The following is a 71,342-nucleotide window of genomic DNA, read 5'->3' on the forward strand; positions in this document are numbered from 1 at the left end:
CAGGAGGCCCCCCACACCAGAGGAGGCCCCCCACACCAGAGGAGGCCCCCCACACCCTGCAGGAGGCCCCCCACACCCTGCAGGAGGCCCCCCACACCAGAGGAGGCCCCCCACACCCTGCAGGAGGCCCCCCACACCAGAGGAGCCCCCCACACCCTGCAGGAGGCCCCCCACACCAGAGGAGGCCCCCCACACCCTGCAGGAGGCCCCCCACACCAGAGGAGGACCCCACACCAGAGGAGCCCCCCCACACCCTGCAGGAGGCCCCCCACACCAGAGGAGGCCCCCCACACCAGAGGAGGCCCCCCACACCCTGCAGGAGGCCCCCCACACCAGAGGAGGCCCCCCACACCCTGCAGGAGGCCCCCCACACCAGAGGAGCCCCCCCACACCCTGCAGGAGGCCCCCCACACCAGAGGAGGCCCCCCACACCCTGCAGGAGGCCCCCCACACCCTGCAGGAGGCCCCCCACACCAGAGGAGCCCCCCCACACCCTGCAGGAGGCCCCCCACACCAGAGGAGCCCCCCCACACCCTGCAGGAGGCCCCCCACACCAGAGGAGGCCCCCCACACCAGAGGAGGCCCCCCACACCCTGCAGGAGGCCCCCCACACCAGAGGAGGCCCCCCACACCAGAGGAGGCCCCCCACACCCTGCAGGAGGCCCCCCACACCAGAGGAGGCCCCCCACACCCTGCAGGAGGCCCCCCACACCAGAGGAGGCCCCCCACACCAGAGGAGGACCCCACACCAGAGGAGGCCCCCCACACCAGAGGAGGACCCCACACCAGAGGAGCCCCCCCACACCCTGCAGGAGGCCCCCCACACCAGAGGAGGCCCCCCACACCAGAGGAGGCCCCCCACACCCTGCAGGAGGCCCCCCACACCAGAGGAGGCCCCCCACACCCTGCAGAAGGCCCCCCACACCAGAGGAGCCCCCCCACACCCTGCAGGAGGCCCCCCACACCAGAGGAGCCCCCCCACACCCTGCAGGAGGCCCCCCACACCAGAGGAGGCCCCCCACACCAGAGGAGGCCCCCCACACCCTGCAGGAGGCCCCCCACACCAGAGGAGGCCCCCCACACCCTGCAGGAGGCCCCCCACACCAGAGGAGGCCCCCCACACCAGAGGAGGCCCCCCACACCCTGCAGGAGGCCCCCCACACCCTGCAGGAGGCCCCCCACACCAGAGGAGGCCCCCCACACCAGAGGAGCCCCCCCACACCCTGCAGGAGGCCCCCCACACCAGAGGAGGCCCCCCACACCAGAGGAGGCCCCCCACACCCTGCAGGAGGCCCCCCACACCAGAGGAGCCCCCCCACACCAGAGGAGGCCCCCCACACCCTGCAGGAGGCCCCCCACACCAGAGGAGGCCCCCCACACCCTGCAGGAGGCCCCCCACACCAGAGGAGGCCCCCCACACCAGAGGAGGCCCCCCACACCCTGCAGGAGGCCCCCCACACCAGAGGAGGCCCCCCACACCCTGCAGGAGGCCCCCCACACCAGAGGAGGCCCCCCACACCAGAGGAGGCCCCCCACACCCTGCAGGAGGCCCCCCACACCAGAGGAGGCCCCCCACACCCTGCAGGAGGCCCCCCACACCAGAGGAGGCCCCCCACACCCTGCAGGAGGCCCCCCACACCCTGCAGGAGGCCCCCCACACCAGAGGAGCCCCCCCACACCCTGCAGGAGGCCCCCCACACCCTGCAGGAGGCCCCCCACACCAGAGGAGGCCCCCCACACCAGAGGAGGCCCCCCACACCCTGCAGGAGGCCCCCCACACCAGAGGAGGCCCCCCACACCCTGCAGGAGGCCCCCCACACCCTGCAGGAGGCCCCCCACACCCTGCAGGAGGTCCCCCACACCCTGCAGGAGGCCCCCCACACTCAGAGGAGGCCCCCCACACTCAGAGGAGGGCCCCCACACCCTGCAGGAGGCCCCCCACACCAGAGGAGCCCCCCCACACCCTGCAGGAGGTCCCCCACACCCTGCAGGAGGCCCCCCACACTCAGAGGAGGCCCCCCACACTCAGAGGAGGGCCCCCACACCCTGCAGGAGGCCCCCCACACCAGAGGAGCCCCCCCACACCCTGCAGGAGGCCCCCCACACCCTGCAGGAGGTCCCCCACACCCTGCAGGAGGCCCCCCACACTCAGAGGAGGCCCCCCACACTCAGAGGAGGGCCCCCACACCCTGCAGGAGGCCCCCCACACCCTGCAGGAGGCCCCCCACACCCTGCAGGAGGTCCCCCACACCCTGCAGGAGGCCCCCCACACTCAGAGGAGGCCCCCCACACTCAGAGGAGGGCCCCCACACCCTGCAGGAGGCCCCCCACACCAGAGGAGCCCCCCCACACCCTGCAGGAGGCCCCCCACACCAGAGGAGGCCCCCCACACCCTGCAGGAGGCCCCCCACACCCTGCAGGAGGCCCCCCACACCAGAGGAGCCCCCCAAACCCTGCAGGAGGCCCCCCACACCCTGCAGGAGGCCCCCCACACCAGAGGAGGCCCCCCACACCAGAGGAGGCCCCCCACACCCTGCAGGAGGCCCCCCACACCAGAGGAGGCCCCCCACACCCTGCAGGAGGCCCCCCACACCAGAGGAGGCCCCCCACACCCTGCAGGAGGCCCCCCACACCAGAGGAGCCCCCCCACACCCTGCAGGAGGCCCCCCACACCCTGCAGGAGGCCCCCCACACCCTGCAGGAGGCCCCCCACACCAGAGGAGGCCCCCCACACCAGAGGAGGCCCCCCACACCCTGCAGGAGGCCCCCCACACCAGAGGAGGCCCCCCACACCCTGCAGGAGGCCCCCCACACCAGAGGAGCCCCCCCACACCCTGCAGGAGGCCCCCCACACCAGAGGAGGCCCCCCACACCCTGCAGGAGGCCCCCCACACCAGAGGAGCCCCCCCACACCCTGCAGGAGGCCCCCCACACCAGAGGAGGCCCCCCACACCCTGCAGGAGGCCCCCCACACCAGAAGAGATCCCCCACACCAGAGGAGGCCCCCCACACCCTGCAGGAGGCCCCCCACACCAGAGGAGGCCCCCCACACCAGAGGAGGCCCCCCACACCCTGCAGGAGGCCCCCCACACCAGAAGAGGCCCCCCACACCAGAGGAGGCCCCCCACACCAGAGGAGGCCCCCCACACCCTGCAGGAGGCCCCCCACACCCTGCAGGAGGCCCCCCACACCAGAGGAGGCCCCCCACACCAGAGGAGGCCCCCCACACCCTGCAGGAGGCCCCCACACCCTGCAGGAGGCCCCCCACACCCTGCAGGAGGCCCCCCACACCCTGCAGGAGGTCCCCCACACCCTGCAGGAGGCCCCCCACACTCAGAGAAGGCCCCCCACACTCAGAGGAGGCCCCCCACACCAGAGGAGGCCCCCCACACCCTGCAGGAGGCCCCCCACACTCAGAGGAGGCCCCCCACACCAGAGGAGGCCCCCCACACCCTGCAGGAGGCCCCCCACACCCTGCAGGAGGCCCCTCACACCAGAGGAGGCCCCCCACACCAGAGGAGGCCCCCCACACCCTGCAGGAGGCCCCCCACACCAGAGGAGGCCCCCCACACCCTGCAGGAGGCCCCCCACACCCTGCAGGAGGTCCCCCACACCCTGCAGGAGGCCCCCCACACTCAGAGGAGGCCCCCCACACTCAGAGGAGGCCCCCCACACCAGAGGAGGCCCCCCACACTCAGAGGAGGTCCCCTACACCCAGAGGAGGCCCCCCACACTCAGAGGAGGCCCCCCACACTCAGAGGAGGCCCCCCACACCAGAGGAGGCCCCCCACACCCTGCAGGAGGTCCCCCACACCCACAGGAGGCCCCCCACACTCAGAGGAGGCCCCCCACACTCAGAGGAGGCCCCCCACACCCTGCAGGAGGCCCCCCACACTCAGAGGAGGCCCCCCACACCACAGGAGGCCCCCACACTCAGAAGAGGCCCCCCACACCAGAGGACGCCCCCCACACTCAGAGGAGGTCCCCCACACCCAGAGGAGGCCCCCCACACTCAGAGGAGGTCCCCCACACCCTGCAGGAGGCCCCCCCACACTCAGAGGAGGCCCCCCACACCAGAGGAGGCCCCCCACACCCTGCAGGAGGCCCCCCACACTCAGAGGAGGCCCCCCACACTCAGAGGAGGCCCCCCACACCCAGAGGAGCCCCCCCACACTCAGAGGAGGCCCCCCACACCAGAGGAGGCCCCCCACACCCTGCAGGAGGCCCCCCACACCGTGCTCCTGCAGGAGGGGCGCACTCAGAAGAGGCCCCCCACACCAGAGGAGGCCCCCCACACTCAGAGGAGGTCCCCCACACCCAGAGGAGGCCCCCCACACTCAGAGGAGGTCCCCCACACCCAGAGGAGGCCCCCCACACTCAGAGGAGACCCCCACACTCAGAGGAGGCCCCCCACACTCAGAGAAAGTCCCCCACACCCAGAGGAGGCCCCCCACACTCAGAGGAGGCCCCCCACACCCTGCAAGAGGCCCCCCACACTCAGAGGAGGCCCCCCACACTCAGAGGAGGCCCCCCACACCAGAGGAGGCCCCCCACACCAGAGGAGGTTCCCCACACCAGAGGAGGCCCCCCACACTCAGAGGAGGCCCCCCACACCCAGAGGAGGCCCCCCACACTCAGAGGAGGCCCCCCACACTCAGAGGAGGCCCCCCACACCCTGCAGGAGGCCCCCCACACTCAGAGGAGGCCCCCCACACCCTGCAGGAGGCCCCCCACACCCAGAGGAGGCCCCCCACACTCAGAGGAGGCCCCCCACACCCTGCAGGAGGCTCTGGAATTATTGAAGAGGATTTTTGTGGTGATGAAGCTGACGACGTAATATTGACGGGCTTCCAATTTTCAGAAGTTCTAATACACAGTTTTGGCCTATTTTAGGAATGTTACCAGGCTAAAGTCTGTTATACTTTGTGGACACTCAAAGTCAAACCTCTTTCTGAATATTTGGCAGATTTGGTTCGTGAGCTAAAAACAATGAGCGGTGGCTTTTTGTGAAGGGCAAGACTTACTTTCTAACTGTTGGTTCAGTGATTTGTGATGCACCTGCGAGAGCTTCTATTAAAGGTGTCAAATCACACAATGTCTACAGTGCGTGCCACAAATGTGAACAAACAGGTTTGTACATCTGACTTTTCCTGAAATGAATGACTGACAACTCTTTTTTATGGCAGAAGACAATTTATCAAGGAGATTAAGACACGCCCCCCTACACATTTTTAAGCACTGTGTTCATAGGAAGAATTGGCCCATTTTTGACCCCCCTCCTCCCCTAGATGCGTACATACTAAATGGATGGCCCCGCCCTGTAGGCTTCTTCTTTGAGTTTGAGTCGAACCACAGACGGACAGATACGTTTGAAGAGATGTTGTCAATGCAACTGACACATGTCCCAGGGTCCTGTGTCCTTGGACACATGTCCCAGCGTCCCAGCGTCCCGTGACCTTAGACAAATGTCCCAGCATCCTGTGTCCTTAGACACATGTCCCAGCGTCCCATGTCCTTAGACACATGTCCTAGCGTCCCGTGTCCTTAGACAAATGTCCCAGCGTGTATTGTAATATAGTATATTACATTACATATGTAATATTATGATATTAATATATATCATATTATGTAATATTACCATGTTTTCTTTTGTCAGATTTGATATACATCAAGACCATTCTAAAGCTAATCAGAAAAGTTTTGATACAAGTTGTTGATATTCATGGGTTTCAGACTCAGCAAGAGTTTAAGACTATTTCCCATTCAAAAGGTGGAACTGACAACAATAATCACATATCTCACACCTCCTGTCTGGTACCACAGGTCTGAAGACCTCCTGTCTGGTACCACAGGTCTGAAGACCTCCTGTCTGGTACCACAGGTCTGAAGACCTCCTGTCTGGTACCACAGGTCTGAAGACCTCCTGTCTGGTACCACAGGTCTGAAGACCTCCTGTCTGGTACCACAGGTCTGAAGACCTCCTGTCTGGTACCACAGGTCTGAAGACCTCCTGTCTGGTACCACAGGTCTGAAGACCTCCTGTCTGGTACCACAGGTCTGAAGACCTCCTGTCTGGTGCCTGTGCCTAAGACACCGCGCCCCAAAGACCTCAACAGCTTCAGGCCGGTGTCTCTCACGTCCTGATGAAGACACTGGAGCTGGTCCTGAACCACCTCCGCTCCACCGTGAGTTCAGGACCCGCTGCAGTTTGCATATCGTCCTGACATCGGAGTGGAGGACGCCGTCATCTCCTGCTTCACCGCTCTCTCTCTCACCTGGAGAAGCCTGGCAGCTCTGTGAGGATCCTGTTCTTTCATCTCTCCAGCGCCTTCAACACCATCAGCTCCTGAGGGACAAGCTGGAGACGGCTCCTGAGGGACAAGCTGGAGACGGCTCCTGAGGGACAAGCTGGAGACGGCTCCTGAGGGACAAGCTGGAGACGGCTCCTGAGGGACAAGCTGGAGACGGCTCCTGAGGGACAAGCTGGAGACGCTGGTGTGGAGTACGACCTGCAGAGTGGATCCTGGACTACCTCACAGACCGACCCCAGTTTGTGAGAGCCCGGAACTGTGTGTCTGACACTCGGACCTGCAGTGTGGGGGCGCCCCAGGGCACTGTCCTCGCGCCCTTTCTCTTCACCCTTTACACTGCAGACTTCAGACATGACACGGACAGCTGTGTCCTGCAGAAGTTCTCTGATGACTCTGCCATCATTGGACTCATCACAGACGACGATGACGAGGAGTACAGAGGACTGGCGCAGGACTTTGTGGACTGGTGTCAGCGGAACCACCTCCTCATCAACGCGGGGAAGACCAAGGAGATGGTGGTGGATTTCCGCAGACGCCACCCCACTGCCCCCTCACCAGTGAACATCCAGGGACGGGACATTGAGAGAGTGGACTCATACAAGTACCTGGGTGTTCATCTGAACCACAAACTGGACTGGACTCATAACACAGACTGTACAGGAAGAGCCAGAGTCGGCTCTACCTCCTGAGGAGACTCAGGTCTTTTGGATTGACAGGGCCACTCCTGAAGACCTTCTACGACTCTGTGGTGGCATCAGCTCCTGTAGGTGTGGTCTGCTGGAGCAACAGCATCACAGAGAGGGAGAGGAAGAGGCTGGACAGAGTCATCAAAAGAAGTCCAGCTCCGTCCTGGGCTGTGCTCTGGACTCAGTGCAGGAGGTGGGGGACAGAAGGGTCCTGGCTAAACTCACATCTATGCTGGACCATGAGTCTCACCCCCTGCAGGACACTCTGTCCCCTGCAGGACACTCTGTCCGCTCTGGAGAGCAGCTTCAGTGAGAGACTGATCCACCCTCGCTGTGTGAAGGAAAGGTTCCGTAGGTCTTTCCTTCCTGCTGCTGTCAGACTTTATAACAAAAACTGTTAGTACTGAACACTCACAATACTGACCTAACCTAATACTGATGTGCAATTCTGTCATATGTGCAATTCATGTGAAGTTCATGTGCAATCTATGTGCTGTCGTGACACATATTCATGTGCAATTACTGTCGTGATCACATGCAATGGTATTTATGTATTTATGTATTTATTTGTCTATGGGAGTTTTTTATTTATTTATAGGAGATCTTCTACTGAAAGTGTTTTTCAGACTTCCTATAAGTGATCTGTTCTTCTGGATCTACCTCTGTATCTACCTGCGTTGCACCAATGAAATTTCCCCATGTGGGACAATAAAGGAGGATCTTATCTTATCTTATATAGTGGGTGTAATGCCTCATTCGTCAGGAGGGGTCCATTGTAGAAGAAGCTGGACTCTGTGTTTGGGCCATATAATCCTTCATCATATTTATATATGTATATATATATATATATATATATATATATATATATATATATATATATATATATATATATATATATATATATATATATATATATATATATATATATATATATGGTTAGAAAGAGTCGGTCTGAAGGACAGAGGCCCAGATCTACCACACCAGACAAGACCCAAGGTGTAGGCTGTGCAAAGGGGCCCTGAGACCATCCCACACATAACTGCAGGTGCAGATGCTGCAGGTGCAGATGCTGCAGGTGCAGATGCTGCAGGGACATCACACATGGAGCTCCATCACCAGGAGCTGACATAGAGTAAGAAACATCTGTGCAGAGCACGAGCTGGAGACCCCAAGGACAAGGTGGGAAACACCTCCAAAGGTGGAGAACGACCGAGTCAAGGTCCTCTGGGACTTCCAGATACAGACTGAATGGTAATGGAACAAACCGGACATAGTGGTGGTCTCAAGGGTCAGAGGAGCCGTGGTGGTGGACATTGCAGTGCATCATGGGATGGAAACATCGGGAAAACATGAGAAACTAGAGAAATCCCAAGGCCTCAGAGAGGAGCTGGAGAAGGTCTGGAGCCTGAAGGTGTCAGTGGTGCTGTAGTGACCTGAGCACTGGAGGAGTGACCCCCAAACTGGAGGAGTGACCCCCAAACTGGAGGAGTGACTTGAGCAGATCCAGGAAAAACATCAAACATCTCGGTCCAGAAAAGTGCAGGAACAGCAAAGATCCTGAACAAGCCTCAAGCTCCCAGGGGCCTCTGGAGGAGGAGCCCAGGAGCCTCTGGAGGAGGAGCCCAGGGGCCTCTGGGAGAGGCCCCCAGCTTGAAGGGGAAAGAAGAGAGAGTCCACCCACAGAGGGTGAGTTTATTTTTTAATATATAAATGCTGTTGTATATTATGGCTAAACTCAACCTCAAATCTCTGTTTGTGATAAAGAAGATTCTCTTTTGTGAACAAAAATGTGTTAAAAAAGAGAATCCTCTTTAAACACAAATGGAGGTTTAAGTTCAACCTACCGGCTGTTTATAACAGTGTTTTGAGGACATGGGGCGGGGCTTACTCAGAGTAGGATAAATATCAGAGTTCTCAAAGTCTCTCTGAGTCGCTCTCTCTCAGGCAGAACATCATGTGACTATGAAAGAATGAGGAACTGGAGTCTTGAAAAACAGGTTGGACAAGCAGAACGGAGGAAGTACAACAAAAGGAGGAGGAGCTACTGCTGTTGTACTTTACATGTGATGTCACTGAAATAAGTATTTGTTTCCCTTGTGAAAGAGGTTCAGGTTTTATATGTTTTATACGTCTTTCTGCTCCTTTCATTCACACACACACAAACATATATATTTTGTATTAATCTGAAGTTAAATGTATATTATTCCTGTTAAATGTTCATGCTACAAACTCCTTGCAAACGTTCTAAAGGACAAATTTGTTAATAAAGATTTTTTTAAGTCAAAACACAACTCCATTTCCCCATCATTTTTGATCTGAAACCACTGGACGTACCTCCAGGTCCTCGTCCCTCTGTTTGGGAAACCACTGCCCCCTGCTGTCTGTGTGGTGCTGATCTCATCGTGTTTCCTTTTTCTAGGTGCAAGTGTTGATGGTGGTGTTGGTGGTTAAAGGGTCAACACTAATTAAAGGGTCAACACTATTTAAAGGGTCAACACTAATTAAAGGGTCAACACTATTTAAAGGGTCAACACTAATTAGAGGGTCAACACTAATTAAAGGGTCAACACTTTTTAAAGGGTCAACACTATTTAAAGGGTCAACACTAATTAAAGGGTCAACACTAATTAAAGGGTCAACACTATTTAAAGGGTCAACACTAATTAAAGGGTCAACACTAATTAGAGGGTCAACACTAATTAAAGGGTCAACACTATTTAAAGGGTCAACACTTTTTAAAGGGTCAACACTATTTAAAGGGTCAACACTAATTAAAGGGTCAACACTAATTAGAGGGTCAACACTAATTAAAGGGTCAACACTTTTTAAAGGGTCAACACTTTTTAAAGGGTCAACACTAATTAGAGGGTCAACACTAATTAAAGGGTCTACACTTTTTAAAGGGTCAACACTAATTAAAGGGTCAACACTAATTAAAGGGTCAACACTTTTTAAAGGGTCAACACTAATTAAAGGGTCAACACTTTTTAAAGGGTCAACACTTTTTAAAGGGTCAACACTAATTAGAGGGTCAACACTAATTAAAGGGTCTACACTTTTTAAAGGGTCAACACTAATTAAAGGGTCAACACTAATTAAAGGGTCAACACTTTTTAAAGGGTCAACACTAATTAAAGGGTCAACACTTTTTAAAGGGTCAACACTTTTTAAAGGGTCAACACTATTTAAAGGGTAAACACACTAATTAAAGGGTCAACACTATTTAAAGGGTCAACACTATTTAAAGGGTCAACACTATTTAAAGGGTCAACACTTTTTAAAGGGTCAACACTATTTAAAGGGTCAACACTTTTTAAAGGGTCAACACTATTTAAAGGGTCAACACTTTTTAAAGGGTCAACACTATTTAAAGGGTCAACACTTTTTAAAGGGTCCACACTATTTAAAGGGTCAACACTTTTTAAAGGGTCAACACTATTTAAAGGGTCAACACTATTTAAAGGGTCAACACTATTTAAAGGGTCAACACTTTTTAAAGGGTCAACACTTTTTAAAGGGTCAACACTATTTAAAGGGTCAACACTTTTTAAAGGGTCAACACTATTTAAAGGGTCAACACTATTTAAAGGGTCAACACTTTTTAAAGGGTCAACACTTTTTAAAGGGTCAACACTTTTTAAAGGGTCAACACTATTTAAAGGGTCAACACTATTTAAAGGGTCAACACTATTTAAAGGGTCAACACTATTTAAAGGGTCAACACTAAACACGCTCACACCCCGCGCTGCTAACCCTGTTCGGACGGTGAGACTTTGACCTTGAGGCGTCTGTGAAACGTTTATTCTCTTTTCAACAGTTTTAAGTTCGTTTTTTGTGTAACGTGACGTCACCTGTGCAACATTTATTGGATTTGGCGAAGGTTCTGGGCAAAATAGAAAAACTCTAGTTGAACTTTGGATGTAAATTTGACGCCGAGACATGGAATCGATACAAGCTTCACAGACTTAGGACCCGAGGTAAACGCTCAGACCTCAGAATGAAACATGCGGTGGAATCACGTGGAAGAGGAGACTTTAATGTTTGAAAATGGTGATGTCTTTTCGACCAAACCTCAGGGGACACCTGTAAGAGACGTTTCAGCCGCAGCAGCCTCAGCTCGGACACTGTTGGTGCTGTAAAGTCCTGTTTGTTCATACGATACAAACACCACATTTGTCAATATCTACACTGGATCTAAAACTGGCTTTCAATATTAATTTCCTGAACATAAATAAGAGACTTTTAACGCTCCGAAGTCTGAACTCTACGTGTTTTTACTGGCGGCTGATTGGCTGTGGAAAAACATGATGAATTTACTCCTAAAAAGAAATAGTCTAATAGTTAAAACAAGGATTTAAAATAAGAGACGGAGTAAACATCAGTAAATATAATAAATCTCTTTCTTCACTTGAATTAAGCTTTTTTTCCAACCCATTAACTTGAGCTCATTATTCATATTTAGAAATGATGTAAATATCGTGTGCGGTGCAGAAACTTTCCGTTAAACACAACCAGACGTGGTTCAGTCATGAAAATATGCTCCTTATTATTAATAACCCGACATAAACGCACTCCTTTATGGTTTGAACGAGGAGCAGGACGGGACTCCGCCCTCGTCAAAGAGCGATAACAATCATAAAAAACATGGACGTTTTTCAGACGAATAACGGAAACTTTTCCGAGCCTTTTGAAAGAAGCCGACGTGCAGTTCTTAGTTGTGCTTTTGCGAAACTTTGTTTCTCGTTGACTCGTTGCGTCGGGGGAACTGTGGCGTAAACCGACCACTTTACCGCCACAATCGTCCAACTTTACAATCGTCCAACTTTACAATCGTCCAACTTTACAATCGTCCAACTTTATCATTGTCCAACTTTATCATTGTCCAACTTTATCATTGTCCAACTTTATCATTGTCCAACTTTATCATTGTCCAACTTTATCATTGTCCAACTTTATCATTGTCCAACTTTATCATTGTCCAACTTTATCATTGTCCAACTTTACAATTGTCCAACTTTATCATTGTCCAACTTTATCATTGTCCAACTTTACCGCCACAATTGTCCAAATCGCGTGAAACCTGCAATGGACAAAGTGCAATTCACGGATCTGTCGTCCTTTGCATTGGCTGTAAATGGATGACTCTTGACGAGGTTTTATTCGGGTTTTTTTTTACCACTAATTAAGATACTTAGTTACAGGTATTGCACATGGTTAATTCAGTATTGCACATGAATATGACAGTATTGCACATGTGTATAACAGTGTTTGTTGTAGAGTCTGACAGCAGCAGCAGGACAGACTGTGAAACATCTCCTTCACACAGCGAGGGTGGATCAGTCACTGAAGCTGCTCTCCAGAGTGGACAGAGTGTCCTGCAGGGACAGAGTGTCCTGCAGGGGACAGAGTGTCCTGCAGGGGACAGAGTGTCCTGCAGGGGGTGTTTTTAGGGCCTCTGCTTAATGACACTTTAACGAGGGAGCATAAACGATGTGTGCGACGGCAGCTGCTACATTCATCTGAGTGTTTTTAATGTGATGATGGTTTTTTGGTTCTTTTGAAGGAGAATATTAGAGTTAGAGCTGTGATTATCCCAATGCAGTACTAGTACTAGTAATCAGAATGTAGTACTAGTACTAGTAATCAGAATGTAGTACTAGTACTAGTAATCAGAATGTAGTACTAGTAATCCGAATGTAGTACTAGTAATCAGAATGCAGTACTAGTACTAGTAATCCGAATGTAGTACTAGTAATCAGAATGTAGTACTAGTAATCAGAATGCAGTACTAGTACTAGTAATCAGAATGTAGTACAAGTAATCAGAATGCAGTACTAGTACTAGTAATCAGAATGCAGTACTAGTACTAGTAATCAGAATGTAGTACAAGTAATCAGAATGCAGTACTAGTACTAGTAATCAGAATGTAGTACTAGTAATCAGAATGTAGTACAAGTAATCAGAATGCAGTACTAGTAATCAGAATGCAGTACTAGTACTAGTAATCAGAATGCAGTACTAGTAATCAGAATGTAGTACAAGTAATCAGAATGCAGTACTAGTACTAGTAATCAGAATGTAGTACTAGTAATCAGAATGTAGTACAAGTAATCAGAATGTAGTACTAATACTAGTAATCAGAATGTAGTACTAGTAATCAGAATGTAGTACTAGTAATCAGAATGTAGTACTAGTAATCAGAATGCAGTACTAGTAATCCGAATGTAGTACTAGTAATCAGAATGCAGTACTAGTACTAGTAATCAGAATGTAGTACTAGTACTAGTAATCAGAATGTAGTACTAGTACTAGTAATCAGAATGTAGTACTAGTAATCAGCATGCAGTACTAGTACTAGTAATCAGAATGTAGTACTAGTAATCAGAATGTAGTACTAGTACTAGTAATCAGAATGTAGTACTAGTAATCAGAATGTAGTACAAGTAATCAGAATGCAGTACTAGTAATCCGAATGTAGTACTAGTAATCCGAATGTAGTACTAGTAATCAGAATGCAGTACTAGTACTAGTAATCAGAATGTAGTACTAGTAATCAGAATGTAGTACTAGTACTAGTAATCAGAATGTAGTACAAGTAATCAGAATGCAGTACTAGTACTAGTAATCAGAATGTAGTACTAGTAATCAGAATGTAGTACTAGTAATCAGAATGTAGTACTAGTACTAGTAATCAGAATGTAGTACTAGTAATCAGAATGTAATACTAGTAATCAGAATGTAGTACAGGTAATCAGAATGTAGTACTAGTAATCAGAATGTAGTACTAGAACTAGTAATCAGAATGTAGTACTAGTAATCAGAATGTTGTACTAGTACTAGTAATCAGAATGTAGTACTAGTACTAGTAATCAGAATGTAGTACTAGTAATCAGAATGTAGTACTAGTAATCAGAATGTAGTACAGGTAATCAGAATGTAGTACTAGTAATCAGAATGTAGTACTAGTAATAAGAATGTTGTACTAGTACTAGTACTAAGAATGTAGTACAAGTAATCAGAATGCAGTACTAGTACTAGTAATCAGAATGTAGTACAAGTAATCAGAATGCAGTACTAGTACTAGTAATCAGAATGTAGTACTAGTAATCAGAATGTAATACTAGTAATCAGAATGTAGTACAGGTAATCAGAATGTAGTACTAGTAATCAGAATGTAGTACTAGAACTAGTAATCAGAATGTAGTACTAGTAATCAGAATGTTGTACTAGTACTAGTAATCAGAATGCAGTACTAGTACTAGTAATCAGAATGTAGTACTAGTAATCAGAATGTAGTACTAGTAATCAGAATGTAGTACAGGTAATCAGAATGTAGTACTAGTAATCAGAATGTAGTACTAGTAATCAGAATGTTGTACTAGTACTAGTACTAAGAATGTAGTACAAGTAATCAGAATGCAGTACTAGTACTAGTAATCAGAATGTAGTACAAGTAATCAGAATGCAGTACTAGTACTAGTAATCAGAATGTAGTACTAGTAATCAGAATGTAGTACTAGTAATCAGAATGTAGTACTAGTACTAGTAATCAGAATGTAGTACTAGTAATCAGAATGTAGTACTAGTAATCAGAATGTAGTACTAGTACTAGTAATCAGAATGTAGTACAGGTAATCAGAATGTAGTACTAGTAATCAGAATGTAGTACTAGTAATCAGAATGTAGTACAAGTAATCAGAATGTAGTACTAGTAATCAGAATGTAGTACTAGTAATCAGAATGCAGTACTAGTAATCAGAATGTAGTACTAGTACTAGTAATCAGAATGTAGTACTAGTAATCAGAATGTAGTAGTACCGAATACACCGAATACAAGTACAAGTTACTAGTAAATCTTCTCTTTCATTTGGTGGTTTTCGGAAACAGTGACTTTTCTAAAATCTGAGGAAATCATCACGGTATTTGAAATAGTACGAAAATTGTATTTCTTTTTGAAACGCAGCTGTTGTATAGTATAGTGTGTATGTGTGTGCTATATTTATTATTTATTAAAGTTTGATAAAGTCCACGTGAAGGATCGTGTTTTCCTAATTCTGACGTTGTTGAGTTTGTGGTAAATATTGATTGGACAATTTTGTAGAAGTTGAAGAAAGATTGAAATTTTATTTGTCACAAATGAATACAAATTAACATTCCATCAACATCGTAGAGTAAAAAAAGTGAGTTTTGATAATCAGTCAGTAATTTAAGTCAGTTTATTGTGTATTTTTTACATGCCCCGGGCACCACAAGCCACTAGGGGGCGCCAAGGCTTCATCTGTGGATCCAAGACAGTTGAATGTGTCCAACACACAATAATCAACAAGCCATGTAGTGATTGTATTTATAATAATAATACACTGTCATCAAATATCTCTTGACCATAATATGTCTATGAAGTGTTTCTGCTCGAGTCATTTGAAATATTTTTTTAAAAAATAAAATCAATCAATGAATATTTGACATATTCTATGACTTTGCCTTTCATCGCTTCCATAGATATCACAGAATCTCAAATGTGTAAAACACTCTTTTACAACTCGCTTTAATTTGGAAAATCACAATTAAAAGACACTGGGAAAATAGAGCCTCAACAGCTTCATCATTTACTGCATCATTTGACTCTTTTAATTAATTATTATGAAATTACAAAATATTGAAAAACAAAATCCCTTGGATGACGTTTCTGTCTCTGAGCGTTTCACCAAAAGTGAAAAAAGTTTTCTGTAAACATGTGAAATAGAATAAAAACCATATATGACACAATAAGTATGAATCCATAAATCCATAAATCCATGCAGCGTTTACAGCACGGAGCAGCGTCCTTCCTCCAGAAACATCCTCCTCTTGATCTGATCCATCTCCATTTGGTGTTTGGTCTTGAGTCGGTCCAGTTCCACCTCGTTCACTTTTCCTCCAGCTTTTCTCTCAAATCTCTCCATTTCCTGTTGCTGTTTCTTCTCTAACTCTCTCGTTTTTCTGGCCCAATGATTTGTATTTTTCTCTAGAAGCTTCTTGGTGACGTTGTTCATCTCTTTCTCATGTTTTTTCTTTATTTCGTCCACCTTTTCCTTCAGCTGCTGCTTCCTCTCGTTCCACAGCTTGGATTCTACATCTTTTAATTGTTTTTGGTGTTTCTCAGACAGTTCTTTCTTTCTCAGTGAGAGGTCTTCTTCTTCCACTTCCTCCAGGTCTTCCACTTCCTCCAGGTCTTCCACTTCTAGCTTCTGCCTTTTCTTTAGCTTCTCTACTTTCCGTTTACGCTCTTGTTCAAACTGATCCGAAACCTCTTTTTCGCACGTTTTTACCTCTTGTTTGTGCTTTCTCTGGATGTTCCTTATCTCCTCGTTGTTCTTCTTCTCTTCCATCAGGGCGATTATTGCCAAATCGATCAGTTCTTGCTTGTGTGCGCTCTGCAGTTTTTCCATGTCCGTTTTCAAAGTGGTTTCGTTGTGAGTCTTAAGGACTTCCAAGCTTTTGTATTCGCCCTCTTTTCGCGTGACGTCCTCTTTCAGGCGCTGAGCTTCTTCCAGGTGTCGGTTTATGAGCGCCGCAAAGTCGATCTCCTTTCCCTTCTTGAACTCGTTGAATTCTTCCGCCTGTTTCCGCGCCTCGTCCTTGTACTTCCTTTCCAGGTCGTCGATCTGTCGATGATGTTCCTTCTCCAGCTCCTTCCTCGTCGTCTCCTCTTGTTCGCGCAGTCGTCGATCGTTCTCTCTTTCCTTCGTCCACGTTTCCAGCTTTTCGTTGTACTCCTGCTCCTGCTTTCTGAGCCTCTCTTGCTCCTCCTGCCACTTCCTTTGCTCCTCTTCGTATCGTCTTTCGCTCTCCCCCCGTTCTTCCTCCCAGGCTTTCCTTTCCCGCTCAATTTGATCTTTGCTCTCCAGAGATTTCAAATCAAAACTACGTAGAAGGTTCTCCTCCAGTTTCTGAATGTTCTGTTCATACTCCTGTCGTTGATCTTCCTCCATTTGTTTTTCCTTTCTATATTCCTCCTCTTTCTTCTTCTGATTCTTGCTCCACTGCTTCCGATCCTTTCTGATTTGAGTTTTCATTGCTCTCAGTTCTCTGTCCTTCTCTTCTCTCACTCTCTCCGTCTCCTCGCGCTCTTTGTCCATTTTGGTTTGGATTTCCCAAATCTCTCGTTCGTGTTGATCTCTCATCTCTTGCATTTCTCTCCTCAGCTCGTCCTCCTTTTCCTTCAGCAGCCGTTGCACCTCTTCCTGAATGGCGGCCTCGGCTTCTTTGAGCATGTCGTTTGTGTAGCAGCTTCCGCCGTTTTCCTCCACCAGAGCGTCAATCTTTTGGATCAGCTCATCGACCTGGACTTGTGTTTTACTCTCGTCGCAGTTGTTGAAGACCTGGTACCTGTTCCCACATTCGGAGATGAGCCTCTGACACAAAGGGTCACACTTGTTTTCAATAAAATCTTTAATGGTCGTCTTATTTTTATCCAACACATCTCCGTGAGTGAAGAGAACAATCGTGTATCTCTGCGCGTCTTTTCCAAACCCTTTCTTGATCAGGTTGAGGGTCTCGTTCTCCTCTGGCGTGAACCTGTCGATTCCCAGCACCAACAGAAAGACGTGCGGCCCCGGAGCCAAAAGACTGATGCATTTCATCATTTCATCGTTGATCTCGTGATTGGACATGCTCATGTCGAACAGGCCGGGCGTGTCCACGACATCCACGCAGCAGCGCTTCAGTTTGCTCTGCTCTTTCTGACAGAACTTGGTGGTGGCTTTTTGGCCGTAATCGCAGTTGAACACTTCTCTTCCCAGGATGGTGTTTCCAGAGGAGCTCTTGCCCCGGCCGGTCTTTCCAATCAGAACGATCCGCAGAGTCTTCTCGCTCGTTCTGCCCTCTGCAAACAAAGAAATCTGGGGTTACGACAGTTTGACAAGAACTGCATCAAAACACAACAGGCAATTCGGGATTCTAGTGTTTCTAGAGATTCACTGATACAGATATGACAAAGTGCAGGCAAACTCGACTTTTAGGAGCTTATCACCAGAGCAAGACTGTTTTCCCTTCTCGTTTATCCACTGGGACTTGTATTTGGAGTGATTTGGGTCATCTTTAGTCTACATTCAAGACGCAGTTGCCCTTCGATCACACGCTCGCTGATCCAGACTAAGCTCGTCAAACACATTGGATTTCTTGCCACCTTCACATAATAAATACGTGAAAACTGGAAGCGTGATCTGGTCATGATGTCTTTGAGTCTATTACAACATCTCACCACAGTTTTGAGTCTCAAAAGTGGATTATGTCGTCAGAAGATCTATCATTGTGGGAGAAGTTCTTTTGTCCTGTCATGTGAACACATGAAGTGATGTTTTATAAGTGTGTGTTTTACTCTCCTTCTGCGTTTGTCCTTGTCAGATTGTGTCCGAAACATCTAGAGCAGGACGTCAATCAACATGAACTGTGTCAAACGACTGATTAAAGACAAAGAATAGTGCAGTTTTTAATTAAAGTACTCACGTTTGACGAATCTTGTTTGAGAAGAAGATGCTCGAGTAAATCTTTCTATTTGAATCTTTGCAAATTCTTCTGTTGTGTACCGGTTCCTGGACTTTTCTATTTCTTCCACCACTTGAGGAACTTGTGCTTTGTCGTTGATGTTGAAGAAGACGCTTCCTCTACAGCTTTCACACAGACTCCGGAGGTCCTCGTGTTGGTTCACAAACTCAGTAAAAGCCGGGCTGTTGGGATCGGACTCCACGGTGAAGAGGACCACAGAGCAGTTGTTGATCCTGGAGCTGAAGGCGTCCTGGAGGGTTTTAAACTCTGCCTTGTCTTCATCGGTGAGAGCTTTCAGAGGTAAAACCATGACAAAAACGTGGACTCCATCTGGACCACACATGGAGATGCAGCTCAAACACTCCTCCATCACCTCCTTCTGGGTTTTCCCCGACAGCGCCGGCAGCTTCACGATAGAAACCGGTCTTGAGGACACTTCTCCGTCACGCTTCGTGCACTTTGATGGACTCCGGGCCGAATAACAGACTGCTTCACCTAAAATGGCTTGAGCCACAGACGCCTTCCCTGATCCTTGTCTTCCAAAGAAAACTAAGTTCAGACGCATTTTTGTTTCTCTGGTTAATGTGACGCAAGATCCATGGTTTTTATCAACCATCGTTTCTATAATATTCATTAACTGGCTGCGGTTTTCTTTGAACATCTTGTAGAATCGTCCTTCGCAGTCACGAAGCAGCTGAGAAGCACCATCACTCTCTTCATCATGAGTAAAAACCACGACGGCAGATTTAAAAGCATTTGGCTCAAACAAAGTCAGGATGAAGTTGAGTGTTTGTCTGTGTCTCTCTTTGAATTCAGAAGGCTTCACTAAAAGCAGGAGCACGTTTGGACCTGGATCACACGCTCTCACACATCTCCTCATGTCGTCCATCACTTCTGGAACAGTCAGTCTGAAGACGTCTGTCGATCTCACTACTTTCAGGAGCTTCCCTCTCCATTCATCAATGTCTACTTTAGAGCTACTTTGATGACTCGATCTTTGGCATATCAGTTTAAGAAGGGCTTTCTTTTTCTCATCACTTCTTCCGATTAACAGAATTCGACCATGGCAGTCTGAGGGGAGAAACAGAATGACAGGTTAGTACACAGCTATTTGAAAATGAGTTTCAGTTGATTCTAGTGTAAAAACAGGACTATTTTGGAATAAACCAGGTCTGAAATAAATGTAATGTAATTCTTATACTAAACAAGGGTTATACAAAGGAGGACAAAATGTGGATTAAATTGACTGAATATTTGAACTGTGGAAACCACCAGAAGCTCTCGTGCTTCCAGTGGTACACGCACCAGAGTTTTAAAAACACTGCTCTAGACTAGAGCTTCTCACTCTGCATTTGAGTCAAACCTTAAACAGAAGAATTATGTCTCTGCATATTTTATCTCAAATAGTATTTATTATTATTACAGTGTATTTATATAGCTCTTTTCCACCTTCAAGGCCCTCGACGTGCTTCACGTGGCAACGACATTCCCTGACCAGGTGTGGCAGCAGGTGTGGCAGGTGTGACAGCAGGTGTGGCAGGTTTGACAGCAGGTGTGGAAGCAGGTGTGGCAGGTGTGGTAGCAGGTGTGGCAGGTGTGACAGGTGTGGCAGGTGTGACAGCAGGTGTGGCAGCAGGTGTGGAAGCAGGTGTGGCAGGTGTGACAGCAGGTGTGGAAGGTGTGGTAGCAGGTGTGACAGGTGTGACAGCAGGTGTGGAAGCAGGTGTGGTAGCAGGTGTGGCAGGTGTGACAGCAGGTGTGGAAGGTGTGGTAGCAGGTGTGGCAGGTGTGACAGGTGTGGCAGGTGTGACAGCAGGTGTGGCAGCAGGTGTGGCAGCAGGTGTGGAAGCAGGTGTGGCAGGTCTGGTAGCAGGTGTGGAAGCAGGTGTGGCAGGTGTGGTAGCAGGTGTGGCAGGTGTGACAGGTGTGGCAGGTGTGACAGCAGGTGTGGCAGCAGGTGTGGCAGCAGGTGTGGCAGGTGTGACAGGTGTGACAGCAGGTGTGGCAGCAGGTGTGGCAGCAGGTGTGGCAGGTGTGGCAGCAGGTGTGGAAGCAGGTGTGACAGCAGGTGTGACAGGTGTGGCAGTAGGTGTGACAGGTGTGGAAGCAGGTGTGACAGGTGTGGCAGTAGGTGTGGAAGCAGGTGTAACAGCAGGTGTGACAGGTGTGGAAGCAGGTGTGGCAGGTGTGGCAGCAGGTGTGACAGGTGTGACAGGTGTGACAGACGTGATTTGAGTTGTTCATTCTGGTTTGGTGTTTGGCGTTTGGGACTAGAAGAACGGGGCGGATCTGAATCTGTGACTTGTGGCTTAACATCCACAACCCTTGAAACATGAAAAGTTAAGAAAATATATCTCAACATTTCCTAGCAGACTAAATGAATTTAAAGGACCTGAAATACTTGTTTCATGGCACTTTTTGTCCAATACATCTGGTTTCAGTACAAACATGACAGAAGAACTGCAGTGACGTTTCCACAGAAGTTCTGTTCTATAGTAAAACCGATCTCGATTCTCATGGAATAATTACCTTGTGGGTCACTTTTACTGGGACTGGATTGGATCCCAGTCAATCCTGTAATGAAATCACAATGACACTTTACAAAACAGTAAGCAGAAAATGCACAGAATATATCTTAGTTGTTAGACTTACCAGAGTTTTTAACAGTTTCGACGAGCCCAGTTAAACCTTCTTTCATTCTGAGGGCGAGATTAGGCTTTTCTGAAGCTGCAGGTGTGACGGTATCTTCAAACCTCTCATACTTTAAATGTTCTCCGGAATTCTCTTGAACTATCTGCGCCAGTCGTGTAAACAACACTTTGCGTGTAAAACCCTTCAGTTCTTCGTCCTCAGAGTGTTCCATGCACATAAACCTGAATCTGCATTCTGTGATCAGGCTTTGTAAATGAGGCTCCTTCAGCACATTCAGTCGGCTGGTGGACAACAGCACCAGCGCGTGCTGGAACCACTGCTCGCAGAACCTGGTCAATGACGTCTGAAGCCGCAGACGTTGTGGTTCTGTGAAGTTCTCTGGCTTTAGAACCAGCAGGAGCACATGTGGCCCGGGTTCAGCGGCCTGTGCAGCCTCAGAGACTAAGACGCTCAGCCGGGCATCGGTCAGGTCTGGGCGGAGCAGGTCTGCAGCGTTAGTGACGGTTATGGTCTTGTCCTTTGATAGAACCGCTCGTTCTGTCGCACAGTCCTGCGGGTCTGCGTCCTCATCGAAAACACGAGCGTTCACTAAGAGGTTCCCCACCACAGCTCGGTCAGTCCAGCTGTTCCCCAGAAGAATCACGCGCAGTTCAGGAACTGGAATGAAAACATGCATTAGTTTTAATGCAGCATCTGAAAATCAGCCTCATTTAAAGAAAACAACAAAATATTCATGTTTGAGGCGGTCTCACTAAAGGGTCTCCTGAGCGGCTTTGACCGTTCGCAAAGTTTATTTGTAGAACACATTTCACACACACGGCAATTCAAACACAACAAGAGGCCGGTCCATGTTTAGTCCTGACTCTGGCACCAGCAGGAGGCTGGTCCATGTTTAGTCCTGACTCTGGCACCAGCAGGAGGCCGGTCCATGTTTAGTCCTGACTCTGGCACCAGCAGGAGGCCGGTCCATGTTTAGTCCTGACTCTGGCACCAGCAGGAGGCTGGTCCATGTTTAGTCCTGACTCTGGCACCAGCAGGAGGCCGGTCCATGTTTAGTCCTGACTCTGGCACCAGCAGGAGGCCGGTCCATGTTTAGTCCTGACTCTGGCACCAGCAGGAGGCCGGTCCATGTTTAGTCCTGACTCTGGCACCAGCAGGAGGCCGCTCCATGTTTAGTCCTGACTCTGGCACCAGCAGGAGGCCGGTCCACACACTGATCTGTTGATGCAGTGACAGAGTGAATGGTCCATATTCACCTGTGACAGTGAAACATAGATCTGACTCGTCTGCATCATGTGATTCATTTTCACTGCGTGTCATGTGACCTAACAGCAGCATGTAGAGGTTGAACAGAAGGGGTCCCAGGACTGACCCTTGGAGCACCCACAGGTCAGGGGCATATGGTCTGAGACACAAAGTACTTCCTGTCTTCCATGATCGACAAAGGAGAATGTCTTAAGGAGAATGATAAAAGTGTTTGTGTGAAAAACAGATCCTTAAACTAGAAATGTTGTAATGGCAGAAACTGTTGTGACTGTGGAATGTTGATGATGATCGAGTGAAAAGTCTAGAAAATATGGAGAAAATGATCAATTAAAAAAAGGTGTGGGTGTAATTCCTCATTCGTCCAGGAGGGTTCCATTGAAGGAAAAGATTCAGTTTCATCTGGACTCAGTTTGTTGATGAGTCGAAAAGTTTTGTTTTTTCAGATCCAGATGAAAAAAAACATTTTTGTTTTGATTTGTTTTTTTTTAGTACGGCGAATAAAATACTGAAAAGATTTGGGGGGGAAACCAAAACATTGTTTGACAGTACTTTTGTTTTTTAAACGTGTAAATGTTGAAAACTTTGAAAATGTTTAAACTTTTAAAAATCTGAAACATTGTAAATGTTGAAACATTTGAAAGTCTTTACAGTTCTGCAAAGTCAGAACCATTTGAAACAGTCCAACATTAGAAGCATGCGTTGCCATGGAAACCAATGGAAACAAATAGGGAAACTTTTAACTTGTCATTCTGAAAAAACGACAGGATGAAAAAATACAAAAATGAACACCAATAATCACAAGGTCAACTTCTCGACCAAACATGTGACCTGCGAAGGAGCCAGTGAAACATGTGACCTGCGAAGGAGCCAGTGAAACATGTGACCTGCGAAGGAGCCAGTGAAACATGTGACCTGCGAAGGAGCCAGTGAAACATGTGACCTGCGAAGGAGCCAGTGAAACATGTGACCTGCGAAGGAGCCAGTGAAACATGTGACCTGCGAAGGAGCCAGTGAAACATGTGACCTGCGAAGGAGCCAGTGAAACATGTGACCTGCGAAGGAGCCAGTGAAACATGTGACCTGCGAAGGAGCCAGTGAAACATGTGACCTGCGAAGGAGCCAGTGAAACATGTGACCTGCGAAGGAGCCAGTGAAACATGTGACCTGCGAAGGAGCCAGTGAAACATGTGACCTGCGAAGGAGCCAGTGAAACATGTGACCTGCGAAGGAGCCAGTGAAACATGTGACCTGCGAAGGAGCCAGTGAAACATGTGACCTGCGAAGGAGCCAGTGAAACATGTGACCTGCGAAGGAGCCAGTGAAACATGTGACCTGCGAAGGAGCCAGTGAAACATGTGACCTGCGAAGGAGCCAGTGAAACATGTGACCTGCGAAGCAGCCAGTGAAACATGTGACCTGCGAAGGAGCCAGTGACCTGACCCACATCCACCAAGAGTAATAGCAATAACCAGAGTGAAGAGTGAACACATTTAGAACAATTATCACATGTAAAAACAGACAAAAAATGGGGAAAATGGAAAATGAAAAAAGAAAAATAATAAAAACAGCAGAAGAAATCGTGACAGCAGAACTGGTGGTAATAACCGTCATGTAATAAAGAGTTTATAAATACATCGTTTGCAGCTGAAACAAAGAGTTGTGGTTTTGTCTTTCGTTCTGAGATAATCATGACGTCCAGAAGTCTTTGTTTCCCTTCATCCTTCTGGTTCATGTGACTGGATTATTTGGGCAGTTTAATGTGACGGTCAGTGGAATGTGGAGCTGGACAGAGAAGAGCGGTCAGCATGTTCCAGCGCCTCCTGCTGGTGCTGCTGGTGCATTACCAGTCCATGTGGCGTTGCCCTTGTGGCTGTTTTGGCTCATATTTATTCCCCCGTTTGACAATTGAGTGAAAGTTTGTATCTACATTTTGGGTTAAATTGCGTAGGTTATTTAAATATTGTGTCCATGAGTTATTAAATGAAGCAGGTTACAGGTAGGCCTACATTCTACACACGGGCCTATAATACTTATTCTCAGCACCCCTAAACCAAAATATGATCCTCAGTCTTTTTATCATTTCCATTCCATGAAAAATGTACCGAACAACAGTAATAACACAGTAATAACACAGTAATAACACAGTAATAACACAGTAAGAACAGTAATAACACAGTAATAACACAGTAATAACACAGTAATAACAGTAATAACACAGTAAGAACAGTAATAACACAGTAATAACACAGTAATAACACAGTAAGAACAGTAATAACACAGTAATAACACAGTAATAACACAGTAATAACACAGTAATAACAGTAATAACACAGTAATAACACAGTAATAACAGTAATAACACAGTAAGAACAGTAATAACACAGTAATAACACAGTAATAACACAGTAATAACAGTAATAATACAGTAATAACACAGTAATAACACAGTAATAACAGCCTTCTGCAGCGTAACGTCAGGTCGAGTTCTGTGTTGTTCAAACTTACAGTCAAGTAGGAACTCCCGAAATATCTCAGACATACTGGAGCGTCTCGACGGCTTCCATGCTGCGAATGACATAATAATGTTAGTCCTATGCTTTTCTGTAAAAGAAATAATAACAGTTTAAATGACTTCTTTCACATTCTTGTTCCTGAGTTTCTGACTCTGTTGTAATGAACCATGGGGTTTATAAAAGTCAAGCCGCTTGTTGAGAGGATGAAATAAATGAAGATAAGTTTGTTATCTGAAGTTCAAGAGCAGGACCACGCCCCTTTCACGCCCCTTTCACGCCCCTTCCTGCGGCTACTTACATGACGTCGTGCCCCTCCCTCTTTAGTCATTGTAATCATTCTCATTTATGTCCTACACGGGGGATCGAGGAGCCTACAGCCCTCATCGCCTGAAGACCCCAAACTGCCTCCACCTCTTTGTGTTGTTCATGTTTCTCCTACGTCAATAAACATTTTGCATCGTAGCCGGGGGCGTGGCCCTTCTTAGTGAACTAATCAAATGAAACACAACTTATGCTTGAAATAATTTTCCATTGAATGATTCTGATCTGAAACATGTCGCGAGGTTTAATAATGCAAAGTGTGAATGTTTGTTGTTGTTACTTCAGCTTCATTCATTCGTCTGGTACATTGGGCCCGTTAGGGGCCCGACGGACTGGAGCCCGTTAGGGGCCCGAGGGACTGGAGCCCGTTGGGGCCCGAGGGGCTGGAGCCCATTAAGGGCCCGAGGGGCTGGAGCCCGTTAGGGGCCCGAGGGACTGCAGCCCGTTAGGGGCCGAGGGACTGGAGCCCGTTGGGGCCTGAGGGGCTGGAGCCCATTAGGGGCCCGAGGAGCTGGAGCCCGTTAGGGGCCCGCGGGACCGTTAGGGGCCCGCGGGACTGGAGCCGGTCCCAGTGACGTTGACACTTTGAACTCACCATCTTCAGCTGCAGTTGCCATTGTCTTACTTCAACTTGGTTCCACATCGAAGCTTTGAAGACACAAATCACAGTCATTAGTATTTATTACATTGATGTGTATTTATCAAGTGCTTTGAAAGGTTAAATGAACCGTATGTTTATGTTCACGTGCAACAGGTCGAGGCTCGTCGGGCCATTTTCTTATTCTAAAAAGAAAAAAGAAGTTAAGTTTGACTCGTGGAATGTAATTAGTGAGAGATAATGATGAAGTCAGGTTACGTCATTATACGTTTGTAAAGGTAAATACTGCATTCATGTTACTATTATCATGAATATGAACAATAGTATTTAAGCCTCGTGAAGCTAAAACAAAAGTGAAACTAAAATGATCGAGCCTCTAAAATGAACCACTTGAAAAAGGCTCCAAACTCTCCTTTATGTCTCTTTATTTTGCACAAATACTTAATCTGTGCAAATGTAGAGAAGATCTGTCAAAAACACCAGAAATGCAGCACAAAATAACACAAAAGCGTCACGAACCTTCAGCGCAGCGCTCTTTCGGCCGCTCCAGTGACGTCATCACGTCACGCCCCCGGTCACGCACAGTAGACACGTGGGCGCGCGCTCACGTCTGCACGCGGAACACACGCGGGACACACACGCGGGACAGACGCGGGACAGACGCGGGACAGACGCGGGAGCGGCTCCCGGTGCTTCACAGTGATGAGTTCTGTTTAGTTTGAAGTGTTCAAGTTTGTTTGGTTCATTCGACATTTCCACGTGTTTATTTTACGTGACACTAAAATAAACGCTGCTTTTCGAAAATAGAAATCCACGATATTAGACCCTGTGATTTAAAGTCTTAAAGTTTGTCCTTGTGGTAAATATTGATTGTACTTTTACATCAGTCGTGTTGCACTTTGTGAAGAAAATTTGACCAAAGTTGAAAATGACGTCAAAAAGCGCCGTTCCAACAACACTTTGAATGTGACTTACACCTTTCTGACAGTTTAAACAATCATTCAACGAAATAAGATGTAAGATTTAAATAGACTTTGGCTCTTGTTTACTCTCTGGTTGCTAGGTAACAGTTGCAGAATTGCCGCTATGTCATATTTGCTGGGAACGTCAAACGAGGAAGTGACATTATAAACGTCACCAAAACGACAAAATGCTTTGACACTCAAGGGTCGTCTTACTGCGAGCGCCTCTCCACAGACCTGACCTGTAACCCGCTCGTCTTACTGCGAGCGCCTCTCCACAGACCGGACCTGTAACCCGCTCGTCTTACTGCGAGCGCCTCTCCACAGACCGGACCTGTAACCCGCTCGTCTTACTGCGAGCGCCTCTCCACAGACCGGACCTGTAACCCGCTCGTCTTACTGCGAGTTCCAATTCAAGTATTAAAACAACACTTTAAACTACATCAAAACTGTTAACTGTTGTTGTTGTGTTACTTTTAATGCAGCCTTCTTCTTCTTCTTCTTCTTCTTCTTCTTCTTCTTCTTGTTTTACGCTTTACTGTAAAAAAAAAGAAAAAAAGAAGAAAGAATTCAATGACCTGTTGTTGCTTGATGACATCATTAAAACTATGATGTCATATAGTCCTACAGCTTATGAGTCAAGTCCTCATTTAGCTACCAAACGCCATTAAAAGCACCACAACAACAACAACAACACAACAACCGCCATTAAAAGCGCCACAACAACAACAACAACACAACAACAACCACCATTAAAAGCACCACAACAACAACAACAGCCATTAGAAGAAGAAGAAATCTGTGTGAAAAAGTCTAAGGAATAAAGTCTGGCAATAATTTAGCGCTTGGATACCAACCGCCATAAAACACCGAAGAAGAAGAAGAAGAAGAAGAAGAAGAAGAAGAAGAAGAAGAAGAAGAAGAAGAAGAAGAAGGAGGAGAAGGAGGAGAAGGAGAAGGAGAAGGAGAAGGAGAAGAAGGAGAAGGAGAAGGAGAAGGAGAAGGAGAAGGAGAAGGAGAAGGGGACTCTTAAGGCCATCTAAACTGTAAAGTATAAAGTCTAAAAAATAAAGTAGGTGGCGGTAAATGCCCCTTGGCCGCCATTAAAACAACAACAACAACAACAGATCGGACTTGTTTATTCTATACTCGACGTGTCAAGCACTGCTCATTCCCTCATGGCAAACCTGGACTGGGACGTGCACCTGGCACTGCCCAACTGCAACGCACAAAACAGAGCGCTGATAGAAGAGCTTCAAAATAAAAACAAGCAACTGATGGAAGTGGAGGAGAAACTCAGGAAGAACAAAGATGTGAAGCAGATGCAGACCGCAGACCTCAAGTTCCTCAAACAAACGCTGGAAAGCGCTGAGGCTTTTTACCGAGCCGTGGCGAGAGAGGAGGAATCGGAGAAGCACCTGACGGCACTGGCGGAGCGAGAGGCCGGGCGACTGGCGCAGGAGTCCTCCAAGTTGACCTCGAAATGCATAAGGAGCTGAAGGCGCACGAGGACAACTTCAACTGTCTCAAGGACGAGTTAAGCACCTGCAGGAATACTCTGGAGAGGACAAAATGGGAAGTGGATGCCGCTAAGCCCCGCATATCTCGACTGAAGAAAGAGATCTGTGACAATGATACAAAACTGACAACAGTCAGAGCCCGAAACAAAGGCCTGGAGGAGAAGCTCAAAAGAGTGACTGAGACAGCTCTGAGTGAAGAGGAAAAGGCGGCTCAGATGGAGCGCTTTCTTCAGGAGGAGGAGGAGACAATCGCAGAGTTGGAAAAGCATCTGCAAAAATACACGCAAGAGTTGTTCAATAGCAATAACAAGCTGCAGAGTCTGAAGGGTGAAGAGAAAAAGGCTCACTCCCAAATCAGCAGGAGCAAGAGCACCATTCTCAAGCTGGAAAATGAGCAAAGGAACGTTGAAAGGGCTCTACTGTCACAGCAGATAACCATAAACCAACAGGAAGCTGAAATCAACGCCCTCACTGCCAAACTGGAGCGGCTGCAGGGGACAAGGGACGCAGAGGAGAAGGAAACGTACGACAGGAAGATCTTAGAGCTGACGGTGGCTCTGGAGGAGAAGAGGAAACAAGCGGCTTCGCAGAGCAGCATGCTGAAGAAAGTCGAGGAGGACATCTGCAGTTTTAGAAAGAAACTGGACAGATGTGAAACCCAGAGGAGCAATCTGGAGGAGAAAGTGGAAGAGCTCGAGCTGCTGTGCAAGACCAACCAGAAGGAGCTCAATCTGTGTCGGTCGCAGAAGCCGCAAAACAAGATGGAGCACAATATCCTCAAAATGGAGGTGAAGCGTAAGCGCGATCTGTTGTACGATAAGAGTAACAGTGTGAAGTCTCTGGAGACACAGCGACTGGAGTTTCAGAGAGTGATGAAGGTGCAAGAGGAAACGATCCGCTTTAACAAAGAGGTGCAGGCCCAAGAGCTCAAGTTCATCGAGCAGGAGAGGCTCGAGCTGAGCGTAAAGTTGAATGAGAAGTTGTTAAAGGTCGACTTGACGATGAAACGCTTTGATGTTTTGACCATTTCCATGACGGGTCCCGAGGGGGAGGAGCCTGAAGTTTACTACGTCATACGGGCTGCCCAAGAAAAGGAAGATCTGAAGCGCAACAGAAACAGCCTGGACGCTAAAATACATAAAATTGAACGAGACAATCATGCACTAGAGAACACTATTTATATTTTCAACTGTTCCAACTCGTTATTTCGTGAGTCCTTGAATAGAGACAAAGAATCCATCCCCGAGTTCTCGGAAAAGACAAAGCTAGAGGAGCAGCTGAAGGAGGCAGAGGCCACACTGACGCTGAAGAAGATGCAAGTGCAGGGGCTGGAGCAGGATTTAGAGGACATGAACAGCACCTTTGAGAATCTGCTGCAGGAAGAAAGTCTCGAGAAAGAAAAGGTTGAGGGCAAGACGGCGCTCGTCGCTAAAATCAAAAAAGAAGTGGCGTCTCAGCAAGAAAAGATTGACAGAGCTGCAAAAGAGTGCTCAAAGTTGATAAGAGACATCCGCTCAGCTAAACAAAGCAAGGGTGAGACGTTTGAAGAGAAGGACATAAGGCTCAAAGAACTAAAGGAATTCCACCGAAACATTGACAAGATGCTGGTTGAAGCCATGCAGAAACACCCCGAGCTCAGAGCAGCGCTGACAATGACCTTTGATCAGGCAAACCTGTCTTTGCCTTCTCTGGCCTCCACTCCCTCCAGCGGCAGCAGCAGGACCAAATCCGGCGTGGCCCATAGCTCTGTATCACTGCCGTCCCCCTCGGGCAGCCGCGCTAGGTCCTCGAATTCCCAGTTGCCCACTGTGAACACGGTAGAGCTGGGCCTCAATCTACCCGTCGTGTCCCGTACACCCTTTGCCTACGGCAGCCTGAGCTCGTGCAGTGGCAGCAGAAAGAAACGATAGAGTCAAGACTGTATTATTTAAAACAGTCATTTCTAAAGTACAAAATAGAAGTACAAGATGTTCACTCAAAACTCAAACAGGTCGCCTCCACCTCGCATATTCCACCTGGTTCCTACAAAAAAAAAAAAACGTACAAACTTATTGCCTTAGCTAAACCAAGTAGCATCGCTTCAAAGAAAGGAGCAAAGGAAAAAACACCCTTTACTTATTTCTTTGGAGTAATTCATCTTTCATCCATCCATCTTCCACTTATCCAGGGCCGGGTCACGGGGGCAGCAGTCTAAGCAGGGATTCCCAGACTTCCTCTCCCCAGACACTTCACCCAACTCCTCCGGGGGGATCCCGAGGCGTTTCCAGGCCAGCCGAGAGACATCCAGCCGAGAGCCATCCGGCCGAGAGACATCCAGCCGAGAGACAACCAGCGAGTCCTGAGTCTTCCCCGGGACCGCTTCCCGGTGGGATATGCCCGAAACACCTCCCCAGGGTGGCGCCCAGGAGGCAACCGGAACAGATGCCCGAGCCACCTCAGCTGGAGGAGCAGCAGCTCACACACACCCCTTGAACAGAGGGACCATCACCCCGGTCTGCCAGTCCAGAGGCACTGTCCCCAACCGCCACCTGATGTGAGATGGGACCGCCAGAGACGTGTCAGTCAAGACAGTCCTACAACGGAGCCCTGCCACTGAGGAGTTTGACAACAACCTCAGTGACTTCAGCTTGGGTGATGGACAAGTCAGCCTCTGAGTCCCCGATCTCTTCTTCCTCTTCAGAAGACGTGACTGAGGGATTAAGGAGATCCTCAAAGTCCTTCCACTGTCCGACGACATCCACAGTCGAGGTCAGAGGTCAGCAGGCCTCCACCCGCACCATAAATGGTGTTGGTGAAGCACTGCTTCCTCCTCCTGAGGCGCCGGACGGTTTGCCAGAATTTCTTTCAGGCCGACCTGATACTGATACTTGTCAACGGCCACAGGAGTCCTACCAGCCAAAGAGGCCTGTCATGCCTCCTTTTTCCGCCTGACGACATTACCTTACTTCCAATAATTTTAATCTTACATTTGATAAAGTTGTGTATTGGTTGTGTACATTTCACCATTCTCCTGTTCTTCTTTTGAAAACATTCACTTACACTTAACTGATAAGTTCAAATGTACAGTACAATAATAAAGTTTTTAGACTTGGTCCAGGGCAAAAATGGGTTGTTGGTAGAACATTTTATTGATCAAAAAGATTTGGTTTGTTTGAATGATGGGCAAGGGACCCAATATAATGTGAAAAACGTGCAACGAGATAGCGGGCTTTAGCAGTTGGGAAGTTCTTAATAGTTTGTCATTTGGAAGCGATCACTGCATTGAAAGCTTCTAGCCTGGTCATACTGTGCTGACTAAAAAAAAAAAAAAAACACAAATTCAAAAGCCATTTTTCAAACTGTCAGTGTTTTATGCCACAATTCACAGGAACTTGCTTCTGTGATTCGGTGCATCCTACGACGATGAACAATAATAAAAGCATTAGAATAATAATCTTATATAGAATAAGGCACGAATAAAAGAAAAACAGAAAGAAAAACAATGATGATCAACCATGAATAATTTGATATGGGCAACAATACAACAGTTTGACAGCTAAACATTTAAACACACATTCTTCAGTATTTTGTGTGCAATTCAAATATTTGAGTAAATATATATTTTAGACAGCGCTAAATCCCACCGCGTCGTTCAAACTGGACCAGACGTGTTTCAGGAAGTGCCAACTCCACTGGACAAAGTGAAGTATTACTGTGATGTCATCCGAGAGCCTGCAGCGCATTGAGTCATGTGACTGATCACATGGCTTGTTGTCGTGGGAACCTGACTTAAAGCTTGATGATGTCAGAGTCAAAGCGTACTTATGAGGCCTGCAGAGGGGTATTATGTCTTCCGTGAGTCTGGTGGAAGAAGAAGAACTGAAGAATGTGTCTAAAGGATAAAGTCTGGCGGTGATGTAACTCTTGGATACCAGCCGCCAGAAAACACCATAGAAGAAGGTTTCCGTTGATCTCCTGTCCACACTCAATCCAGTAGGTGGTGGTAAATGCACCTTTTCAGTTGGCCGCCAACTGCCATTACAAGTAACACAACAACAACATCACACACAGAGCCCACGACCGAACCACGCTCATTTTGAAGAGTCAAATATGGCTTTGTTTCACAGAGAAAGATGAGCACCACCTTTGCCTCCTCCAGCCGGCCCAGAGCCGTGAAGAACAGAGAAGAGAAGAGCCGCCGGACCAGACTCAAAGCCACTATGGAAACATTATGTACGATCGCCGTGTGGTCAGAGGAAACACCTACGCCCGGCACCTCATGTCCAAAAGCACTCAAGCCGAGTTGGATGAGATACAGAGGCAGGAGGAGCAGAAGAGGAAAGCTGCGGCACGAAGAAGAACTCGGGAACAGGTCCGAGTGAGAACTCCAGAGCCTGTGCAGGGCCGGCAGCACATCGAGGTCCAAACGGAGCTGTACCTGGAGGAGCTGAGCTACATCGTGATGACCAGTGATTGTCACTGCCAGACGGACACCTTCCTGGACAAACCGGACCCTCCTCTGTTCATCCCAGCCAAATCTGGTATGGACGCAGCCACTCAGATCCAGGACGGAGAGCTGTTTGACTTTGACCGGGAGGTGCAGGGCATCCTGGAGGTGATGGTGGGGAAAGTGATGGAGCAGTCGCTGTGTGAGGTGATGGAGGAGGAGGAGCTGGCTTGTCTGCTAGCTCAGCAGAGGGCATTTGAGGAGAGACGAAACGCAGAGCTGGTCGAGGTCCAGAGACTGCGGGAACAGGAGAGGAGGCACATGGAGGAGAAGGAGCGGAGGATTGTCCAGCAGAAGGAAGTCTTGAAGAAAGAGAAGGAAATAGCAGAGAAGGTTGCAGCTCGAGCATTCACGCGGCAATACCTGGCCAACCTCGTCCCATCCGTCTTCACGTCGCTGCGATGTCATGGATTCTTCGTCGACACAGTTCAAACTGACGTTGAAACTAATTTCATGCCATGGCTGATGAACGAGGTCCTCTCCACTTTGGACAAAAGATTTGCTGCACGCTCTGCACTGGATGATTTCATACAACTGACCTGTACTGAACGATTGAATGCATCTGACCTGAACTGGATGATTTAATAACCACCCCGACACCTGACCACACCCCTGACACATGACCACACCCCTGACACATGACCACACCCCTGACACATGACCACACCCCTAAAACCAGATTAAAGGTGGACTGCTGATGGAAATGAGCGCTTTATCTACAATCTGGTGTTGAACATCTTTGTTTTTTACCAGCTCAATGTCTCTGTACATTGTCCCTTCAAATAAAGACTGAACTAAAACAGAGACAGAGTGAATTGACAGGTCCATATTCACCTGCCGTGAATGACACATAGACATGAGTGTCGTTTGCATAATTGCGATGGGACACACCACTGTTTTGTATTAGCTGTCCCAATGGCAGCATGAACAGATTGAACAGAAGGGGTCCAAGGATTGACCCTTGGGGCACCCCACAGGTCAATGCCATGCTCTCAGAGTCACCAATCTCAACAAAGTATTTCCTGTTTTTAAGGTACGACTTCAACCAATTTAAGGTCATACCAGTGATGCCCTCCCAGTCCTCTGACCTCTGTAGAAGTATCCTGTGATCGACCGTGTCAAATTCAGCACTGAGGTCCAAAGACTAAAGCAGGCCTTACCATCATCAGTGCTCAGACGGATGTCATTTGTCACCTTAATGAGAGCCGTCTCAGAGCTGTGATGTCATCTAAAACCGGACTGGAAGTCATCAAAGGAGTCACTTATCAGGAGGAACTGAATAAGCTGTTGATAAATGACTTTCTCAAAGACTTTTCCCAGGAAAGGCAAGTTTGAAATAGGTTAATGGTTGTTTAGTGTTGTGGGATCGAGGCTGCTCTTTAGCCGCGGCTTAATAAACTCAGTTTTCAAGGCTGTTGGGAATGTTTTGGATTTAAGTGACATGTTGACTATTTCAGTAAGTGGAGTCAACAAACTACTCAGCACGGACTTTAAAAGTCTAGTGGGCAACATGTCAAGGCAGCAGGTAGAAGAACTCTCGCAAGTAGAGGGCTGATGATGGTCTCATGGACACTTTCTTCAGTCACAGGTACAAACTGAGGCAGCTCCACGTGTTTAACTGGCTGTTGAATTGCTATTTGTATTGTGGGATTGAAGGTGTTCTTAATGTTCTGCATCGACCACAATGACATTTGAAATAAACACCCCAAAAAACAACCTGTGGGTAATTATTTCATCTCTGAAGACAGCACAGACTCTGTCCCCCTTTTTGTTTTGTCGTGTTTCGGATTCAAACTCAAAGTTGGGTGAGGCAGATTCAATTAGAACTACATTTCCTGTGTTTTTGCCATGTTTCAGTTCAAAACATAAAATCGAGATTATAAGAAGAAATGAAATGATTAACTAGATAATGTACAATGGCTGAAGCTATTGTTAGTGTCTGCATTCTTGCGTAAAAGTACTACATGTGTGTAGTAAAGACTTTATTCTTGTTAGGCTCGAGCCATGGAATGGAATGTTCATTCCATGGAATCCTGGAGTCTATTGTTCTTCTCCTGGTTTCTTATTCCTATTATTCCTATTTTTCATGTTCAGACCGGGGCATTTCTCACCCTGAACATGGGGTCATAGTTCACACATGGGGTCATAGGTCACACATGGGGTCATAGGTCACACATGGGGTCATGGGTCACACATGGGGTCATAGGTCACACATGGGGTCATAGGTCACACATGGGGTCATGGGTCACACATGGGGTCATAGGTCACACATGGGGTCATGGGTCACACATGGGGTCATAGGTCACACATGGGGTCATAGGTCACACATGGGGACATAGGTCACACATGGGGTCATAGGTCACACATGGGGTCATAGGTCACACATGGGGTCATAGACGCCTAAACTCCAATAAAATGGAGCTTGCGGATCCACACGGCCGTGTGGTTTGTTTAAGCTGAAGTTGTGTCGTGTAGTTTAGTTAGTTTATTTATTTATTTATTGTGGTTTGGTCAAAAACAAAACAAAAGGTGCTCAACATTCAAGCACAAAACTAAATTCGAGACATTAATGTTTTTTGACCAAGTGCAGCAGAAGCCAAGGCTTATTGTGCCGACCTGTCACTCAAACGCTCAACATTGATGGAAATTTTATAGTTCACAAGACACAGTTCATCAACAAAAACAACACTACATAATACTGGACACTACATCACACTGGACACTACATCACACTGGACAGTAAATAATACTGGACACTACATAACACTGGACAGTACATCACACTGGACAGTACATAATACTGGACAGTAAATAATACTGGACACTACATCACACTGGACACTACATCACACTGGACACTACATCACACTGGACACTACATCACACTGGACAGTAAATAATACTGGACACTACATCACACTGGACACTACATCACACTGGACAGTACATAATACTGGACACTACATAACACTGGACAGTACATCACACTGGACACTACATAATACTGGACAGTACATCACACTGGACACTACATAATACTGGACACTACATCACACTGGACACTACATCACACTGGACAGTACATAATACTGGACACTACATAACACTGGACACTACATCACACTGGACACTACATAATACTGGACACTACATCACACTGGACACTACATCACACTGGACAGTACATAATACTGGACACTACATAACACTGGACACTACATCACACTGGACACTACATAATACTGGACACTACATCACACTGGACACTACATCACACTGGACACTACATAATACTGGACACTACATAACACTGGACAGTACATAATACTGGACACTACATAACACTGGACAGTACATCACACTGGACACTACATAATACTGGACACTACATCACACTGGACAGTACATAATACTGGACACTACATAACACTGGACAGTACATCACACTGGACACTACATCACACTGGACACTACATAACACTGGACACTACATCACACTGGACACTACATAATACTGGACACTACATCACACTGGACAGTACATAATACTGGACACTACATAACACTGGACAGTACATCACACTGGACACTACATCACACTGGACACTACATAACACTGGACACTACATCACACTGGACACTACATAACACTGGACACTACATCACACTGGACACTACATAATACTGGACACTACATCACACTGGACAATACATAATACTGGACACTACATCACACTGGACACTACATCACACTGGACACTACATAATACTGGACACTACATAACACTGGACAGTACATAATACTGGACACTACATAACACTGGACAGTACATCACACTGGACACTACATAATACTGGACACTACATCACACTGGACAGTACATAATACTGGACACTACATAACACTGGACAGTACATCACACTGGACACTACATCACACTGGACACTACATAACACTGGACACTACATCACACTGGACACTACATAATACTGGACACTACATCACACTGGACAGTACATAACACTGGACACTACATAACACTGGACAGTACATCACACTGGACACTACATCACACTGGACACTACATAACACTGGACACTACATCACACTGGACACTACATAACACTGGACACTACATCACACTGGACACTACATAATACTGGACACTACATCACACTGGACACTACATCACACTGGACACTACATAATACTGGACACTACATCACACTGGACACTACATCACACTGGACACTACATAATACTGGACACTACATCACACTGGACACTACATAACACTGGACACTACATCACACTGGACACTACATAATACTGGACAGTACATAATACTGGACACTACATCACAAGTTTCCTTCACAAACATTCAAGGTTTTAGAACAAAGCTGCATTTTTATTCTGTTAAATATTTTTCTATGATTGTTTCCTTAAAGATCCTTTTAAACAGAAATAAAGAAATGGCATTTTTTAATTCATCGCAACAATTGTTCCATAATTTAACTCCTTTACTTGACAAACAATGACCCTCGGCGTGGTTCTCACATAAGCTCTGTCACACACACGCACAATGACCCTCGGCGTGGTTCTCACATAAGCTCTGTCACACACACGCACAATGACCCTCGGCGTGGTTCTCACATAAGCTCTGTCACACACACACGCACAATGACCCTCGGCGTGGTTCTCACATAAGCTCTGTCACACACACACGCACAATGACCCTCGGCGTGGTTCTCACATAAGCTCTGTCACACACACGCACAATGACCCTCGGCGTGGTTCTCACATAAGCTCTGTCACACACACGCACAATGACCCTCGGCGTGGTTCTCACATAAGCTCTGTCACACACACACGCACAATGACCCTCGGCGTGGTTCTCACATAAGCTCTGTCACACACACGCACAATGACCCTCGGCGTGGTTCTCACATAAGCTCTGTCAAATATACACGTTCCCCTTAAATTATATTTACTTTCCCTCTGGGTAAACTTTATCCTCAATGATGTAGGGACTTGATTACATTTAACTAAATACATCAATTTAGCAGAAACAGGTTTTACCAAATCATAACATTTTAAAAGCTTAGATTGAATGAACAGAGTGACTCGGCGAGTTATAAGATGCAGGATTGATCCGTCTAATGGCCTTTTTTTGTAGAATGAAAATTGGTTTGGTTCTAGTTTTGTTTGTGTTTCCCCAGATCTTAATACCATATGTTAAATATGTTAAATATGGAGTAATGAGAGAACAGTAAAGTAAATATAAGGCATTTTTGTTCAAAATATACTGCAATTTGTACAAAATTGCAATAGTTTTTGACACTTTTTTCAGTACATTTTGTATGTGTGTTTTCCATAAAATTTTGCAATCTATGATCACTCCAAGAAACTTAATGTGATTGACTCTTTCAATTTCACAACTATTTATTTTGATTTTGATATAATTATCTACATGTTTGTTACTGAATACCATACATTTTGTTTTATTTAAGTTCAATGATAATTTATTTAATGCAAACCAGTTGTTTCGTTTATGCAGTTCTCTCTCCATCACCTTCTGTGGTATCGTCTGCAGTAAACTGTGGTATCGTCTGTAGTAAACTGTGGTATCATCTGTAGTAAACTGTGGTATCGTCTCTGTGGTATCGTCTGTAGTAAACTGTGGTATCGTCTCTGTGGTATCGTCTGTAGTAAACTGTGGTATCGTCTGCAGTAAACTGTGGTATCGTCTGCAGTAAACTGTTGTATCGTCTGTAGTAAACTGTGGTATCGTCTGTAGTAAACTGTGGTATCGTCTGTAGTAAACTGTGGTATCGTCTGTAGTAAACTGTGGTATCGTCTGTAGTAAACTGTGGTATCGTCTGCAGTAAACTGTGGTATCGTCTGCAGTAAACTGTTGTATCGTCTGTAGTAAACTGTGGTATCGTCTGTAGTAAACTGTGGTATCGTCTGTAGTAAACTGTGGTATCGTCAGTAGTAAACTGTTGTATCGTCTGTAGTAAACTGTGGTATCGTCTGTAGTAAACTGTGGTATCGTCTGTAGTAAACTGTGGTATCGTCTGTAGTAAACTGTGGTATCGTCTGTAGTAAACTGTGGTATCGTCTGTAGTAAACTGTGGTATCGTCTGTAGTAAACTGTGGTATCGTCTGTAGTAAACTGTGGTATCGTCTGTAGTAAACTGTGGTATCGTCTGTAGTAAACTGTGGTATCGTCCGTAGTAAACTGTGGTATCGTCTGTAGTAAACTGTGGTATCGTCTGTAGTAAACTGTGGTATCGTCTGTAGTAAACTGTGGTATCGTCTGTAGTAAACTGTGGTATCGTCTGTAGTAAACTGTGGTATCGTCTGTAGTAAACTGTGGTATCGTCTGTAGTAAACTGTGGTATCGTCTGTAGTAAACTGTGGTATCGTCTGTAGTAAACTGTGGTATCGTCTGTAGTAAACTGTGGTATCGTCTGTAGTAAACTGTGGTATCGTCTGTAGTAAACTGTGGTATCGTCTGCAGTAAACTGTGGTATCGTCTGCAGTAAACTGTGGTATCGTCTGTAGTAAACTGTGGTATCGTCTGTAGTAAACTGTGGTATCGTCTGCAGTAAACTGTGGTATCGTCTGTAGTAAACTGTGGTATCGTCTGTAGTAAACTGTGGTATCGTCTATAGTAAACTGTGGTATCGTCTGTAGTAAACTGTGGTATCGTCTGTAGTAAACTGTGGTATCGTCTGTAGTAAACTGTGGTATCGTCTGTAGTAAACTGTGGTATCGTCTGTAGTAAACTGGTATCGTCTGTAGTAAACTGTGGTATCGTCTGTAGTAAACTGGTATCGTCTGTAGTAAACTGTGGTATCGTCTGTAGTAAACTGGTATCGTCTGTAGTAAACTGGTATCGTCTGTAGTAAACTGTGGTATCGTCTGTAGTAAACTGTGGTATCGTCTGCAAACAAGATAAAATTAAGAACATCAGATACTTTTTGGATATCATTAATATATAATAAAAATAATTTTGGGCCCAAAACAGAGCCTTGTGGCACCACAACTAATTCTCTGACCACTAGACTCTGCTCCTTCAGATGAACATATTGGAATCGATCCGATAAGTCATTATTTAACCAAGATTTTGCTTTTCCCCTAAAGCCATATTTTTCCAATTTTTGTAGTTAAATTGTGTGTCAATTGTATCAAATGCTTTCTGTAAATCAAAAAATAAACCTATTGTATGAGGTTTTGATCTAATGATTGTGAAATATTTTCAACCAGATGAACAACTGCCATCGTTGTGGACCTTTGTGCTCTAAAACCAAACTGATGCTCATGTCATATTGTTAACTTCAACATCGTTATCTCATCTTTTAACAAAGTATTTCTCTAATATTTTTGAAAATTGTGAAAGTAAAGAAATGGGTCGATAATTACAAGTCAAATGTTTGTCACCGCCTTTGTACAAGGGACTGACCTTTGTACAAGGGACTGACCTTTTTACAAGGGACTGACCTTTGTACAAGGGACTGACCTTTGTACAAGGGACTGACCTTTTTACAAGGGACTGACCTTTGTACAAGGGACTGACCTTTGTACAAGGGAATGACCTTTGTACAAGGAAATGACCTTTCTACAAGGGACTGACCTTTGTACAAGGGAATGACCTTTGTACAAGGGAATGACCTTTCTACAAGGGAATGACCTTTGTACAAGGGACTGACCTTTGTACAAGGGAATGACCTTTGTACAAGGGACTGACCTTTGTACAAGGGAATGACCTTTGTACAAGGGACTGACCTTTGTACAAGGGAATGACCTTTGTACAAGGGAATGACCTTTGTACAAGGGAATGACCTTTCTACAAGGGACTGACCTTTGTACAAGGGAATGACCTTTCTACAAGGGACTGACCTTTTTACAAGGGAATGACCTTTGTACAAGGGACTGACCTTTGTACAAGGGAATGACCTTTGTACAAGGGACTGACCTTTGTACAAGGGAATGACCTTTGTACAAGGGAATGACCTTTCTACAAGGGACTGACCTTTGTACAAGGGAATGACCTTTGTACAAGGGAATGACCTTTCTACAAGGGAATGACCTTTGTACAAGGGACTGACCTTTGTACAAGGGAATGACCTTTGTACAAGGGAATGACCTTTGTACAAGGGAATGACCTTTGTACAAGGGAATGACCTTTGTACAAGGGACTGACCTTTGTACAAGGGAATGACCTTTGTACAAGGGAATGACCTTTGTACAAGGGACTGACCTTTGTACAAGGGAATGACCTTTGTACAAGGGAATGACCTTTGTACAAGGGAATGACCTTTCTACAAGGGAATGACCTTTCTACAAGGGAATGACCTTTCTACAAGGGACTGACCTTTGTACAAGGGAATGACCTTTCTACAAGGGACTGACCTTTGTACAAGGGAATGACCTTTGTACAAGGGACTGACCTTTGTACAAGGGAATGACCTTTGTACAAGGGAATGACCTTTGTACAAGGGACTGACCTTTGTACAAGGGAATGACCTTTGTACAAGGGAATGACCTTTGTACAAGGGACTGACCTTTGTACAAGGGAATGACCTTTGTACAAGGGAATGACCTTTGTACAAGGGAATGACCTTTCTACAAGGGAATGACCTTTCTACAAGGGAATGACCTTTCTCCAAGGGACTGACCTTTCTACAAGGGAATGACCTTTCTACAAGGGAATGACCTTTCTACAAGGGACTGACCTTTGTACAAGGGAATGACCTTTGTACAAGGGAATGACCTTTGTACAAGGGAATGACCTTTCTACAAGGGACTGACCTTTGTACAAGGGACTGACCTTTGTACAAGGGATTGACCTTTGCTATTTTCATTTGATTAGGAACAATTCCTGTTTTAAAAGATCAGTTACAGATGTGAGTAAATGGATTGACAATATGTTCCATGATATTTTTGACTAAAAACATATCGAACCCATTATTATATTTTCTGTTGATTTTTTTTTTACAGCTCTTCACAATTTTCAATATTTCATTTTCATTTGTTGGGTTTAGAAAAAATGAATTTACACCTTCATACGTGACACCATATATAATTATATATATATATATATATATATATATATATATATATATATATAAATATATATATAAAATTATATATAATTATATATATATATATATATATATATATATAATTATATATAATTATATATATATATATATATATATATATATATATATATATATATATATATATATATATATATATATAATTATATATATATGGTGCTGAACGCAGACCTGAGCAGGGAGAAAGGAAGAGAGAGCCTCGGTGACCCGGCTGCACCCCCTCCTCCCTGTAGAGACACTAATGCTAATGCTAATAGCATTCGTGTTAGCATTAGCAATTTACTTTTGCAAATACTGAAAGAAATAAGGTATGTAAAAATGTCAAAAGCACCAGCCCCTAAGACGGTGAAAGTGATTGTAAAGAGGTCAAACTTGTTGAAATCGGTGAAAGTGTTAGGGAGTGGAAATGTGTCAAAAATCCTTCAATCCTAAAATACAATGTCTGCTTTATGACATCAGCAGACACTCAATTAGAAATGATTTGTTGCTGTGACGCACGCGCTCCCATAGCTCCAGCTGATTGGCCAAACAGGCAAAGGTACATTATATCGTACAGTTGCACGCCGTCTTAAAGGTCATGTGATCAAAAGTATTTATTGTTACCATTGTAAAAATAGAGTAGAATAGAGTAATTAGCCATAAGCACGTTAGCCACCAATGGGCCCATTTCACGAGACTGACCGGTTACTTCTGACTGCCTTAAAAATAATGACTGAAGTCAAAGCGGAGAGCGACTTTGTTAAACGTGTTTGACGGAGACGGTGACTTCATAAACAGCAGTGCATAATAATGAAACCGTGTGAACAAATGTCTACAGTTTTATGATGTTGCATTTACAGTTATGTTCAAGCGCAGGTCCTTTATTCCTCCGTCTCATGTGTTTTTTTATGGTTCCTCACTGAAGTAGAAAAAGCTTCAGTTGTTTCATCTGGACTCAGTTAGAAAAAATTGACGTTTCGACTCTCATCCAAGAGTCATTGTCAATAAAAGAATTTAGATCGAGAACTCCGATATTAATACTGTTCTGTGGTAAGACCCGCCCATTGGGAGGAGCCTTCCTGAAGTAGAAAGAGTTGTTTGTTTCAACAGAAACTCCCCCCTTGTATCTACCGAGCCTATTCAGAATCTTAATGGGCTATTAGAATCCTCTTTGTCTTTGTGAGACCCTGGCTCAACCACCCTGAGGACCTGATTAACATCTAAATGTCCTGGTCTTCTACCTTTCCAGGGGTTCAGTAACCCATTATAAATAACAGGAAGATTAAATCTGAGCCCTCCATTTCTGTTTAAAGAAGGTCTTTCTTTTTTAACAAAAATAGCTTCCTTGACTCCTCTTTCAAACCATCTTTTCTCCTGCTTAAAACCTTCACCTCACCGTCTTCAAACGAGTGATTAGAGGCTTCAAGATGGAGATGCACGGCACTCTGAGGTCCTGAACTTGTATTTCTTCTGTGCTGATAAAGCCTCTGGTGTAGAGGCTGTTTTGTCTCACCTATGTAACGTTCTTTACAGCTTTCTTCACTGCATTGGATCGAATAAACTACATTGCTCTGTTTTTGAGTCGGCAACTTGTCCTTAGGGTGAACCAGTCTTTGTCTTAAAGTGTTTCCTGGTTTAAAATAAACAGGGACTTCGTGTTGTCTAAAAATTCTCTGCAGTTTTTCCGACAGGCCAGACACATAAGGGATAGAAACACCCTTCCTTCTCTGTTCAGTTTCCCTTTTGTCCTGCTTCTTGGTTGGACGAATGAGGGATTACACCGACACGTTCCTCACTGAAATAAACCATGTGATTGCACGGTTCTGTCTGACTTTGGCTCCAGGTGGAGGAAGAGACTGAGATCCCTCTGTACAAAAAAACAGACACTGATTTAATTTATTGTCAAAGAATATTTGTGAAATTATCCTTTCATCAAACTTTATTCATAAAGCGCTTTTCATACAGGACAATGTGACACAAAGTGCTTTATAGTTCATTAAATACAATCCTACATCCACCTTCCCCACAAGCCTCTGACCCACACAGCAAAACATTATGACCACACACAAGCCTGAGTACAGATGAACTAGTAGTAAATATATATATATATATATATATATATATATATATATATATATATATATATATATATATGTTTGTGGGTGTACACACACACACATGCTACATTACATGTATACAACATGTAATGTAGTAGTACACCTGTGTACTACATATATACTACTTATATACTACATGTATACTACATATACATAATACTACATACTACATAACCCAGTTTGTGGATAGTACTACGATATTACTGTTACTCTTTGTAGTATTTTTGATTAAACCATAAATAAATCATCACAGCTCGTCTTCTTTTCGTCTTGTTTTTGGAAAACCTTTCCATCGTTTCCTCTTTTCCAGCTCAGTTTGACGTGGAGGTTGTTTGCTCTGAAGTGGTCGTTCAGCTGAAGAAAAAGGAGAGAAGTTCATTTTCTGAGACTGAGAAATGAGAACAACAAACACAGACATTGGAACTAAAGACAATAAAGGAAAACACAGATTTATTCATTTGTGCACAATTTTAAACCAGTGGCTTTTGTGATGCAGAAATAAAACCCTGAAAATGATTCTAAGAACGACTTGAACGAAGCTGCAGTGAATCTAAATCACATCTATCACGATGTAAATGTGTCGTTTAGAGCTACAAACATGTTCTAAAACTCATGTGATTCTTGTGTTAGTTTAACACTTCATGTTTCAGTCTCTCAAACGTTAAAGCTCCTGGATGTGTTCCATTCCATTGATCTGCATAAATATAATAATACACAACTACAGAGTACTACATGTACCTGTTTGAGGACTGAAGAGTCGTGTGAGTTGAGATCTACAGCTGAGGACAGACTTATTCTCACCAAAGTCTTCTGAGTCTTCAAACCTGCAATAATAAAGAGTTTTAAAAAGTCATTTCACATGAGTTTTGGTTGTTCCTCGTCACTCACCTCCGTGACAGATGAAGGGTTTCTTTAGGTCACAGGCGTCGCTCTCCCATCGGCCCTGAGCTCTCAGAGCAGCACATTTATGCTTCAGTGGATTTACATCTGAGTTCCAGGTTCTGAAGGAGGAGTCGCTTCCATCTGACCACGCCCAGGCGTCCCGGGACAGACCAATCCAATAATAGTAGGAGGAACTGTCTGGATATTTGCCTTGGTCCTGTCCACTCATCAGGTCAGTGTGGTGTTCTCTGCAGAACTGCTGAGCCTCTAACCAGTTTACTTTGGTGCTATCGATCATGACAGTGGAGCTGGAGGATTCTGTAGAACAAGAGCTATTTAGAAATAATACAGTGGATTTTACTGCAAATATTGTCCTAACTCTCATATCCTGATACGAGACACATCTCCACTGTCTATATATGTCCAAAGACATGCATGTGTTAGGCAAAATAGTCAACTCTAAATTGGCCCAATGGACAGGTGTTGATAATTAGCATATTCTGCAATAACACTTAAAACATTGCATCTGGTTCGTCCAATGTAAATGCTATGTCCTTAGATAAATAAGTAAACATGTAGAAACAGAGAACACAATAGTAACAAAGGAATAAAGTATTTAAAACATGATTTCTTTGATTTTCAAGTGTCATAAAAGAAAAAACAGTTCTCACCGTCGTAGCAGATAAAACCATGTGTCTGATCACATCGTCTATCAGCCCATTTGTTTTCGAGATGAATCAACACACAGTTTTCAGCTCCTCTATAATCATTAGGTTGATTTGTCCACCACTCCACCACCATTGTACTGGACCTCGGGATGAGACCAGTGCCATTTCCTGTTTATGTCGAGGGGGTTGTCGCTGGTTTGATAAAGTCCGATCCTCACGTCTGTTCCTCACGTCTGTTCCTCCGTCTGTTCCTCCGTCTGTTCCTCCGTCTGTTCCTCCGTCTGTTCCTCCGTCTGTTCCTCCGTCTGTTCCTCCGTCTGTTCCTCCGTCTGTTCCTCCGTCTGTTCCTCCGTCTGTTCCTCCGTCTGTTCCTCCGTCTGTTCCTCCGTCTGTTCCTCCGTCTGTTCCTCCGTCTGTTCCTCCGTCTGTTCCTCCGTCTGTTCCTCCGTCTGTTCCTCCGTCTGTTCCTCCGTCTGTTCCTCCGTCTGTTCCTCCGTCTGTTCCTCCGTCTGTTCCTCCGTCTGTTCCTCCGTCTGCAGCAGCTCTCAGTCTCTTCAGCTCCTTCATGTTCTTCACTGTTGCCAGGTCTGTGTAGAACTTTCTGCAGAACGTCTGAGCTTCGTCCCTTCGTCGTCTTGGGGTCTTTTCTAAAGTGGTACTCGAGGTCTTCAGACGCAGAGAGAGCGATTTGAGCTTTAAAGAAGAACAAAACATGACGAGCATTAAACATTAAAGGTGAGGTGTGTGGTCACTTTGCTCTTGTTACCATGGAAACAAACACAGAGTCCAATCTGCACGTGAACTGAACGTGTTTGATCACATAGTAGTTTAGTTCAAATGTAATTCTGACGGAGCCGAGCATGAACAATGACATCAATCATATATTTACACTTTGACCTTTGCAACTTTTGAAAGAGAAAAAAAACATAAAACAGAGAAATGATAAACTCACTGAGCAGCAGCACGAAGAGCCACGAAAACTGGTCCATGTCCACCTGGAGAGACAAGAACCAGGTCTAAACCAGGTCTAAACCAGGTCTAAACCAGGTCTAAACCAGGACTAAACCAGGACTAAACAAGGACTAAACCAGGACTAAACCAGGTCTAAACCAGGACTAAACCAGGTCTAAACCAGGTCTAAACCAGGACTAAACCAGGACTAAACAAGGACTAAACCAGGACTAAACCAGGACTAAACCAGGACTAAACCAGGACTAAACAAGGACTAAACCAGGACTAAACCAGGACTAAACCAGGACTAAACCAGGACTAAACCAGGACTAAACCAGGACTAAACTAGGACTAAACCAGGACTAAACCAGGACTAAACCAGGTCTAAACCAGGTCTAAACCAGGACTAAACCAGGTCTAAACCAGGACTAAACCAGGTCTAAACCAGGACTAAACCAGGACTAAACCAGGACTAAACCAGGACTAAACCAGGACTAAACCAGGACTAAACCAGGACTAAACTAGGACTAAACCAGGACTAAACCAGGACTAAACCAGGTCTAAACCAGGTCTAAACCAGGACTAAACCAGGTCTAAACCAGGACTAAACCAGGACTAAACCAGCTCTAAACCAGGACTAAACCAGGACTAAAGCTCCCGCTGTTTGTGCCGCGGTGAAAGCTCAAGCTCCAGGTGGAAACGTCTCGACTTGAGGACGTTTTATCCGTTCAGTCCAATGTCTGACCTGATTTTATTTGCGGTTCCATCTTTTTGTGGGTCAAATGTCGATTCTGAGAAAACAAACGCAGACACAGGAAGTGGCGCAGAGCGGAGCACATTTACATATTCATACTCGTGCAAGGGCGTCCAGCCTCAGGCACACTGTCCAGCCTCAGGCACACTGTCCAGCCTCAGGCACACTGTCCAGCCTCAGGCACACTGTCCAGCCTCAGGCACACAGTCCAGCCTCAGGCACACTGTCCAGCCTCAGGCACACTGTCCAGCCTCAGGCACACAGTCCAGCCTCAGGCACACTGTCCAGCCTCAGGCACACTGTCCAGCCTCAGGCACACAGTCCAGCCTCAGGCACACAGTCCAGCCTCAGGCACACTGTCCAGCCTCAGGCACACAGTCCAGCCTCAGGCACACTGTCCAGCCTCAGGCACACTGTCCAGCCTCAGGCACACTGTCCAGCCTCAGGCACACAGTCCAGCCTCAGGCACACTGTCCAGCCTCAGGCACACTGTCCAGCCTCAGGCACACTGTCCAGCCTCAGGCACACAGTCCAGCCTCAGGCACACTGTCCAGCCTCAGGCACACTGTCCACAATCATAAACTATATTAATTTTCACACAGAAAATGACTTTATTTATTTTTTATTTGGAAAACTAATAAAAGAAGTTTCAAATGTTTCTAGTTTTGTTTCATTCACAGAATTAAATCAAAGAGAAATAAATAGACAAATTAATTTAGAGATAAAACGGTTTGAAACAGAAACAAACACAAACAAAGACACAGATAAAAACAGATAAAAACAGATAAAAACCAAGACAAACTCAAAGAGTAAAAAACATTAAAGTTTAAAAAAACAGTTCATAAAATTCACTCTTAAATGTTCCTGACATAAAGTATTTCCTGCACAAACAAGATCAAAACATAAACATAATAAAAACATAAACTCTTAAACTTTTATAGATTAAATCATTTCAGTTCATAAAATATGAAACATTTTTACAGAATTTTCCCCAAAAATCAAAACAAAAAACAAGCAACACAAAAAGTCACATTTTGTTTTCACAATAACTCGACTGCTCAAGCTCCTAATATATATATATATATATATATATATATATATATATATATATATATATATATATATATATATATATATATATATATATATATATATATATATATATATATATATATATATATATATACACATACATATGTGTGTTTAACTGCAGGTGCAGTGTGAGCCGCGCCCCTCAGTTTGAAAACAGCACAAACAGGAAGTCAGATGTTTTTAGAGTCATGTGACTCAAACACGTCCTCAGCGTCTCATTCATTTTAAATCATAAAAGACTTTGAGCACGAAGAGTCACAGAGTCCAATCCAGTCCAGTCCAATCCAATCCAGTCCAGTCCAGTCCAGTCCAGTCCAGTCCAATCCAGTCCAGTCCAGTACAGTCCAGTCCAATCCAGTCCAGTCCAATCCAGTCCAATCCAGTCCAGTCCAGTCCAGTCCAATCCAGTCCAGTCCAGTCCAATCCAGTCCAGTCCAGTCCAATCCAGTCCAGACCAGACCAGTCCAGTCCAATCCAGTCCAATCCAGTCCAGTCCAATCCAGTCCAGTCCAATCCAGTCCAGTCCAGTCCAGTCCAATCCAGTCCAGTCCAGTACAGTCCAGTCCAATCCAGTCCAGTCCAATCCAGTCCAATCCAGTCCAGTCCAGTCCAGTCCAATCCAGTCCAGTCCAGTCCAATCCAGTCCAGTCCAGTCCAATCCAGTCCAGACCAGACCAGTCCAGTCCAATCCAGTCCAATCCAGTCCAATCCAGTCCAGTCCAGTCCAGTCCAGTCCAATCCAGTCCAGTCCATCCAGTCCAGTCCAATCCAGTCCAGTCCAGTCCAGTCCAGACCAGACCAGTCCAGTCCAGTCCAATCCAGTCCAGACCAGACCAGTCCAGTCCAATCCAGTCCAGTCCAGTCCAATCCAGTCCAGTCCAGTCCAATCCAGTCCAGTCCAATCCAGTCCAGTCCAATCCAGTCCAGTCCAATCCAGTCCAATCCAGTCCAGTCCAGTCCAATCCAGTCCAGTCCAGTCCAATCCAGTCCAGTCCATCCAGTCCAATCCAGTCCAGTCCAGTCCAGTCCAGTCCAGTCCAATCCAGTCCAGTCCAATCCAGTCCAGTCCAGTCCAGTCCAGTCCAATCCAGTCCAGTCCAATCCAGTCCAGTCCAGTCCAATCCAGTCCAATCCAGTCCAGTCCAATCCAGTCCAGTCCAGTCCAGTCCAGTCCAATCCAGACCAGTCCAGTCCAGTCCAATCCAGTCCAGACCAGTCCAGTCCAGTCCAATCCAGTCCAGTCCAATCCAGTCCAATCCAGTCCAGTCCAGTCCAGTCCAATCCAGTCCAGTCCATCCAGTCCAGTCCAGTCCAATCCAGTCCAGTCCAGACCAGACCAGTCCAGTCCAATCCAGTCCAGACCAGACCAGTCCAGTCCAGTCCAATCCAGTCCAGTCCAGTCCAATCCAGTCCAGTCTAGTCCAGTCCAGTCCTTGTCGCTCGCTCTAACGGCACAAAAACCCTGAACAGTAAAGTTTGAGCTGCACTTTGTTTTGTGACCACTGGGGGCACCGTAGATCCTCATAACGGTCAAACTCACAGCACCAGCGTTTATGACGTCCAAGAGTCACGTCAACAACAACAACAACAACAACAACAACAACAATATGCACTTTGGGTGATTAGTGAAGAACAGAGTTAAAATGAAACTTGAATAAAAATGTGTTAAAAAGTGTTTAATTAAGAAAAGTTTGGACTAAACCAGGTCTAAACCAGGTCTAAACCAGGACTAAACCAGCTCTAAACCAGGTCTAAACCAGGACTAAACCAGGTCTAAACCAGGTCTAAACCAGGTCTAAACCAGGACTAAATCAGGACTAAACCAGGACTAAACCAGCTCTAAACCAGGTCTAAACCAGGTCTAAACCAGGTCTAAACCAGGACTAAACCAGCTCTAAACCAGGTCTAAACCAGGACTAAACCAGGTCTAAACCAGGTCTAAACCAGGTCTAAACCAGGACTAAATCAGGACTAAACCAGGTCTAAACCAGGACTAAACCAGGTCTAAACCAGGACTAAACCAGGTCTAAACCAGGACTAAACCAGGTCTAAACCAGGACTAAACCAGGTCTAAACCAGGACTAAACCAGGTCTAAACCAGGTCTAAACCAGGACTAAACCAGGTCTAAACCAGGACTAAACCAGGTCTAAACCAGGACTAAACCAGGTCTAAACCAGGACTAAACCAGCTCTAAACCGGGTCTAAACCAGGACTAAACCAGGTCTAAACCAGGACTAAACCAGGACTAAACCAGGACTAAACCAGGTCTAAACCAGGACTAAACCAGGTCTAAACCAGGACTAAACCAGGACTAAACCAGGTCTAAACCAGGACTAAACCAGGTCTAAACAGGGTCTAAACCAGGACTAAACCAGGTCTAAACCAGGACTAAACCAGGTCTAAACCAGGACTAAACCAGGTCTAAACCAGGTCTAAACCAGGACTAAACCAGGTCTAAACCAGGACTAAAACAAGGTCTAAACCAGGACTAAACCAGGTCTAAACAGGGTCTAAACCAGGTCTAAACCAGGACTAAACCAGGTCTAAACCGGGTCTAAACCAGGATTAAACCGGGTCTAAACCGGGTCTAAACCAGGACTAAACCAGGACTAAAGAAGGTCTAAACCGGGTCTAAACCAGGACTAAACCAGGACTAAACCAGGACTAAACCAGGACTAAACCAGGTCTAAACCAGGACTAAACCAGGACTAAACCAGGACTAAAGAAGGTCTAAACCGGGTCTAAACCAGGACTAAACCAGGACTAAACCAGGACTAAAGAAGGTCTAAACCGGGTCTAAACCAGGACTAAACCAGGACTAAACCAGGACTAAACCAGGACTAAACCAGGTCTAAACCAGGACTAAACCAGGACTAAACCATCTCTAAACCAGGACTAAACCAGGTCTAAACCAGCTCTAAACCAGGTCTAAACCAGGACTAAACCAGGTCTAAACCAGGACTAAACCAGGACTAAACCAGCTCTAAACCGGGTCTAAACCAGGACTAAACCAGGTCTAAACCAGGTCTAAACCAGGACTAAACAAGGTCTAAACCAGGTCTAAACCAGGACTAAACCAGGTCTAAACCAGGACTAAACCAGGTCTAAACCAGGACTAAACCAGGACTAAACCAGGACTAAACCAGGTCTAAACCAGGACTAAACCAGGTCTAAACAGGGTCTAAACCAGGTCTAAACCAGGACTAAACCAGGTCTAAACCAGGACTAAACCAGGTCTAAACCAGGTCTAAACCAGGACTAAACCAGGTCTAAACCAGGACTAAACCAGGTCTAAACCAGGACTAAACCAGGTCTAAACAGGGTCTAAACCAGGACTAAACCAGGACTAAACCAGGTCTATTTCAGGACTAAACCAGGTCTAAACCAGGTCCAAACCAGGTTTATTCCAGGACTAAACCGGGTCTAAACCGGGTCTAAACCAGGACTAAACCAGGTCTAAACCAGGTACAAACCAGGACTAAACCAGGACTAAACCAGGTCTAAACCAGCTCTAAACCAGCTCTAAACCAGGTCTAAACCAGGACTAAACCAGGTCTAAACCAGGTCTAAACCAGGTCTAAACCAGGACTAAACCAGCTCTAAACCAGGACTAAACAAGGTCTAAACCAGGTCTAAACCAGGACTAAACCAGGTCTAAACCAGGACTAAACCAGGACTAAACCAGCTCTAAACCAGGTCTAAACCAGGACTAAACCAGCTCTAAACCAGCTCTAAACCAGGTCTAAACCAGGACTAAACCAGGTCTAAACCAGCTCTAAACCATGTCTAAACCAGGACTAAACCAGGTCTAAACCAGGACTAAACCAGGTCTAAACCAGGTCTAAACCAGGACTAAACCAGGTCTAAACCAGTTTTAAACCAGGTCTAAACCAGGACTAAACCAGCTCCAAACCAGGACTAAACAAGGTCTAAACCAGGACTAAACCAGCTCTAAACCAGATCTAAACCAGGACTAAACCAGGTCTAAACCAGGACTAAACCAGGTCTAAACCAGGACTAAACCAGGACTAAACCAGCTCTAAACCAGGTCTAAACCAGGACTAAACCAGGACTAAACCAGGTCTAAACCAGGACTAAACCAGGTCTAAACAGGGTCTAAACCAGGACTAAACCAGGTCTAAACCAGGACTAAACCAGGTCTAAACCAGGACTAAACCAGGTCTAAACCAGGACAAAACCAGGTCTAAACAGGGTCTAAACCAGGACTAAACCAGGACTAAACCAGGACTAAACCAGGTCTAAACCAGGACTAAACCAGGTCTAAACCAGGACAAAACCAGGTCTAAACAGGGTCTAAACCAGGACTAAACCAGGACTAAACCAGGTCTAAACCAGGACAAAACCAGGACTAAACCAGGTCTAAACCAGGACAAAACCAGGTCTAAACAGGGTCTAAACCAGGACTAAACCAGGACAAAACCAGGTCTAAACAGGGTCTAAACCAGGACTAAACCAGGTCTAAACCAGGACTACACCAGGTCTAAACCAGGACAAAACCAGGTCTAAACAGGGTCTAAACCAGGACTAAACCAGGTCGAAACCAGGTCGAAACCAGGTCTAAACCGGGTCTAAACCAGGACTAAACCAGGACTAAACCAGAACTAAACCAGAACCAAACCAGAACTAGTGTGAAAGTGTTTTAACGGGTGATTTCATTGGGTGTTTCAGACGTGAGCTCCTCCTCCTGGCTCTCACTCTTCTCTTGGCTGGTTCTTGAGCGAGTTTCTCTTGATCCTGATTGGCTGGTTGTGGCGTCATTGTTGGTCTGGAGTAATTGTTCTCCCTCCTGATTGGTCGGTAGTTCTATCACCTGATTGGCCGGTGGTTTTGGCTCCTGATTGGCCGGTGGTTCTGGCTCCTGATTGGTTGGTAGTTCTATCCCCTGATTGGGTGCATTGTCTGGTCCAGGTGGTTGGTCATGAGGGACATTGCTGTATAACACTGTGGGTGTGTCTAAAAATAAAGGTTTTGTTAGAGTTGGTTTTAGAGTTTTTTCAGATCAGCAGTGATGACCTCACCTTTGGGCCTGGATTTCCTGTACAACCAGATCACCAGACCTGCCAGACCTGCCAGAACCAGAACTGCTAGAACGATCCCAGCTATAGCAGAAGATCCAAGGTATCGATAATCTAGAGGCAAAGGAGAACAAAGACTTAGAGTTCACTAAGAGCTAAACCAGGTCTAAACCAGGTCTAAACCAGGACTAAACCAGGACTAAACCAGCTCTAAACCAGGACTAAACCAGCTCTAAACCAGGTCTAAAGCTGTGTACATTATATTTGAACACATTCGCATTTGAAATTGAATTTCTTTTTTGGAAAAATTTGAAAAACCAGAACTTTTAGCTTAAAGAAAACTAACTCTGCTTTTGTCCTTTGTACTTTGTATTAAAGTGTGACAGACACATACATTTTGACTGGTGAAAATGAATATTGAGCTAACACAGCGCTCACAGGTGAAGCACGTGGTGCAACGCACAAGAGAAAATAAGTTATGGCCAGTGTATTTTATCAATACATGTTTTATGTGTTTGTTACATTTTATGTATTGAGTTGTATTGTATCTGTATTTGTTTGTTTGTTGTTTAACCTTCAAAATGAGAGCTGGCTCAAAGAGCCGTCCCACTACAAATAAAGATGATTAATAAGTGGCATCATTACGTGGCTCTTTCAAGTGTCATTTCACTGTTACAAGCGGCACATTTAATTCACATCTTTTATGGTTGAAACACGGCACTTTCTACACCACGTTCCCAACACCCGAGCCTCAGTTGCTGGACAACGGGATCGCTCCAATCCGCAGACGTGACTCGTAAGTGATGATGCAGAGTGATTCGTACCTTTCCCGGTACGATCTGAACCCTCAGATGTCACTGTGGGACAAGCACAAACATCATTGAGTCTTCCACGAGCAAACGCTGTGCAGGAGTGTGAAGGAAACAAATCTTACCATTAAGTGTCATGTTGGCGCTCATTTTAACTTTCGATGTTGTCATGAGACACTTGTAGGTCCCCTCATCTGCCATAGTTACGTTTTTGATCTCGACAGAAACTCCTCCGATGTTCAGATGTTCTTTGAGAAGTTTCACTCGGTCTTTGAAATCCTTGTGTTGATCATCTGTGTCGTCCTCACCGTTCCTCCAATAGTACACGACCTTGTTTTGATTCTTGTGCTGGAATTCTAGAGTCCACGTCACGCTCTGGTTGGTCAGGTCCATCTCCGGCTCCGTGTGGCAGGACAGGACGACATCGTGGTTCACCTCCACCTCCTGCTGAGGTTTATCAGCGACCACTTTGAACTCTGTGGCAGGAGAAATAAGTCGAATTAAACTATGTAAGTTAGGCCACAGTTATGTTATTATTTGGTTTACGGATTTTTAAATGAAATGTATTGAACAGGCGGAAGAAATATAAATATGATATATTATTAAATATTACATAAATGTAAATATATTTCAATTTAAAAATATTTTTTCTTCCAGGTTTGCACAAAACACACAACAGGAGGAGGGGGAGGGGGGGCGCAGGTGAGAGTAACTGTAGATTTAGCCTGTTTTGCATTGGTAGAACTGACACTTCTAAGTGTGCAGCCTTAGAAGTGTGCGCTCTTAGAAGTGTGCACTCTTGGAAGTGTGCACTCTTGGAAGTGTGTGCTCTTAGTGTGCACTCTTAGAAGTGTGCACTCTTAGAAGTGTGCACTCTTAGAAGTGTGCGCTCTTAGTGTGCACTCTTAGAAGTATGCACTCTTAGAAGTGTGCGTTCTTAGTGTGCACTCTTAGAAGTGTGCACTCTTTAGTCACGGCAATTGTATTGCGATTAAATGATTTGGCGCTGCGTGCAGCAGACAGTGACACGGGCGCGTGCGTCTTCTCACATGCTCTGACCTGGGACCACGCACTGGACGGACTCGCCCCGTCACAGACTCACGCTTCACGCGTTCTTATCTTTTGACTTAATATCACTTTTTATAAGGTTAAGGTCGTGGGTTAAGGTCGTGGGTTAAGGTCGTGGGTTAGGGTCGTGGGTTAAGTTCGTGGGTTAAGATAGTGGGTTAAGGTCGTGGGTTAAGGTCGTGGGTTAAGGTCGTGGGTTAAGGTCGTGGGTTGGGTTAAGATCGTGGGTTAAGGTCGTGGGTTAAGGTCGTGGGTTAGGGTCGTGGGTTAAGGTCGTGGGTTAAGGTCGTGGGTTAAGGTCGTGGGTTAAGATCGTGGGTTAAGGTCGTGGGTTAAGGTCGTGGGTTAAGGTCGTGGGTTAGGGTCGTGGGTTAAGTTCGTGTGTTAAGATCGTGGGTTAAGGTCGTGGGTTAAGGTCGTGGGTTAGGGTCATGGGTTAAGGTCGTGGGTTAAGGTCGTGGGTTGGGTTAAGATCGTGGGTTAAGGTCGTGGGTTAAGGTCGTGGGCTAGGGTCGTGGGTTAAGGTCTTGGGTTAGGGTCGTGGGTTAAGGTCGTGGGTTAGGGTCGTGGGTTAAGGTCGTGGGTTAAGGTCGTGGGTTAAGGTCGTGGGTTAGGGTCGTGGGTTAAGGTCGTGGGTTAGGGTTGTGGGTTAAGGTCGTGGGTTAGGGTCGTGGGTTAAGGACTAAACCAGGACTAAACCAGGACTAAACCAGGACTAAACATAGGTATTATTTTCATTTGAAGTAATCATGAAGAAAATGCATCAATCTAAATACGTTTAAATGTAAAATGTAATGTAAACACTTTTAGTACTTTACTATAATAGAATCTACAGAATAACTGATAAAAAGTACAATAAAAGTACATTTATTCTATAGTAAGTAGGTTGTACTCTTAGTGTTGGGTGTGGTGGCTGTAGTAGTTATTCCTGAAAATGCAACCCAGGACTAACCCAGGTCTAAACCAGGACTAAACCAGGACTAAACCAGGACTAACCCAGGTCTAAACCAGGACTAAACCAGGACTAAACCAGGACTAAGCCAGGTCTAAACCAGGACTAAACCAGGTCTAAACCAGGACTAAACCAGGTCTAAACCAGGTCTAAACCAGGACTAAACCAGGACTAAGCCAGGTCTAAACCAGGACTAAACCAGGTCTAAACCAGGACTAAACCAGGTCTAAACCAGGACTAAACCAGGACTAAACCAGGACTTAGCCAGGTCTAAACCAGGACTAAACCAGGTCTAAACCAGGACTAAACCAGGTCTAAACCAGGTCTAAACCAGGACTAACCCAGTTCTAAACCAGGACTAACCCAGGACTAAACCAGGACTAAACCAGGACTAAACCAGTTCTAAACCAGGACTAACCCAGGACTAAACCAGGACTAAACCAGGACTAAACCAGGTCTAAACCAGGACTAAACCAGGTCTAAACCAGGTCTAAACCAGGACTAAACCAGGACTAAACCAGGACTAAGCCAGGTCTAAACCAGGACTAAACCAGGTCTAAACCAGGACTAAACCAGGACTAAACCAGGTCTAAACCAGGACTAAACCAGGTCTAAACCAGGACTAAACCAGGACTAAGCCAGGTCTAAACCAGGACTAAACCAGGTCTAAACCAGGACTAAACCAGGTCTAAACCAGGACTAAACCAGGTCTAAACCAGGTCTAAACCAGGACTAACCCAGGACTAAACCAGGACTAAACCAGTTCTAAACCAGGACTAACCCAGGACTAAACCAGGACTAAACCAGGACTAAACCAGGTCTAAACCAGGACTAAACCAGGTCTAAACCAGGACTAAACCAGGACTAAACCAGGACTAAGCCAGGTCTAAACCAGGACTAAACCAGGTCTAAACCAGGACTAAACCAGGTCTAAACCAGGTCTAAACCAGGACTAAACCAGGACTAAGCCAGGTCTAAACCAGGACTAAACCAGGTCTAAACCAGGACTAAACCAGGTCTAAACCAGGACTAAACCAGGTCTAAACAGGGTCTAAACCAGGACTAACCCAGGACTAAACCAGGACTAAACCAGGTCTAAACCAGGACTAAACCAGGACTAAACCAAGTCCAAACCAGGGCTAAACCAGGACTAAACCAGGACTAAACCAGGACTAAACCAGGACTAAACCAGGAATAAACCAGGGCTAAACCAGGACTAAACCAGGACTAAACCAAGTCCAAACCAGGGCTAAACCAGGACTAAACCAGGACTAAACCAGGACTAAACCAGGGCTAAACCAGGACTAAACCAGGGCTAAACCAGGACTAAACCAGGACTAAACCAGGACTAAACCAGGACTAAACCAGGGCTAAACCAGGGCTAAACCAGGTCTAAACCAGGACTAAACCAGGACTAAACCAGGACTAAACCAGGTCTAAACCAGGACTAAACCAGGACTAAACCAGGACTAAACCAGGTCTAAACCAGGGCTACACCAGGACTAAACCAGGACTAAACCAGTTCTAAACCAGGACTAACCCAGGACTAAACCAGTTCTAAACCAGGACTAAACCAGGACTAAACCAGGACTAAACCAGGTCTAAACCAGGTATAAACAAGGACTAAACCAGGTCTAAACCAGGTCTAAACCAGGACTAAACCAGGACTAAACCAGGACTAAACCAGGACTAAACCAAGTCCAAACCAGGGCTAAACCAGGACTAAACCAGGACTAAACCAGGTCTAAACCAGGACTAAACCAGGACTAAACCAAGTCCAAACCAGGGCTAAACCAGGACTAAACCAGGACTAAACCAGGACTAAACCAGGACTAAACCAGGAATAAACCAGGGCTAAACCAGGACTAAACCAGGACTAAACCAAGTCCAAACCAGGGCTAAACCAGGACTAAACCAGGACTAAACCAGGACTAAACCAGGGCTAAACCAGGACTAAACCAGGGCTAAACCAGGACTAAACCAGGACTAAACCAGGACTAAACCAGGACTAAACCAGGGCTAAACCAGGTCTAAACCAGGTCTAAACCAGGACTAAACCAGGACTAAACCAGGACTAAACCAGGTCTAAACCAGGGCTACACCAGGACTAAACCAGGACTAAACCAGGACTAAACCAGGACTAAACCAGGACTAAACCAGGTCTAAACCAGGGCTAAACCAGGACTAAACCAGGACTAAACCAGGACTAAACCAGGACTAAACCAGGACTAAACCCTCCGTTTACGCGCGTCTTTTTCATTAGTTTGTGTTTTAAAGCTTTAAATCCTTCAGTGTTTGTGTCTCGCTTTTCTCGCTTTTCCTCGAATAAAACAAGTGAATAAAAGTGAATGTGTGAATACTGACCCGGCTCGACGCCTTGGATGACGTGTACAACTGCCCCGAGGAAAAGAACACACATCCACATGGTTAAATGTCGACTGAATGAAAGTTACACCGTCGTGTTCTACTTCTGAAATCACTTTCCCTTTCATTATTATAATAGACAAAGGATCAGAACTAAAACATGAAGTATCACCTTTGTTTGAGGGTGCGACGGCGGAAGTCTAATTATAGGCACGCCAGGTTTAATAGAGAAATGAAATAAATAAGAAAACGACATTAATACAAATATAAATATCATTGTGAAAACAGACTTTATTGTGTACCTGTCTGACCCTGCCATCTATTGGCGTCAGGTGGTACTGCATTTAACCCAGAGCGTCATTAAAATGCAGGTTTCATTCTTCTTCAACTCCACACGACAGCTTAAACTGCACATTTCACTAAAACACTATTATATTTCAGATTTGACTCAACATTTTGCCTGTTTGTGTAAAGTTTAAACTTGTACTTCCTGGTTGGACGAGAGCACAAATATGACACAGGCAGAGGTGATTCCACAGCTGTTACCATAGCAACCAGACTGTAAACAAGAGCCACATAAATGACACAACAGTTCTGATCCGACACACAATAAGACCATAAAACACCTTTATTTAGTCCAACCATGGTTTAAACGTGGGACCTTCTTGTTGTGAGGTGAGAGTGCACATGTAGAGCCGTTCATCTGGAGCAGAGTGTTCCTCAGGCAGAAGAAGAACAGCTTTTAGGACCTGCTGTGAGCAGGAGTTACAGGAGAATCGAGACGTTACAAATGCAGGAGACGTTTCAGCTTCACTTTTAGGCCAGATTCTTCTGATTTGATCTTTATTACACAGATAAAAGAGTCTGTTTTACAGACTTGATTTATCTGAGCTTTAAATGAGACTCTGAGGTTTCTTACAGTAGAACTGGAGGCTTCAGATGTTTAGGACCAGCACAATGACCTCCAGCACAATGACCTCCAGCACAATGACCTCCAGCACAATGACCTCCAGCACAATGACCTCCAGCACAATGACCTCCAGCACAATGACCTCCAGCACAATGACTTCCAGCACAATGACCTCCAGCACAATGACCTCCAGCACAATGACCTCCAGCACAATGACTTCCAGCACAATGACCTCCAGCACAATGACCTCCAGCACAATGACCTCCAGCACAATGACCTCCATCACAATGACCTCCAGCACAATGACCTCCAGCACAATGACTTCCAGCACAATGACCTCCAGCACAATGACCTCCAGCACAATGACCTCCAGCACAATGACTTCCAGCACAATGACCTCCAGCACAATGACCTCCAGCACAATGACCTCCAGCACAATGACCTCCAGCACAATGACCTCCAGCACAATGACTTCCAGCACAATGACCTCCATCACAATGACCTCCAGCACAATGACCTCCAGCACAATGACTTCCAGCACAATGACCTCCAGCACAATGACCTCCAGTACAATGACCTCCAGCACAATGACTTCCAGCACAATGACCTCCAGCACAATGACCTCCAGCACAATGACCTCGCTTTGTTCAGCTTTAAGATATGATGAGATGTTCCTTTATTGTCCACACATGGGGAAATTTCATTGTTGCAATGCAGTAGATACAGAGGAAAAGGACAGATAACTTATAGGAAGTTTAAAAAACACTCTTAATAGAAGAACTCTTATAAACAAAAACTCCTACAGACAAAACCTCTCATTTCTTAATGAGGAATGGAGGGAAAATAAAGAGCAAATAAAATGAAAACAGCGTAAGACAAAATAATACTAATAATAATAATGGTCAAATAAACACTCTATTTTCATCAGTTATTGCACATGAATGTGACATTATTGCATGTGAGTAACTGCACATGGGTATGACAGTATTGCACATGGGTATGACAGTATTGCACATGGGTATGACAGTATTGCACATGGGTATACAGTATTGCACATGAGTATGACAGTATTGCACATGGGTGTGACAGTATTGCACATGTGTATGACAGTATTGCACATGGGTATGACAGTATTGCACATGTGTATGTCAGTATTGCACATGAGTATGTCAGTATTGCACATGGGTATGACAGTATTGCACATGGGTGTGACAGTATTGCACATGGGTATGACAGTATTGCACATGGGTATGTCAGTATTGCACATGGGTATGACAGTATTGCACATGGGTATGACAGTATTGCACATGGGTATGACAGTATTGCACATGTGTATGTCAGTATTGCACATGAGTATGACAGTGTTTGTTGTAGAGTCTGACAGCAGCAGAAGGACAGACTGCGAAACCTTTCCTTCACACAGCGAGGGTGGATCAGTCACTGAAGCTGCTCTCCAGAGTGGACAGATTGTCCTGCAGGGGGCGCCACTCATGGTCCAGCATAGATGTGAGTTTAGCCAGGACCCTCCTGTCCCCCACCTCCTGCACCGAGTCCAGAGGACAGCCCAGGACGGAGCTTTGTCCAGCTTCCTCCTCTCCCTCTCTGTGATGCTGCTGCTCCAGCAGACCACACCTACAGGAGCTGATGCACCACAGAGTCAGAGTAGGTCTTCAGGAGTGGCCCTGTCAGGAGTGGCCCTGTCAGGAGCGGCCCTGTCACTCCAAAAGACCTGAGTCTCCTCAGGAGGTAGAGTCCACTCTGGCTCTTCCTGTGCAGTCTGTGTTATGAGTCCAGTTTGTGGTTCAGATGAAACACCAGGTCCTTGTATGAGTCACTCTCTCAATGTCCCGTCCCTGGATGTTCACTGGTGAGGGGGGCGTGGCCTCTGTGGAAGTCCACCACCATCTCCTTGGTCTTCCCCGCGTTGATGAGGAGGTAGTTCCACAAAGTCCTGCTCCAGTCCTCTGTCCTCCACATCATCGTCTGTGATGAGTCCGATGAGATGCAGAGTCATCAGAGAACTTCTGCAGGAAACAGCTGTCCGTGTCGTGTCTGAAGTCTGCAGTGTAAAGGGTGAAGAGAAAGGGCGCAAGGACAGTGCCCTGGGGCGCCCCCACTGCAGGTCCCTCACACTGCAGGTCCCCGCACCGCAGGTCCGAGTCTCAGACTAAGAAGCAGATAATTAAGTGTCCTCCAGGTTTTTATCTCCTTCACACAAGCACTAAGTCTGTCTCCTTGATCGCTCTGATCGGGTTTCAGGGTTTCATTGATAAGTGTTGTCTCTGAAGGGAAATTTGTCCTCATTTGCATTTGACCCATCCTTCAGTGTCAGGTCAGCGCTTGAGAAACATCTCCAGGTCTTGGTTTTGGTCAGGACCTTTAGCTGGAGGACTTTACCCGTGATGCATGTTTTGGATTGGCAGGGAAAACCAGTGCTCAGAAGTCAAACCCTGGAACCTTCTCGCTGTGAGGTGAGAGTGCTCTGTGCAGGTTCTGTGGTTGTCAGTGTTTGTTTGGTGGTTTAAAGCTCTGGCGTTCATTGGCCTTCAGCACATCAGCGTTGGTTTGCAGACATTTAGTTTCCTGTTCAGTAGAAATCAGGATGTGGCTAAACTTCAGCTTCAGATCGAGGATGGCGGCGGCTCTGCTCTGCGCTCTCACAGGTAAAGAGTGTTTAGTACTTTATTTTACTTATCGACATGTTATTCACACATCTGTCAGTTCAGTACAAATTGCAATACAGGATTGCTCAAACATGCGGGAATCAAACTACAACTTTGAGTGAGAAAACGATGAGGAAACGTTGACATGGTTAAAACTCTGACTGCGTCTCCTCCTCAGCTGTCACTCTGAGAGTCGAACCGCACAGCTCGCAGATGCACGGCGATGAGTTCTTCACCGTCACCTGCCCCTCCCCGTCCTGGACGGTTTTCAGGACCACCCGCTCCACACCTGAGCCGTGTAGAAGACCCTGGGGTGTGCCTAAGGGGCCGGGGGTCTGCAGAGTGGGACCAACAATGCCCTCTGACTCTGGACTCTACCAGTGCCGGAATCACAACCAGACCGAGTGTAGTCCTGCTGCCGACATCACCGTGAGCAGAGGTGAGAAGATCAGCCTTCAATGCCATATTTTGCTGACTATAACTAAATAAGAAGTCATCACAGTAACTGAAACTATGAGTAAAAGTTTATTTTGAAATACATTTACGGTATGGCACGGTAGTGCAGTGTTAGCATGCTAGCTTCACAGCAAGAAGGTCGTGGGAGCCCTTCCCGATGGGGAATGGAACTTAGCATTTGTTTCTTATAGAACAACACTTCTATCACATCATGAGAAACATCTTAAAAGAAACATCTTAAAAGAAACATCTTTAAAGCATCCGACAGGCTCTTTTGAGAACACACTGCAGAGGCTCGGTTGTGGGAGTCACAACATCGATAGTTTCTTACTGTCTGTGTTTTAGTGCCAAACCATGACATGTTTTGGCTGTTGCCTTCCTCAGATGTGTCACCAGTCCTACAAAACATACCATCCTACAAACTATTAAAACATGAAGACCTCATGAACTATAGTTACGTTAAATAACTCTTTTATTCCGTCTGAGAAAGTGATCCTGGAGAGCCCATTGTTCCCGATAACAGAGGGACAGCAGGTCACGCTGAGATGTTCCTTGAAAATGATGGACGAAGCTAAACAAACCTCCAACTTCAACGCCTTGTTCTTCAGAAACGGTTCTTTTTTTGATCGGTCTCCTGGAGGTGAGATAGTGCTCGCTGTAACTCAGAAGGACGAGGGCCTGTATCGCTGTGAGCACCCAACCAGGGGCCAGTCGCTGGAGAGTCGGCTCGTTGTAAAGCCTAACGGTAAGAGCCAGTCTTGTTGATTATTTGGCTGAGGGGGTTTAGACCTCTGCAGAACAGCAGTGAGGGGGTTCAGACCTCTGCAGAACAGCAGTGAGGGGTTCAGACCTCTGCAGAACAGCAGTGAGGGGGTTCAGACCTCTGCAGAACAGCAGTGAGGGGTTCAGACCTCTGCAGAACAGCAGTGAGGGGGTTCAGACCTCTGCAGAACAGCAGTGAGGGGGTTCTGACCTCTGTAGAACAGCAGTGAGGGGGTTCTGACCTCTGCAGAACAGCAGTGAGAGGGTTCTGACCTCTGCAGAACAGCAGTGAGGGGGTTCAGACCTCTGCAGAACAGCAGTGAGGGGGTTCTGACCTCTGCAGAACAGCAGTGAGGGGGTTCTGACCTCTGCAGAACAGCAGTGAGGGGGTTCAGACCTCTGCAGAACAGCAGTTAGGGGGTTCAGACCTCTGCAGAACAGCAGTGAGGGGGTTCTGACCTCTGCAGAACAGCAGTAAGGGGGTTCAGACCTCTGCAGAACAGCAGTGAGGGGGTTCTGACCTCTGTAGAACAGCAGTGAGGGGGTTCTGACCTCTGCAGAACAGCAGTGAGAGGGTTCTGACCTCTGCAGAACAGCAGTGAGGGGGTTCAGACCTCTGCAGAACAGCAGTGAGGGGGTTCTGACCTCTGCAGAACAGCAGTGAGGGGGTTCTGACCTCTGCAGAACAGCAGTGAGGGGGTTCAGACCTCTGCAGAACAGCAGTTAGGGGGTTCAGACCTCTGCAGAACAGCAGTGAGGGGGTTCTGACCTCTGCAGAACAGCAGTAAGGGGGTTCAGACCTCTGCAGAACAGCAGTGAGGGGGTTCTGACCTCTGCAGAACAGCAGTGATGGGGTTCAGACCTCTGTAGAACAGCAGTGAGGGGGTTCAGACCTCTGCAGAACAGCAGTGAGGGGGTTCAGACCTCTGCAGAACAGCAGTGACAGGGTTCAGACCTCTGTAGAACAGCAGTGAGGGGGTTCAGACCTCTGTAGAACAGCAGTGAGGGGGTTCAGACCTCTGCAGAACAGCAGTGAGGGGGTTCAGACCTCTGCAGAACAGCAGTGAGGGGGTTCAGACCTCTGCAGAACAGCAGTGAGGGGGTTCAGACCTCTGCAGAACAGCAGTGAGGGGGTTCAGACCTCTGCAGAACAGCAGTGAGGGGGTTCAGACCTCTGCAGAACAGCAGTGAGGGGGTTCAGACCTCTGCAGAACAGCAATGAGGGGGTTCAGACCTCTGCAGAACAGCAGTGAGGGGTTCAGACCTCTGCAGAACAGCAGTGAGGGGGTTCAGACCTCTGCAGAACAGCAGTGAGGGGGTTCAGACCTCTGCAGAACAGCAGTGAGGGGTTCAGACCTCTGCAGAACAGCAGTGAGGGGGTTCAGACCTCTGCAGAACAGCAGTGAGGGGGTTCAGACCTCTGCAGAACAGCAGTGAGGGGTTCAGACCTCTGCAGAACAGCAGTGAGGGGGTTCAGACCTCTGCAGAACAGCAGTGAGGGGGTTCAGACCTCTGCAGAACAGCAGTGAGGGGTTCAGACCTCTGCAGAACAGCAGTGAGGGGATTCAGAACAAATTGACATTGACAGTGAAAACACAACATGTTTTGTGTCGTCCGTCGGATCGAGAAAAAACATGTATAAAATGACATGTTTTTATTGCTCAAACTTAAAAACATGTATTCTGAAGCGGCTTGACCTGTGTCTTGACCTGAACTCAGAGACAATCTGTGCATTATGTTTTGATTGACAGATGCCCCCTCTGCCCCGCCCTCTGCCCCGCCCTCCTCTGCTCCTCATCTAATGGGGATCCCTCTGCTCAAACTGGTGAGCTTCGTGGTGCTGGTCGTCCTCTACACCGTCATCCTCTGCATCGGCATCTGCACCTACTGCAAGTGGACTCGAGGTATGACATGGAGAGTTCAATAAAGTTCAAATGAGTTTGATGTCATAAAGCGGAAACAAACCAAAGAAAAGACAACAAGAAAGTGTCAAAACACAATTTTACTTCTAGAATCACATTTGTGTCAAATGAGAATGAAACAACACAAACATTGATCTAATTTGTGCGAGAGGGGATTCTTTTTGTCAGTGATAAAACATATAAAATGAGTTGAGATTTTAGGAACTTAACAGTGTTTAAAGTTTCATATGAAACACGTTGATGGAAAAGTGTGGAAGATAAACCAGTCTGTTAAGTTTATTCGTCTTTAAAAACAGATTCATGTCTGACTTTCTTAATGCATTCTGAACAACAACAACAACAACAATGATTCACCACTATGTGGTCATAAGCACTTTTCATAATGTTCAGAGCCCAGAGCGTCACGGTAACAGCACTTCCTGCTCTGTAAAGGTTTTAGAACCAGAATCAGAAAAAGCTTTATTGCCATTTGTCACAAAATTCACACACATTGGAACTTGTCCTGGTGCAACACAGACAACAAACATTGAACACTTTATACAAAAACGGCATGATATATACATTCTAACTATGTTATGTAGTGCAACAGGAAGTGACAGTGCAGTGAGTGAAGGTGCTTAGGCAGTGTTCATGAGTCCATCAGCAGAGGGAAAGAAACTGTTCTTATGACGGGAGGTTCTGGTCCTGATGAACTGTGGCCTCCTGCCTGAGGGAGTGGCCTTCTGCCTGAGGGGAGTGGCCTCCTGCCTGAGGGGAGTGGCCTTCTGCCTGAGGGAGTGGCCTCCTGCCTGAGGGAGTGGCCTCCTGCCTGAGGGGAGTGGCCTCCTGCCTGAGGGGAGTGGCCTCCTGCCTGAGGGAGTGGCCTCCTGCCTGAGGGAGTGGCCTCCTGCCTGAGGGAGTGGCCTCCTGCCTGAGGGGAGTGGCCTTCTGCCTGAGGGGAGTGGCCTCCTGCCTGAGGGAGTGGCCTCCTGCCTGAGGGAGTGGCCTCCTGCCTGAGGGGAGTGGCCTCCTGCCTGAGGGAGTGGCCTCCTGCCTGAGGGAGTGGCCTCCTGCCTGAGGGGAGTGGCCTTCTGCCTGAGGGGAGTGGCCTCCTGCCTGAGGGGAGTGGCCTCCTGCCTGAGGGGAGTGGCCTTCTGCCTGAGGGAGTGGCCTCCTGCCTGAGGGGAGTGGCCTCCTGCCTGAGGGGAGTGGCCTCCTGCCTGAGGGGAGTGGCCTTCTGCCTGAGGGAGTGGCCTCCTGCCTGAGGGAGTGGCCTCCTGCCTGAGGGAGTGGCCTCCTGCCTGAGGGAGTGGCCTTCTGCCTGAGGGGAGTGGCCTCCTGCCTGAGGGGAGTGGCCTTCTGCCTGAGGGAGTGGCCTCCTGCCTGAGGGAGTGGCCTCCTGCCTGAGGGGAGTGGCCTCCTGCCTGAGGGGAGTGGCCTCCTGCCTGAGGGAGTGGCCTCCTGCCTGAGGGAGTGGCCTCCTGCCTGAGGGAGTGGCCTCCTGCCTGAGGGGAGTGGCCTTCTGCCTGAGGGGAGTGGCCTCCTGCCTGAGGGGAGTGGCCTCCTGCCTGAGGGGAGTGGCCTTCTGCCTGAGGGGAGTGGCCTCCTGCCTGAGGGGAGTGGCCTCCTGCCTGAGGGGAGTGGCCCTCCTCCCAGAGCCCTGCAGGTGTACAGGTCCTGCAGAGATGAAGTCTCTAGTCGTTGGTTATAGTTGGACACGGGCAGAACGTGGCCGGCTCATGTGTCGGAGCCGTGTTCGTACGGTGGAGCTCTGCGGTGCTGTTGTGTCAATCAGACCATAGGGGGCGTCACAAACACCCCAATGCTTCTGGGTCTAAAATGTGTTTTTTCTGTTCTTTCCAGCTCGAGCTGAACAAAAGCAGCAGAAGTCTGAGCGCGTTTCTCTGCGAAGAATCAGAGACGTCTGAAGCCAGCAGGGGGCGCACGGAGTCGAAGAGACGCAGTTACAATAGGGCTAAAATCAATAGCTGCTTCTGGTCTGAGCGATCCACGCAAAGCAATGAAATCTCTGTAAATCTTCTTTTAAACATTTGTATCGCTGTCATAGACTTGCTTGTTTTGTGTGTTTTGTTGCTTTTCGTTGCTTTTCGTTGCTTTTCGTTGCTTTTCGTTGCTTTTCGTTGCTTTTCGCTGCTGTTTCAGCTCTTTTATTACTGTGGGCGAGTGTTGATTCTCAGAAAACAAAGCGGGCGACGTGCCAACTTCAAACACGCACAGGAAGTTCCATGTGGTTTGGCCAATATTATTCTACGAGCACAAAAACAACACATGTTTGATTTGTGAAACTGCTCCTTGTGTTTGCTCTGAAACACAAACCAAAAGAGCTTTTAGAACAAAGACATCGTCAAATCTAAATAATCACCAATAATGAACAAATATTCTGTCAATGTTTTGCACTTGTTGTTTGGCTTAAGTCTACATACGTTTTCTCAAATGTCACTTTATTTATTTCCAAAGGGAAAGTTCTTTTCCAGCTGTGAAAACACGACACAGAATAAAACACACATAAAACAATCAATACAATTAACCAAAACGACCAGCGACGAGTTGGCCCCTGTCCAGGCTGTGCCCCGCCTAAGGCCCAAAGTCACTGGGACAGTCCCACGACCTCAAAAGGAACAAAATGAAACACATTTAAAGACACAATGTGAGAAACAAGTGCGTCGACCCTGAACTTTAAACTCATTCAAAAACATAAAATGATTTAATTAAAAAAGTCTCTGTGTTTGTCTTTTTCCTTTATTTGTCCCACAAGGGGGAAATTCCAGTGTTGCAGCACAGATTAGGCACAAGTATAATAATAATAAAAATGATAAAAAAAACAGAAAACTAATAAAAATGGATGGAATAAAGATACAAGGAGACGAAATCCACTATATTCACCTGGATTTGACTTTTGTAGGTCAGATAACGAGGAGGCCCCCCACACCAGAGGAGGCCCCCCACACCAGAGGAGGCCCCCCACACCAGAGGAGGCCCCCCACACCCTGCAGGAGGCCCCCCACACCCTGCAGGAGGCCCCCCACACCCTGCAGGAGGCCCCCCACACCCTGCAGGAGGTCCCCCACACCCTGCAGGAGGCCCCCCACACTCAGAGGAGGCCCCCCACACTCAGAGGAGGCCCCCCACACCAGAGGAGGCCCCCCACACTCAGAGGAGGTCCCCTACACCCAGAGGAGGCCCCCCACACTCAGAGGAGGCCCCCCACACTCAGAGGAGGCCCCCCACACCAGAGGAGGCCCCCCACACCCTGCAGGAGGTCCCCCACACCCACAGGAGGCCCCCCACACTCAGAGGAGGCCCCCCACACTCAGAGGAGGCCCCCCACACTCAGAGGAGGTCCCCCACACCCAGAGGAGGCCCCCCACACTCAGAGGAGGCCCCCCACACCCAGAGGAGGCCCCCCACACTCAGAGGAGGCCCCCCACACCCTGCAGGAGGCTCTGGAATTATTGAAGAGGATTTTTGTGGTGATGAAGCTGACGACGTAATATTGACGGGCTTCCAATTTTCAGAAGTTCTAATACACAGTTTTGGCCTATTTTAGGAAAGTTACCAGGCTAAAGTCTGTTATACTTTGTGGACACTCAAAGTCAAACCTCTTTCTGAATATTTGGCAGATTTGGTTCGTGAGCTAAAAACAATGAGCGGTGGCTTTTTGTGAAGGGCAAGACTTACTTTCTAACTGTTGGTTCAGTGATTTGTGATGCACCTGCGAGAGCTTCTATTAAAGGTGTCAAATCACACAATGTCTACAGTGCGTGCCACAAATGTGAACAAACAGGTTTGTACATCTGACTTTTCCTGAAATGAATGACTGACAACTCTTTTTTATGGCAGAAGACAATTTATCAAGGAGATTAAGACACGCCCCCCTACACATTTTTAAGCACTGTGTTCATAGGAAGAATTGGCCCATTTTTGACCCCCCTCCTCCCCTAGATGCGTACATACTAAATGGATGGCCCCGCCCTGTAGGCTTCTTCTTTGAGTTTGAGTCGAACCACAGACGGACAGATACGTTTGAAGAGATGTTGTCAATGCAACTGACACATGTCCCAGGGTCCTGTGTCCTTGGACACATGTCCCAGCGTCCCAGCGTCCCGTGACCTTAGACAAATGTCCCAGCATCCTGTGTCCTTAGACACATGTCCCAGCGTCCTGTGACCTTAGACACATGTCCCAGCGTCCCAGCGTCCCGTGACCTTAGACAAATGTCCCAGCATCCTGTGTCCTTAGACACATGTCCCAGCGTCCCATGTCCTTAGACACATGTCCTAGCGTCCCGTGTCCTTAGACAAATGTCCCAGCGTGTATTGTAATATAGTATATTACATTACATATGTAATATTATGATATTAATATATATCATATTATGTAATATTACCATGTTTTCTTTTGTCAGATTTGATATACATCAAGACCATTCTAAAGCTAATCAGAAAAGTTTTGATACAAGTTGTTGATATTCATGGGTTTCAGACTCAGCAAGAGTTTAAGACTATTTCCCATTCAAAAGGTGGAACTGACAACAATAATCACATATCTCACACCTCCTGTCTGGTACCACAGGTCTGAAGACCTCCTGTCTGGTACCACAGGTCTGAAGACCTCCTGTCTGGTACCACAGGTCTGAAGACCTCCTGTCTGGTACCACAGGTCTGAAGACCTCCTGTCTGGTACCACAGGTCTGAAGACCTCCTGTCTGGTACCACAGGTCTGAAGACCTCCTGTCTGGTACCACAGGTCTGAAGACCTCCTGTCTGGTACCACAGGTCTGAAGACCTCCTGTCTGGTACCACAGGTCTGAAGACCTCCTGTCTGGTACCACAGGTCTGAAGACTTCCTGTCTGGTACCACAGGTCTGAAGACCTCCTGTCTGGTACCACAGGTCTGAAGACCTCCTGTCTGGTACCACAGGTCTGAAGACCTCCTGTCTGGTGCCTGTGCCTAAGACACCGCGCCCCAAAGACCTCAACAGCTTCAGGCCGGTGTCTCTCACGTCCTGATGAAGACACTGGAGCTGGTCCTGAACCACCTCCGCTCCACCGTGAGTTCAGGACCCGCTGCAGTTTGCATATCGTCCTGACATCGGAGTGGAGGACGCCGTCATCTCCTGCTGCACCGCTCTCTCTCTCACCTGGAGAAGCCTGGCAGCTCTGTGAGGATCCTGTTCTTTCATCTCTCCAGCGCCTTCAACACCATCAGCTCCTGAGGGACAAGCTGGAGACGGCTCCTGAGGGACAAGCTGGAGACGGCTCCTGAGGGACAAGCTGGAGACGGCTCCTGAGGGACAAGCTGGAGACGCTGGTGTGGAGTATGACCTGGCAGAGTGGATCCTGGACTACCTCACAGACCGACCCCAGTTTGTGAGAGCCCGGAACTGTGTGTCTGACACTCGGACCTGCAGTGTGGGGGCGCCCCAGGGCACTGTCCTCGCGCCCTTTCTCTTCACCCTTTACACTGCAGACTTCAGACATGACACGGACAGCTGTGTCCTGCAGAAGTTCTCTGATGACTCTGCCATCATTGGACTCATCACAGACGACGATGACGAGGAGTACAGAGGAGCAGGACTTTGTGGACTGGTGTCAGCGGAACCACCTCCTCATCAACGCGGGGAAGACCAAGGAGATGGTGGTGGACTTCCGCAGACGCCACCCCACTGCCCCCTCACCAGTGAACATCCAGGGACGGGACATTGAGAGAGTGACTCATACAAGGACCTGGGTGTTCATCTGAACCACAAACTGGACTGGACTCATAACACAGACTGTACAGGAAGAGCCAGAGTCGGCTCTACCTCCTGAGGAGACTCAGGTCTTTTGGAGTGACAGGGCCACTCCTGACAGGGCCACTCCTGAAAACCTTCTACGACTCTGTGGTGGCATCAGCTCCTGTAGGTGTGGTCTGCTGGAGCAACAGCATCACAGAGAGGGAGAGGAAGAGGCTGGACAGAGTCATCAAAAGAAGTCCAGCTCCGTCC

General features: G+C 46.7%; 4 protein-coding genes, 1 long non-coding RNA gene and 1 pseudogene across 5 annotated transcripts; 2 read left to right on the forward strand and 4 right to left on the reverse strand.

Annotated features, from left to right (window-relative positions):
- Positions 1 to 15,249: 15,249 nt before the first annotated feature.
- On the reverse strand, positions 15,250 to 19,564 carry LOC140372014 (uncharacterized). Its single transcript, XM_072459268.1, has 2 exons — positions 18,485 to 19,564; positions 15,250 to 17,861 (listed from the first exon to the last, which is right to left on the reverse strand). Exons 1-2 carry the CDS (start codon positions 19,410 to 19,412, stop codon positions 15,802 to 15,804), a joined length of 2,988 nt encoding a protein of 995 aa, XP_072315369.1. The 5' UTR covers positions 19,413 to 19,564; the 3' UTR covers positions 15,250 to 15,801.
- A 2,194-nt stretch (positions 19,565 to 21,758) lies between these two features.
- Positions 21,759 to 26,007, reverse strand: LOC140371770 (uncharacterized). The gene is made up of 3 exons (XR_011928488.1): positions 25,871 to 26,007; positions 24,947 to 25,006; positions 21,759 to 21,832 (listed from the first exon to the last, which is right to left on the reverse strand). It is a non-coding gene; the product is annotated as an uncharacterized lncRNA (long non-coding RNA).
- A 2,309-nt stretch (positions 26,008 to 28,316) lies between these two features.
- On the forward strand, positions 28,317 to 30,265 carry LOC140371565 (coiled-coil domain-containing protein 39-like). Its single transcript, XM_072458735.1, has one exon. It carries the CDS (start codon positions 28,319 to 28,321, stop codon positions 30,263 to 30,265), a length of 1,947 nt encoding a protein of 648 aa, XP_072314836.1. The 5' UTR covers positions 28,317 to 28,318.
- Positions 30,266 to 32,467: 2,202 nt separating this feature from the next.
- Positions 32,468 to 33,441, forward strand: LOC140371566 (radial spoke head protein 3 homolog B pseudogene; annotated as a pseudogene).
- A 10,718-nt stretch (positions 33,442 to 44,159) lies between these two features.
- Positions 44,160 to 45,839, reverse strand: LOC140372030 (snaclec alboaggregin-B subunit beta-like). The gene is made up of 4 exons (XM_072459286.1): positions 45,620 to 45,839; positions 44,955 to 45,266; positions 44,805 to 44,890; positions 44,160 to 44,420 (listed from the first exon to the last, which is right to left on the reverse strand). The coding sequence occupies exons 1-4, from the start codon at positions 45,747 to 45,749 to the stop codon at positions 44,295 to 44,297; spliced, it is 654 nt and encodes a 217-aa protein (XP_072315387.1). The 5' UTR covers positions 45,750 to 45,839; the 3' UTR covers positions 44,160 to 44,294.
- Positions 45,840 to 52,657: 6,818 nt separating this feature from the next.
- Positions 52,658 to 58,710, reverse strand: LOC140371902 (myelin-oligodendrocyte glycoprotein-like). Its single transcript, XM_072459137.1, has 5 exons — positions 58,644 to 58,710; positions 54,385 to 54,735; positions 54,275 to 54,307; positions 53,454 to 53,564; positions 52,658 to 53,388 (listed from the first exon to the last, which is right to left on the reverse strand). The coding sequence occupies exons 1-5, from the start codon at positions 58,702 to 58,704 to the stop codon at positions 53,075 to 53,077; spliced, it is 870 nt and encodes a 289-aa protein (XP_072315238.1). The 5' UTR covers positions 58,705 to 58,710; the 3' UTR covers positions 52,658 to 53,074.
- Between the last annotated feature and the right edge of the window lie 12,632 nt (positions 58,711 to 71,342).

This window comes from Eucyclogobius newberryi, unplaced genomic scaffold (genome assembly GCF_026437365.1).
Source record: "Eucyclogobius newberryi isolate DKJ021-1_F unplaced genomic scaffold, fEucNew1.0.hap1 SCAF_22, whole genome shotgun sequence".
In the NCBI taxonomy this organism is placed as follows: Eukaryota; Metazoa; Chordata; class Actinopteri; order Gobiiformes; family Gobiidae; genus Eucyclogobius; species Eucyclogobius newberryi.

Excerpts from the sequence above, each read along its gene's own strand:
- LOC140372014 (XM_072459268.1), bottom strand. The coding sequence starts at position 19,412 with ATGGACGACATGAGGAGATGTGTGAGAGCGTGTGATCCAGGTCCAAAC. Across the intron at positions 17,862-18,484 it reads TCAAACAAGATTCGTCAAAC|AGGGCAGAACGAGCGAGAAG; the intron begins GTGAGTACTTTA and ends CTTTGTTTGCAG.
- LOC140371565 (XM_072458735.1), top strand. The coding sequence starts at position 28,319 with ATGCATAAGGAGCTGAAGGCGCACGAGGACAACTTCAACTGTCTCAAG.
- LOC140372030 (XM_072459286.1), bottom strand. The coding sequence starts at position 45,749 with ATGGTGGTGGAGTGGTGGACAAATCAACCTAATGATTATAGAGGAGCT. Across the intron at positions 45,267-45,619 it reads TGGTTTTATCTGCTACGACG|AATCCTCCAGCTCCACTGTC; the intron begins GTGAGAACTGTT and ends CTTGTTCTACAG. Across the intron at positions 44,891-44,954 it reads ACCCTTCATCTGTCACGGAG|GTTTGAAGACTCAGAAGACT; the intron begins GTGAGTGACGAG and ends TTATTATTGCAG.
- LOC140371902 (XM_072459137.1), bottom strand. The coding sequence starts at position 58,704 with ATGTGGATGTGTGTTCTTTTCCTCGGGGCAGTTGTACACGTCATCCAA. Across the intron at positions 54,308-54,384 it reads CGCCAACATGACACTTAATG|TGACATCTGAGGGTTCAGAT; the intron begins GTAAGATTTGTT and ends CTTGTCCCACAG. Across the intron at positions 53,565-54,274 it reads TTCAGATCGTACCGGGAAAG|ATTATCGATACCTTGGATCT; the intron begins GTACGAATCACT and ends CTTTGCCTCTAG.